Consider the following 72089-nt stretch of genomic DNA (forward strand, 5'->3'; position numbering starts at 1 on the left):
AGCGTTTGATGGGATTCGGCAGTTGATTGATTGCTTCAAATCAGACAGCAAACGTAACGAATGTCGAAAATGCAATTTTGAGCGTTTCATGCTTTTAGCGTGTGTGTAGTGCACTAAACAACAAACTCAGCGATACTAAATGGCAAGGTGTTATTTTATGTAGAGAAAGGTCAAAATCATCGAATTTTACCTTTGCGTGCATTGATACTTTTCATTACTTGACCATTTTCCCAATAGATGCAGCTCATAATCATAAGTATATTTTTTCATATTTTCTTTTTACAAAAATTTTGCAAATGCATTTGCATAGCAAGCATATCCTCTACCTTCAATTTAATTGGGAAACTAAGAGAATGAAATATGTTTACCTGTTATATATATAGTTATTGGCTCTATGATTGAAAAATTCAAATGTTTTTTTCTCTTCGAAATGTCAGATGGAAGTTTCTCGATAAGAAAAAGTAATTGAAAATTACCTTATGTCCGCAATTTGCAGTAATCGAATCGAAACTTCAGATATATATCCTCCGTAGTTGTTTGTATATATTAGGCGCAGGAATAAATGTCGTCCGTAGAAATGGGTTGCATGGTTGTTATAGAATGCACCTGATGCGTTCAATTTTCGCGAAATTTCGTGTACAAATAACGTAGATATCGTTATTTGAACTGGGCACGTTTCAGTTATTCACAAGCCGCCGTTCAGTGTATATGAAAGCGTAAAGAGATGGATGCCATTTATGGAATTGCAATTTTCTGCCGAATTTAGCCGAATTGATCTGGAACGATATGCAATTAATGCTACGAAGATGACTTAACTTGGCTTGAAGGGAAAACGCAGTAAGCTATGAAACCGTTAGAAAGTAGTTTGCGAGATTTGGCATAACATCCTTAGGTATTCAGTGAAAGCAATCCAGGTAGTGATTTTCAACTTAGACTGTGAAGTTTTACCGCACTCCGCTGTACTCTCCAGACCTCATGGCCCCTTTCGATTTCTACGTAAGTAGTTCAACGGCTCTGCAATATTGATAAGATAAATGAAAATATGAGTCGATGAATTTATCGCGAAGACATACATTGGCAAGCAAACATACATAGGCAATGATGAGGAATACTGATTGGTTGTCAAGCTTTGCAACAAGTGTATTTGTATTAATTAGAGTTGAATTTTTATCAGAAAATCATGCAAAAAATTGTACACTATTTTTATAAACTTCTGATCTGATCTGATCTGATACATATTTACATGTCATATAAATAGATTAGTCAATCGGTTGTTTGTGAATATATTTTCGCAATACAAAATACAAGTCAGATCTCTCTTAATCCATCTTCATCCACCTCCTTTAATAGCTACCAAGCGAACGGAGTAATTGAGAAATGAAATATTTGGTTAATTTTTTTTTTTTCTTTTTACATACATACAAAGTGAAGAAGAAAAAAAAAAAGGCAGAAAAAAGTCTTTGCAACATTTATCATATTGTAGTCATAATCATAATATCATCATCGTTATTAATGATGATAGATAATGCTTTTTAAAAATATTACAGTAACAACCAGTTATTCTGGCACTTTAGCAGTTATGTTAAAAAGTATTTATTATTATTATTAACTCATTATAATTAAGAGAAAAACGAAATATTCATTCGAAGGCAACATTCATTCTTGTTTATTATATCATTCTCCTGCACAATATGTATAAATAATTATTAGTTTTATATAATAATAATTCTTTAGATAATAGAGAAACAGAATCTAGTTTTTAGACAAGTCACGGCGTCTTATTATTCATAATTTTATCGATTTTTATCGATTTACCTCTAAACACATACATTCATTCACTTTATATAGGGATATGCATGTATTTGTATTCTTCAATAAAAATCATTCTTACCAACAGGTATTCTAAGAATGTTGCTTACGTTTATTTATTATTTATTTTTCTTTCTTTTCTTTTTTTGTTTTTTGTTTTTTTCTTTTATTTGCCATGAAATATAATGCAGTAATTAATTTAAGTAAGAGCGTGGTAAGCATTAATTTTTTTTATAAACATCAGTTAGGTAGATAAGCTATTATTATAACGTAAACTACATGCACAATTAAACATAACGTTTAATTGTAATGACATAATGAAAACACACTTACGTATACTTATACGTATACGTTAAGATTTCGATTCAAATGGTACTTAATCTTAATCAAATTAATTTAAAATGGAATAATTTAGGATCAAATTTGATGCCGTTTCTTCTCAAATCAATTTTGAAATCTTTATGAGAAATCGTATTAAGAGAAAAACAGTTAAAAATGAAATAAATCAGCAAAAAGTAGTGAATTAACATTCATCGAGTTCAAATACGCACACGTCCTTACGTGATTTACTTACTTGTACATGCTTACATTACAATGAATATAAGAAAATGTTTTAATCACATAAATTTTTATATCCTACACGATCCGAGTAAATGGCCGAGTAGACAAGGCATCTCGACTAACAACTCAACTCAACTTAACTCGTGAGCTAATCGCGCTCAATCGCGCTAGAGTAATAATAATAATAATAATAATAATAATAATAATAATAATATACCCTACACCAGTTATGGTACAGAATATATTAAGTATGTGCGAACGGACACAGAAACTCTTGAGATAGATCTACCGATAAAGGTAGTAATTTTTGCGATATTTTGATGAAATCTAATACAATGATATTTTTTTTACCCAAGGACGAACGCTACTGAAAATGATTCAGATCAGAACACTTTCTCGATCACTCCTCAAAGAACGTCTTATTTCGACAAATCGTTATACTAAAGATTAATGTAATTTTCAGAATTTCACGACAAACTTCGCTTAGTATTAGTATTTCGGCATTTTAACTTTGCATCGGATGGAGTAATTTTTTAAATTCTTTGCCATATAATCGCTTCCATGAAAACTTAATTTTATATATAGCATAGCAAAACGGCTTAAACTTTTGACAAAAGATCGTTCATAACAATAATCTAACATAAAAATCGTCCTCACTAAATTGGAGCCACGTAGGTCTATTATTTAGATGCCGAATCTCATAACGGTTCTATTGATAGTTATGTCCTTATATGGCCAAAAAAGTAAAATTTTTAATATTTTACAATGAAAATTGATTCTTAGCAAATCCACCATAGAGAATTTGCCTCTTTTTTTTAGACCATGCCTTATATAAAGACGCTCTCATGCAGGGTGTCTAATGGTCGCCCTTATTGAGTGATCTGTTACATCAAAAACTCCTTAAAAAGTGTATATATTCCTAATTAACTTAAATAGATGCCTTGCTAAGTGTCTACGCACGTGCAGAAAGTCGAGAGTCGTTACGATCCAAAAATATTTAGATAATCGCAAAAGTGACCGCAAATTTTTTTTTATTGCTCCCTTCTTCATGAACCCGCCTACTATTTTCAAAAACCAAACAGGTTTCATCTTCCTACCATACTAGTACATCTTCGAAACTGTGAAGCCTTTAATTTATACCTTATCACTATTATTTTTATAAATTTATAGCCAGAGAATAAATTCAAAGACTAAAAGTCTTAAAACACTAGCATCTAAGGCTTTCGGCTTTATTAAAAACTCTACCCCACCCTTGAGATTCGAACCCACGACCGTGGAATTGCTAGTCGAGACTCTTGCCTACCCGATCACTTAGGAGGATAATTTCTACCTTGAAGCTGATTCTTCTTCTAAATTTCAAAGATTGGATATGTGAGATGAAAAATTTCCTTCCCTCCCCCCCGTCCGTTCATCCATAGAGAAAATCTTATTTTTTACAAAAATATACGAAACCGGCCCAATATGTATTTAGCCTCAAAAGTCCACCAGTTTTTCTTTTGGCATGGCATGCACAAATTGTTGAATGGGTGAGGAAAATATATAGCCAGAAATGGATCGTACTTCGAGTAAAATATTTTCTACATAAATCTTTCTGTTTCATACGGACGAATGAATTGAAGAATGAAGCGAATTAATATTAAATTCTTGGTAACTTTGCACTCTTTCGAATCACTATCGAGTCAGTTAAATCAGTATAAACGTCGGTAAATTTAAAACGAATATCACTCACAACACTTTCTTATGATGATAGCACCGTACCGTGACCTGAAAGATCTATTGTACGCAAGATTAATTTTCGTGGTAGATCGTAAACACTATACCATTGCAGAAGAGAAGGAGGGAAAAAGGCGAATTGTTTGAACTTGAGGTAGCGACAAATTAGAGAAACCTTTCGAGCTATCTCTTGCTTGTACTGTTATGGCTTACGCTGCCTGATTTACTTGTTTAGATATCATGATTGTCAAATACTTTCTAGCTACGTCAAGAAGAGCAGGAACGACGAAGAAAGTATCCTCAAATTTGAATAGCAATGATATGCTGCTATAAGCCCCTAATATAAAGCTAAAGAATGCGATATGGGAAGAGTTGGTAGGAACGTAAAAGCAATTACGAACTGTATTCAACCTAAAAGGCGAAGGGCAGTCAATCGCACGAATTAACAACAGAATGCGTATACACGACAGGTAAACATTGACGGATATAATTAATTTGGCCCCGTTTTTTAAAGCAAATCAAAAATACATTTTCTCATGCGTTACAAACGTCTGACAAACTTGGTATGATCCTCATCGTGTTTGCAAAAAAAAAAAAAAAAAAAAAAAGACATAATAATTTCATTTTAATTAGCAGGTAGAGAAACAGACAGAAAGAGAGAGAGAGAGAGAGATACAACATTCAATAATTACAGTAGCTAATGTATAATGCAAAAAAAAAAAAGAAAAAAAAAAGAAACCAACATTAAAACATCTTTACAATAAAAAAAGACTTAAGTTCTTTTAACGACAACAAGCCAGATATTGTTATTACATTTTATATAATAATTAAATAAACACATACGTACTTTGTTTATTTCATGCTGTAATTTAATACTTAGACTTTATTTACACATTACTTTTAAATTTACGTGTGAAATATGCTCTTGACTAATAAACTTATTTAGTCAAGCATGCATGAAGTTTGCGTGCAACTCACTGGTTACTTTTCCTTTTTAAATACATTTTGAAAAATTAAAAAAAAAAAAACAAACAAAAAAAAATTAAATAAATAAATAAATAAATGAATAAAAAAAATTAATAAATAAACTTAAAAAAAAAAAGAAGAAAAAAATTACATTTTCAAATTTTATTACTTTCAAAATTATTATTAATTCGACAAGTTTGTTGCTTAAGTCTTTTGCTTATTTAATAATCAAAGCAAAATGTAGATTACAAAAGAACATTATTCAATTAAAACGATAACAAAATTTTAATTAAAAAAAAAAACGAACAAAGAAATATTAAAATTTATTGCTTTAAATTTGTCCATTCATTCCGGTAAAACAATTAAGCCCATCCTTGTGTTTTGATATACCATATGCGCTTAGGAAAAGACAGTCCGTTGCATGTATAATACGTTAGAAAATAATGCGCATTTCGCATATAGATTGCGATAAATTATCGATATCCATATCAAACACCCAGGGATCCGGGTATAATCGTTCAGACCGAAGCTTCAGAGTTTCCTTTTTTTTACTGGGAGCCGAAGCATGCATACACATGAAGAAAGAAAAATAGCAAAGCGTACTTTTCAACGCAGCCGACAATAAGAAATTGAAGGCTTTTATCTTCCTTTAGTAACTTTTTCATCTGGAGAGTAAAATGGGTGCGTCTTTTCTAAAGTTATCAAAAGTAAAGTCTTTTGCAATATTTCGCTGTAAAAGTGAATTGTGAAGGTTAATCGTGTCTCTTAAACGGGTTGAGCACATCATTACGGCGAAGAGAGAAAGAAGAGAGAGAGGAGTAATTCATCAGCTTCGAAATCAAGGAAAAACATATCAACGAATTTCTGCATCACAAGATCGACCGCAAAACTTCATCACGAGCGCTTTAAGCGCCCGAAAAACGTAATGCGAGACGCGGAGCATTAAAAGAAACTTCTCTTGCTTCGGATAATCGCATGATAATTTTAGGAAAGTGAGATCCCTTCAAATTGCTCGAAGCAATTTCGAATGAAATTGGATCTCGAACTGTCCGCAGACGATTATTAGGATCTACCAAGAAGAATAGCTTGAAAAATTCTTTGCATTATTAATTTGGTGAGGAGGGGGAAAAAACCGGAAAAATATACTTTGCACCGACGAAGCAAAAATAAATTTGTTTGGGAAAATAATTCAACATCAGGTTTACTGAAAATATATATATAGTAAAGCATTGCTATGTTCGCAATCGCAATTTCATTTAATAAATATTTAGATTCGAAGTGGAAATGTAGAGAGTATGCGATTTTTTTACCATCGACTCGATGCTTCTGCGATCTGAATTTTATCGGCCCTTTAGATTTGCGAATTTAGTAAATGAAACACTTCCGTTGTGTTTGGATGGCATTTATTGTACCTCTTGTTGTTACTTACCATGGAACAATTCCAATAATCCATCGTCTGAGGAAATATCCTCACAGAACTACTTTCATGGGAATTCCTATGTTCAGGTGTATATATACAGACATTTATGAGTACTACGGACAGAATGACAAGCAGTATATAAACGTTGCCACAAAACATATTTGCCCTTCCATCGATCTCAAGGAACAACCCGAGGAAGTATTTATATTATACACAAAATATATAGTGAGATAACTACTATCATCTCTGTCTCTCTCTCTCTCTTTGCCTCCTATCTTTCTCTCTTTTTGCCTCCCAATCTACCTACCTCTCACTCGATCGTTTCAATTCTCTCTTCTCTCTCTTCATTTCTTTCTGTCTAGAATATACTTAACGATATGTTCACCAATTCTGATAAATCGAATTGTTGACTGGCATAGTATATGTAGGGGAAAAAGTCAATTTACTTGTGAGAAATTACGATACGATTACGATTATATAGAAATACTGTCTCTTGAAAATCTCCAACATTTATTGTTTGTTGTTGTTGAAAGTAACCATCTTGTAATGATAGACAAACTAACGCCTGATTTAGAACATATTGAAAGCTCAATTAAAACTGTTGCTACTATCTGTAGAAAATTTTGACAATTACTCGGTTATAGCAGGGATTCGATTGGGAGATAAACAAAACCAAAAGGACTATGACAATAATTAACTATCCGGGCAATAGATATGTATAAAGACCAGCATGGGTTACATTCAAGTCTTATACGAAATTCAAGTCTTATATGAAATTCAAAAGACTTATATGAAAACGCTTTTATTTATGTATAGCAACAGCAAGTTAGTCAACATGAAAGGTTTTATAGTTATACAGACACTAGACATACAGTAGCCAACTTATAAATCTTATTAAAAATTATCAAGTAAATCTAAGCAGAAATTTAGTTAAGCAATATTGCGCAAAGCAGCGCAAAAATTACATTTTACCGCAATTATATAAGAGTTTTAGTGACTGGTTGTGGTTTGTGTTTTAGTTTATGTTTATAAGTACTATAGCGTAATATTCACTATATATATATATATATATATATATATATATATATATATATATATATGTACGTGTGTAATGCAATCAAATTGAAAGCCAAACGAAACTAGTTCTTTTTGAACTTTATTTAGTTATTTTTTCCAATCACTGCCATTTCCGCTATTCTAGACGACTGTGTAAGTTCCCTGCTAAGAATTTCAGTTGAATTCAATAATGCAACCTTTTCAGATGTTTGTTTGCTTTATTGACTTTTTTTCTTTTTTTTCTTTCAAATCTATTTTAGTTAAATGTCAAAAATAAACAAACAAGAAATTACTCCCACTTGTTGTTCGCTCACATTTTTTTTTTGGCTTAAATATGCCTTTTTCTTTCTCTCTCTCTCTCTCTCTTTGGCATTTAATAAATTAAATTCGAAAAAGTCGCTTTTGTTAATGAAACAAGAAAAACATTTTCACCTCCTATCCTTTATATGTCATTCTAAGGCAATTAGAATTGAAATTTCCGTTGAATCTCTTGAACTCGCAACAACTTAAGCATTATTTCGAATTTTTATGCATAAACTTTATATCATTCGATCATTCATTAATTGCTTCGAGCTATATATATATATATATTTATATATAGTCAAAGAGTGTACAGAGCATAATGTATGGATAGCTGGTACCAAATATTATCTCACAATTATGTGATAAATCTTGTGACCTGCTTTTAAAAGTGTCATGTAATCTTATGCAAAATCGAAATTACTTTAAACTTTGAACAAACAACTAAAAGCATTGCTATAGCTAAGGTTTTTTCGAAAATCACAATAACACGTCGGTAGTGTTAAATGGGATGGAAATGTACACAAAGTGCTTAGAAAGGTTTTTGTTTCATAAATTATTTCACACATTCTTAAGACGAAACAGAGACAAGAGACAATAGTGACAATAGCTATGCAAAAGAAGGAAACGGTTGCTCGTTAAAAATCAATAAAAACTTGAGAGAATAAAAGTTTGTCTTAGATGAACATATGGAAGTCGTTCCATTCTATTTGTTAGCATATTATCGCATACTATAGTATAAATAGGAACGATCTGGATAAAATATTTTGAATACGCTGGTGAATATGAATAAACAATTTCTCAGTCATTCCTAGTTAGTCGCTATATATATAAGGGAAAGTCGTCATGAAATGGCCAACTGTAATAAAGTTCAGAAGTTGCGACATTTTGAGACCACTGACTCTATATGACCACTTCATATTCGTTGTATCGTTGGAACGTTCATAATAAGAATTATGGTAGAAAGGTAAAATTTGGCATTCAAGTTCCCAGTTGATGGCCACGTAACAATTTGTATATAAGTTGGGTGCTTACGATCTACTGCAAATATTCAAGCATGTAATGTACCGCGATGCAAACACACTACCATAGTCTACAATTTATGGAAATATTGACTTGGAAACCCGAAACCCGTTTGACACAAGTTGAAGGATCAATTGACTTAATATTATTAAAATATTATAGTATGAGGCTATAAGTACCGTGGGCCGCGAACATTCACTCTAAGGCGATTTGGTCTTCTTCGTCTAAAGTGTTGAATGGCAAAGACTTTCTTGCTTCTTTATCATTTCATTGCTGGCTTTTCAAAAAAGAAGGTCCGATGAAAGAACTATTACATCCGACGGGCGGAATCGGGAAAGGAATGCAATTAGCAAAGGTGTGAACATCGAAGGAAGAACGAAACGGAAGAACAACCAACCTGCATAGGGGAACAAATGACTGACAATTGAATTGAAGGCACGAATAAATCGAAAGAATTGGCCAGAGCGTACTGGCGGAACTAAGTGATCGACGAAACAAATAGATAGATGAGACCGCAAAGCAGATAATAAAGGATCCAAGCTAATAAAAGTTCAAAATAAACGAACGGAAAGAACACAAAAATATAAAATGGCGTAATTAATAGGCAGATGGACAAAGTGACGAATAATTCACTTTTGGTCGCTTACAAAGTAAAACATATTCCAGGATCCTAAATTTGCTATATAATCACGTAAATCGACTCGCATTTCGAATTTATACAAATTTTTTAACTAAATTCGCTTATGGTTATGATAATTGTGCGCTCACATCTATGACGAGTTGAATTGAAGAGGTGAGAAAATCAGCGTGCAAGTTCACTAATATTTCGGGTGTCAGCAAGGCAAGGTAATGCGACGAGATGTGCCACATTCCGATTGGACTGTGTTTTGCCCAAAAAACTTAAGCATGCAAATGCTTCCAATCATTCGGGATGCACCGCTTTCAATTATAATATGGCGACGGTCAAAACGAAAGATCGTGAGGAAAGAGAAAGAGATGCGGAATAGCCATAGTTTAGTGAACCTGGAGATATGTCAATCGATATGTATAATGATTTTAGCTATTGAACACTCACTATCGCTACGATCAAACATGCTTTACCGCACTGACTTTTGAACCCGCGCGCCTTCACTTGGCTGATTGGTTTTGAAAACTTGACTCTAACTGGCGATGGAGTATAGCGGTTATTTGAAAGCAAGCGGCCTAAACGACATCAAAGAAAACTTGCAATAATAAGCAAATTATCGTATATCCCGTCGTCTTGTGTGGAAATAGACACAAAAAAGAACACTTCACAATGCACAATTCATACAGCCGTTGTCGCTTGATAAAGTTTATTTTCGAACGAGCGAGACCAAAACCATACCAATTAAGATCGCTACCACGCTACACTGGCAAAGTGGGATGGGGGAATGTTTCTTCGTTCGTATAATATCTCATATCTGTTAAAAACATTTACTTACTTACTTAGGGGTGTTACAAATGCAGCAGCAAGGTGAACATATTCGCTTAAGTAATTAAGTAGATTTGAAAACCTGTAAAAATATTTCAAACATTATTAACCGTAACGGCAGTTAAATACAAAGTAAGCCAATGGGCATCCCATAAATTATACCAGATTTACTTTAATTGCTTTGATTATTATTACATTTTTTTTTTTTTTTTTTTTTTTTTTTTTTGTTGTTGTTGTTTGTCGTGAACTGGTTCGTTATCAAAATAAAAAAATTAAAAAAAAAAAAAAATCACTTGTTATATTACTTGTACACTTGCCTGCTATGTTTATTATTTATTACGTTGGAAAAGTAACAGAAACAACAACAGCGTCGCGTTGTAGATGTCTTTAATAATTTATATATAAACGCTTAGAAACCATTCAAATAACAACATGGCTATGTAACCTTCCATTGACTATAATTCTTGGCATTCACTACGAAAAACTCCTACTGAGAATTTGAAATTTATTTGCTCAAGTGTTTAATTTAAGTCATTCTTGTTACTACACCCTACACCACTCGTGATGCAAAGGTATATTAAGTTTGTGCAAATATATGCAAGCACCCATCTTTTATTACACCGAACAATTCAGAATCCAAAGCGTTCCGAATTGATTTAGACTTGTCTGTCCGACGGCCTCTCTGCCTGTCTTGTTTTTTTTTTTTTTTTTTTTGGCATATTTTAGACCAAGAAATCACTTTCTGAGTTGCTCTAGACTGTCTGTCCGTCTGTCCGTCTGTCAACTTTGTTCTCTTATGCATCAAGAACGAATACTGATTGAAAATAGTTCGAATCGGATCACTTGTTAGATCGCTTCTTATAAAACGCATTATTTTCAAAAGTTGTTATATAACTCATTGTAAAATGCTGTAGCGTAGACAATGATGGGCCGTGGCACACTATATAATTTTGCATTTTTTATATCTCTTTTTTGCTCTCCTTTATTTCAGATACAACATATTCTTTTATTGTCGATATATAAATCAGTGTTTAATTAAATAGACCACCAAAGTTTTACAAAGCAAAATATTGACAATAAATCAATTAATTGAAATTACATTCATGACAAAATGATCGATACGAACAACAATATCAGCAACAGTATTAATGGTGTTGCACATACAACGAACATTAGTATAAGTAATGATGTCGAAAACAATAATGGCCGACATTCAGAATCACCAGCACGTACAATCGATTCACATGATTCGACAACCGGAAGTATGGATACTATTGTCGATCGCACTGCTCACCATCATCATCAACAATCGCATTATCAACATCAGCATCATAGTCAAGAGGAAATGATGCATACCGCAATTGAACAGAGTACGAATACCACAAATTTACAACAACATCACAATAGTTTAACCAATTCTGAAATTGCAATGTTGCAACAACAAAATTCCAGCGGAAGTGATGATGAATTACAACAGCAACAGCAACAGCAACAGCAGCATCAGCATCAGACGAGACAACAACAACAGCAACAACAACAACTAGAACAGCAAACAAATCAGGCAATGCAACAGCAAGAGAATCGTAATCAACAAAAACCTTTAGATGCCCAGAGTCACATTTACTCGAGCCCAGTGTATGATGAGAAACCGCAATTGCCTTTAAAGTTAACGGCAGCCACATTGGTAGTTATGTCGAAACCAATAGATGACGACTTAAAAAAACCGAAATTAATATCGCACGAAGAATTCAAAAAACAATTGGAAGAGACAATGGCTTCGAGGGCGGCTACTTTAGACTCTAGAATAAGTAAAAAGCAAAGATTTCCACCCGAGCTGATTAAGGATGATGGTAGTTCAATAAAATCTTCTAAATCGTTGAAAAAGAAATCATATACGCCGCAAAGTAGCACAGCCTGCTGCTCAGCATTTCCAGTGCAAATAATTTTAGGCCTATTGCAATTGGTTTTGGCGATTTCTTTGGTAGCCTTGGGCTCGCTATTAATTGTCCGCGAGGCATCTCTATCTACAGCTGGCTGTGGAATATGGACAGGCCTTATAGCAGCCGTGACAGGCTCTCTGGGTGTAGTCGGCCTAAGAAAAACGCAAACATCTTTCTTAGCTTTGAGTTTGGTATGCATAGCCTCAAGTACGTTGGCCTTAGCCATATCGGGTATCGGTCTATGCCGCGATATAAATCGTTCAAAGGAAAGGGTAAATAAATAATATCAATATATATATATATATATATATATGTACATATACTTATTTATCTCAAATGATTTACATTTCTTGCCACAGGTTGATCTTTTAAATGCCAACAGCGAAATATCAGCTGCATCCGGTTTAATCTTCGCCTTGTTTTTGCATTTCGTTGTCAGCGTAATTTCAGTTTATCGATGCGCTTTACAGATATGTTCACGGTAAGTAATCGTTCGCGATTTTTCTTTTATATGTTTCTCTATCGCTAACCACTTTTTATTTGATTTAAACTCAATATACTTTAAAATAATGTAAATATATATATATATATATATATACATATATAATATAAAGATCTGCATAAAATAGCCGTAATATGCTAATCTTAAAACGATTTAATAATTCGGGAAACTGACCTAATCCGGGAAAGCCGATCTAATCGTAGTCAGTTGGATGTCATTTGACAACATTTCAAGGCCAAAATAAAAGCCATATTTGCGAAGGTACACATGAAGAAATACGCAAATTCGCACATATAACTATGTTACGGACCACTTTAACCCCAGAATATAATATAGACATGCTGTTCGACGGTCCATGTTACGGTCCTTTTCAATTTTTGCACTTATCTTGCATTTGTTTGGAGGCATGATTCGAACATTAATCCGATAAGTACGATAACACATAGGAGCTTCAAGAACTGCAATTGAAAAGGGCACAAGTGGCCAATGAATCTCTAGAAAATATTATTACGATGATATTGAATTATATGGAAAAGTGAAAGGAGGCTTTAGTGGCTTTAGATGATCAAGATGGGATGGTAAAGTCTTTAGATATGATCGCGATCCGATCGCGATGGTCCGATATTCGGCCACGTCAAAACGTGCTAATACTCCAATGTAAAGTATTCTCATATTATCCTTATTTGAATTGAGAACAATTATGACTTATGTTCTTGACTAGAACTTAATTTTGTGCAAAATACTTATGTAAAATAGAAATAAAAATCTAAAGTTCAGGGAAAATAATTGAGCTTTGCATTGTAACGAATGGAATTAAATATCTTCCATAGCAATCGTATGTTTACGTTGCTCTCTTAAAAACTTTGGATCCTCAAGGCATGTGTGTATCTCAATTTCATATTAAAATTACGTCAGGTTTTTTATGCAACCCTGAGAGGGACGAATCGCTTGTCCCTATTCCCTGTCCCTGTTGCAAAGCCTCGTTTGCCGTCACATCGGTAATATTGTTTTACGTAATCACCGATATGTGTTTAACGATGCAAATCAAACATCAAAGAGCATCAAAGGATATCCTGGCCATGAAATTGTTTAACTCCTCTTTTTTATAAGGAGAGGAAAGAAAGCGATTAAGTTGTAGTCCTTGTAATCCGTGTATATGAGTACAAGTACGGGTGCATGGAAAGCGGCTCAAAAAATTGCCCCTACCCGATCGAAAGTCTTCACAGGCGAAATTCTAAAAATTACTACATATATACCGTATACCACTTGCGGTATGAGGTCTATTAAGTTTGTACGGACATATGTAACACCAAGAGGGGCACCTTTTGTTATTCTGATCAAAGCCTATCTGTCTGTCTGTCCGTCTGTCCGTCTGATGTTTGTCCATGTATTTTTGTGTTCAAGCTGCTGGAGTGGTCCGATCCGAACCATTTTTAATAGAGTTCGCCTTTGGGCCAAAACATGTTGATGTTTTTATCAAAATATATCAAAAAGTACGGCCTGTAGATTGAACACAACAAAACAAAATGGACAGACGGCAAGGCAAGTTCAGAATTATTTTCTAAATTGATCGATACAAAAAGTGGATTTACCTCGAAGCTTTCTAGGTGCTACAACCTTCCCCGAGAATTTTATATAACCCACACAATTCTACAAAAAAAAAAATAAAAATTTCTTAACACATGTCGTCTTTAACTTTTGGCGGCGTTTGTATTGAATGTTTGTTGAATGTAGTAGTTTTGTGCCAATTTTCATATACTTTCAACGGCTAAGCATCGCTTTTAACATAATAGCTGCTATAAGGCGTTTTTCACGTGATTGTGGGGGTCATCAGTCGTTTTTAACACAGTTGTGGAGGCGTTTTTATTGGACGGCATTGCATAGATCTCCGTGTTTACGCGTTAACTACTACTTGCCCACTCTCGTTCCTATGAAAAGAAAGTCTTTATACGACACGCAAGCATTTTTGATATTTTAAGGAGCAATTAATAGCGTGACCACATAAACGGTGTAGGGTATAAAACTAATATGAGCCACATGATATAGTAATGTGTATGTAAAGGTTTTCTTTTAACAGCGGTATTGCTTTTATATATACATTTATAGAGGACAGTTAGCAAGTGCCAGAGGTCATTAGGTCATTAGGCTTGTGTGTGTGCAAAAGAAGAAAAGTGAAAAATGAAAAGTAACAAAGTCGAAATTGATAAATTTTTTTTTGTTTTTTTTCTGGTAAATTAACAATGATTTGAAATTTCAAATCGTCACTTCGTTACGCCATCTCTTATATATAAGAATGTATGCATACATTACAGCAGCAACCGCAGCTGTATGACATCTATATTTTTTTTAACTTAACATATTATATATTATTATTTATTTATTTATTTATTTATTTATTTATTTATTGTCTATATATTTTATAAATAAATTTACAAAGTATGTAGTTAATGGCACGCGTATGTATTGAAAACTCTATCGCAACATATTTAATATATATTATATCTAACAATGCATAGCGTTAAAGTAAAGTGATATAAAATTTCGTAAAACGTGTCATTTGTTTGTATGTGTGACTCTTAAAATTTGTTGCTGTTGCATTTTATTGCTAAATTTTAACGCTTGGAAGCTCGAACCAAAAAGCAACATAAATTTATTTAAAATATATGACGCGCTTACCTTATGGTATATGGTCTTAGAAGAAAATTTTGTAATATATGCGATATATGCGAGATGTTTCTTCAACTTGGAGATTCGTATTAGAACATGTTCCTTAAACATGTTTCATTTTAAGCAAAGTGAGAAGAGTAAATTTTTGCTGATTAATTTCAACGAACATGGTAACCATTATTTAAAAACAAATTGAAAATTTGATATGGCAACACTAAATTACGCAGTCATATTTAGTTAATTGACAAATAAAGGTGAAAAGTTAAGAAATTTATGCGTGTTTATTTTATAAAGCAAATGAACCTTGTGTTAAAAAGTTTTTGAAAAGAGAGACTTAAAAAAATATTGTTATGTGTACAAATGTAATCAAGAATGTTTGTGCTGGCCTTTTTTTTTATGGTGTTAGAATAAAAACCAGTAAAATATACTAAAACATCGAAGGCCAAGAACAGCGCCTACGCCTTTAGCCTAGCATTTGCGTTTGGCCTAGCATTTGCATTTGGCGTAGCTAAGTGTCCGGGTATTGGACAACGGAAAACAAAGCAAAAATTTAGAAAACACTTGCTATTGGTGCAGCTTTTTTCGATTGTAAAAAAGGAAAAAAGCCAAGACGCTTGCTTCACAGGCTAATACAGCAAAGACCATGCCGTTGGCAGATCTTCATAAAGATCTGAGGCAACAGCAACAATTGGGTGTAACCTCGTCCGCGCAGAATAATATAAATGATCATGTGGGACTTTCACGCATGCAAATCACTTCCTCCGGTTGTAGCAGCTTGGCTGTTACACCCATGGAGCATACCCCTACAGATGAAGAAAGTACTGGTATAACGATGGTGACGTCATGTCAACGTCGACAATTACAACGACAACAAAAAAATCAACATCACAACGCACAACTGCAGCCATCAGCGCTGCAGGCAGCGCTGGGGAAGCAGCAAAAACAGCTTGAAGGTCATCGCTCCACTGAATTAATGGATCTTAGTGATTCGGAATGTTATGCCAATATCTCCGCAAGTAGTGATAATGATTTACGTGAAAACGAAATCGAGCTGAAAGAAGTGATCAAAGAAGGTCATGACAAGGCAGATCCCTCTCAATTTGAACTATTGCGTGTATTAGGCGAAGGAAGTTTCGGCAAAGTATTTTTAGTTCGTAAGGTTGTTGGTAAAGACGCCGGTGCCCTATACGCCATGAAAGTACTAAAAAAAGCTACATTAAAGGTTAAGGATCGCGTCAGAAGTACTAACGAAAGAAAAATCTTAGCTGATGTCGGCCATGCATTCATAGTAAAATTGCATTATGCCTTTCAAACGCCTGGCAAATTGTATCTGATATTAGATTTTTTGAGAGGTGGTGACCTTTTCACTCGTCTATCGAAAGAAGTCATGTTCACCGAAGAAGACGTAAAATTTTATTTAGCTGAATTGGCATTAGCTCTGAATCACTTGCATTCGCTTGGTATTATCTATAGGGATTTGAAGCCGGAAAATATTCTTTTAGATGAAAATGGTCATATTGCTCTTACCGATTTCGGTTTGTCGAAGCAACCTTTAGATGGTTCGAAAACGTATAGCTTTTGTGGCACTGTAGAATACATGGCACCGGAAATAGTGAATCGTAAAGGACATGATTTCGCTGCGGATTGGTGGTCTTTCGGCGTATTGATGTATGAAATGCTTACTGGAAATTTACCATTTCATGGTCAATCGCGTCAGGAAACAATGAATCAAATTTTACGCTCCAAATTGGGTATGCCAGAAAATCTTTCGCCAGAGGCACAGTCATTATTACGAGCTTTATTTAAACGTAACCCCCAAAATCGTTTGGGTGCTGGTCCGAATGGTATTTTGGATATTAAGGCCCATTGCTTTTTTGCGACTATTGATTGGACGCGTTTGGAAAAAAAAAGATGTGCGACCTCCGTTTATACCGGCCGTTTCAAGGGACGATGCTTTTTATTTTGATGTCGAGTACACATCGAAGTCACCACGTGATTCCCCAGGTGGTCCTATATCAGCGTCGGCTCATGAAATATTTCGTGGTTTCAGCTTTGTAGCACCTGTTCTATTAGATCATGCCCTGCCAAAATCTGCGAATTCAAGTCCCCAATCACCTTTCATACCGATGGCCAATCCACCGCGCACTCTACCCGGAGTATTACCTGGAAATTTTCATAACGATTATAATCTACTACAAGAACTAGGACGTGGCACGTTTTCCGTATGCCGTCTATGTGAACATAAATCCTCTAAGAAACATTTTGCTGTTAAAATTATCGAGAAAGCTGCAGTTTTAGCTAATTCGTCATCAGTGGATTGTTGGGAAGAAGTTGAAATTATGTTACGCTACGGCAATCATCCAAATATTGTTACCTTATTCTCAGTATATGAGGATGCTGTGTCTGCTTATTTGGTAATGGAACTGCTTAAGGGAGGTGAACTCTTAGACCGTATTCTGGCTGTTGGTCAGATGTGTGAAAGTGAAGCGAGCGCTGTTTTAAGAACAATGGTTTCGGCGGTAGCCTATTTGCATGAACACGGAGTAGTGCATAGGGATTTAAAGCCATCAAATATGATTTATGCCAGTATGCGGCAAACACCGGAAACTTTAAAATTATGTGATTTAGGTGAGTTTAGAAATTATCTCGAAAAACTCATTTCATTTTGACTGAACCTGATAAGATAAATGACATTGCAAAATTCAAGCAGATTAGGAATAGTAGGACAACAAGGGCTTTATTTAAATAAGAAGCAACGTGAGGGATGCAATGCAATATTTAGATAAAATTTTATTATATTATGTTTTAGCTGTGTAGGAAAAGCAAAGCGAACAATTTTTTTTTTTTTTTTTTTTGCAAAGCAGTTAAATAAAATAATTAAGACTTTTACGCAGTTGACAAAATGACCCATCATCAACATTATCCATAAAATACGTCATTTCGAATTCAAGTAAATTTATTCAGTGTAGAAAAAAAAAAAAAAAGTATAGTAATAAGGCAAACAAAACAACATATAAAAATACGCACGTGTTAAGCCGAATTTCGGATGCCCATCGCAAATAAGTCGACAATCATTATGTTAGCGATAGAATAGTTTATTTCGCTATTAATTTTAATGAAACCATTGACCTATGACTACTCCCTCAGACCGTAAAATACTAAGGAAAGTATAAAGTATGCGACGAAAAGCTTTACCACTTTTAATGAATAGGCCGTAATATTTTTTTCTATTATAAATAAGCACAACGCCATAATTGGTCTCCTGGGAGGGATGGACGCTTGCATGAATACCAATACGATGCCATTAACAAGTAGTATTGACATACATCCAAACTCCGAATCATCAAACGGATAGAGGTTTGGGTTAATTGTCCTCAATGCTATAAAACACCTTGGGCTAGCTTGCGCGTGATAGAATCTGGAACTGCATCGTATACAACAATGATCAATCAGAACTCTTGATAAAACATTTTGACAATTAAAGCCACTTACCAGTTACTCAGAGCGCATTATGACCGTGAAATAACAAAATTTATGTTTATCAAGATAGTTGCAAAAGTGAAAGAAGAGTTTGCGGAGCCTTAATGTAATGAAAAAAGTTTCCTTTTTATTAATGGTTGTCCGCAAACGTACGTATGAACAGACCAAAAGCCGCAAAATTGATTTAGAATCACCGCAACTGACTGATAAAACATTTTTGTATTTATCCGTATTTTTGTATGATTCGCATTTTTAATTAATACAAACAGCAGGAGAAAATTAGAACTCTCTTTACGTTGCCGGTAATGAATATATCAATGTGTGGAGGACTATATCCTTTGTTGTATAGACAAATCAAATTGAATGCGCAATACGGAGAAAGGTTCATTGCATATACAAAATAATGAAAACAACCGCATGTTGCTGGAAGCATAGCAAAGAGGAAATTTTGACACCTACACACACAATTATATTTCTAAATTTAGAATAATATTCTAGGGGAATAAATAAGGACGAAATGAAAACGTATTTAAGAAAGACAAAAGAAGCCATAAAAGACAGAATTCTTCGAATCTATGTATAATCGATAAGTAATTTCGAATAACAATAGCACCTCGATCGATCGTGTATACCAGGGATAGCCAAATTCGTCCTAAAGATGATGATTCGCCATCACAGTGAAAAGGGGAGTACGTAAACTTTACACGAGAAGAACTATAGGAAGTCAAACCAATTATGCAAGCATTAATACCAGCCCATATGTCGAACCCGAAGAAAACGGATTCGTTTTAATTTTTTCAAAATGGAAAGCGTATTGTTCTGTTCTCTACGTAATAAACATTATTTTCGCTTTTATTCAAAAATGGATCGCATTTGAAAGTGAGACAATTAAGGGCTTAGTGTTTTTACGAAATCTCTTTTATTGTAATGCCTTAAACCATAAACCATTGATAAATCGCCCCGAATTCAATTTGGACAACAATAATATAATATATAGGCACTCGACCGTACATTGCGAAAGGCTCAGGTGCTCATGGGTGGCGAAATTGTGTGGAAAACTGTATGCCCTGTAATGTGGGCCCTGTGATGTTTATCTACAGATACATTCACGGCAAGTGTTCTATAGGAATAAAGGAGATATATCCATCAATTAAGTCCTATACCAGTACCACAAGCCTTTGTCAGCATTCCCATTCACCCGTCCCGGAATGACTTACACTACCGGTATTTTTCATTCTTCAATCGCACTGCCCGCGTCTGATATTTCCACTTTTAAATTGTGTGTAGACATTAGACACTACTCCCTCTTTTTATTCTACTTACTACATACAAACCGCTGTACCCTGAGTGGCTAGTCATATAAAAAAAAAAATCGATTTTTGCCTTATTTAGCTATGTGCTTCTTAATCATTAATGGCGATTACGTTCGACTTGAAGCTCGAAAAGAGATCGTTTCACTAGCAAATGATTTAAAAAAAACTTCGCAAGTGGCTTGTGAATCGCTCCCCTTGCCCCCTTTCTATGCAAGAAGTCAATTTAGTGACCGATAGTGTTACTAATACCAAGACTAATTCACAGTTTGTTTAATAAGTCATAAAGTACATTTTTTAAGCTTGTAACGTTATTGGAAGCGTTTCCTATTGCATCAGAAAGTAATTACAGATGAGGGACTGCTTCGCATGTAAGCTCTTGGTCATCCCTGGTACAATCGCTCGACTTCCTATTAAAATTAATGGAATTATTTATTTTAAATTGTTTAACCTTCCTCTTAGGCTTCGCTAAACAATTGCGTGCCGATAATGGTCTGCTAATGACACCGTGTTACACCGCGAATTTTGTGGCTCCCGAGGTCCTGAAACGTCAGGGTTATGATTTAGCTTGTGATATATGGTCTTTGGGAGTTTTATTGTATATAATGTTATCGGGACGTACACCATTTGCCTCTACGCCAAACGATTCACCCGATGTTATATTAAAACGTATTGGTTCGGGTCAAATAGATTTCTCTTCGTCTCGATGGTCTTTAATTAGCAATTCAGTTAAGGATTTATTACAACAAATGCTACATATTATACCCGAGAACCGGCCAACCGCTGCACAAATTCTACAACATCATTGGCTTAAAGAGCAACTAGCCGGTTCGGTAAAACTTACCGAATATACGGTAAATCCTAATAGGAACACTACGATAACCTATTCAAGTAGTGCGGCTGGAAAGATAAACGTTGCCGGTCAATTTACGCAAAATGCCAATGCAGCGCGAGAAGCTAATGCGGCTCTACGCGGTGCGGTTGATGCGACTTTCCGAGCTATCGCTATACCGCAGGCAGCCAATGTAGGACCCGTAGAATTATCCATGTTAGCCAAACGACGTGCCAAAGATCGTGCCAATATGCAAACATAATTACAGGCTCGCTGGTCGGCATTTTTAGTTAAATTTAAATTAAAATTCTCAAGTTGAAGCTAACCAGAAGGAACTTTAAAAAATATATATATATATATATGCAACAGTTACAAAGCGTTGTGATACACAAAATAATTGGGCTTAATTTTCTTATATTATTACAAAAGTAAACAACAACAAACACTAAGTAAATTTAATAAAAGCGAGTATTAAGTTTTTTTCATAGAACACAGATATGAATGAATGAACGAAATGAAAAAAAAAAAAACAAAAAAGGAAAAGAAACTTCTTCCATTATGGTAAATAATTCAATTACGTATATCGTATATTTTGCTTTTAATGTAAGAAACACAAAAAGTAATAATAATAATAATAATAATAACAACAACTACAACAATTACTATACATATATGCTTCTCAAAAACTATCTTATATATATATATATATATATGTTTTTCATATATATAAATATATATTCTTTTTTTTTCTTTTTTGCAAGCATTTAAAAGCTTTACACAGCACATTAAAAAAATATTAATAATAATAATAATAATAATAAAGAAATTGAACAAGAAGCACAAAAATATTAGTTAATTAACATAATTTAATTATTAAAAATTTTTTAAAAATTTAAAAAAAAAAAAAAAAAAAAAAAAACAGAAAAAAGAAACTATTTTCGTCTTAGGGCGAATCGTGCGTTACCGGCCCACCTTCAGCCATAATACAAAAAAATTATAAAGTATTCTTAATATTTCGACCTCTTAAAAATTTTTACTAAAATTTGAACTTATATCTGTACATGCAGTTATTCATTACTGACAACAATGTTTCCAAATTTCACCTCCTTCTTTTTTTTTTTTTTTGTAATTACATTATACGAGATGTTTTCAAAAAAAAGGTGACTCTATATGACTGCATATTTTGTCCTCTTCAAAGTAATCCCTCTTAGATATAATACACTTGTGTCAGCGCTTTTTCCGATTCTCGACGCACTCTTCATATACGATTTTTGGTATAGCCCTGAGCTCTTCCAGCGATGCGGTCTTTATCTTCTTAATCGTGTCAAAACTCCGCCCTTTCACGGGTCTTTGCAACTTTGGGAAAAGGAAAAAGTCGAAAAGGGTCAAATCTAATGAATACCGGACTGAAACATAATGACGCTGAAAAAAATTACAGACAAACGATGGCGTGTCAGGTGGCGCATTATCGTGGTGCCATATCCATAAAGTTTCGTGCCCAAAATAACCGCAAAAATTGCATGGCATGAGCCAAGCAATATGCCGACATCCTCAGTAACTTCTCTAACAGTAATTCTGACTGACTATTCTTCATAAGAATTTTCTTCACCGCTTCAACGTTTTCGTTGGTTGTTGACGTCCCGTCGTAGATTCGTGAAATGCCACAGTCAAGATGGTAATTGAGTTGGAGCACTTCATTTCATTTTTCACAACAAGATTTAATACAGAGTCTTCTTTCATCCACGCCAAGAAAACCTGTCAAGAAAGACTAAACAAACATAGGTTGGGAACATGCGTACCAGGATAACAAAAAAAAAAAAAAGAAAAGGAAAACGAGAAAATCAAATATGCATAGCCGAGGATATTTGAAAAGTCACCTTTTTCTTTGAACACACCTCGCATTCATTATCGACTCTTATCTATGTCATTGTATATCGGGGTTTAACGTACGCGTCAGTAAATAGACGGACTGATAGATCGATAGATAGATGAATATAAATTTTGCAAAATTTGGGTTGAATCTCAAGGTAATATATATATATATATATATCTTGTAGGATCCTTGATGCGTATTAGTGAATGTAGAGCAAGACCTAACGTATCCTATCTGCTTTAGTTAGTTAATAAGTTTGGAAATTTTTCAACAACAGACTAATAATAAATGAAGAATAAGAGCACGAGGAATATGTGATGAGTGATCAAATATATATATAAATATATATATATACATATATAAATAATTTATGATGAATTTTAATGTTTTATATTGAAGGCCACAAAAACAGATTGAAAAATTTATTAGCATAGCTTTGGCTCCTCGTGAAAGGAATAAATAACAAAATAACATATATAAATATAATAAGCGAACAAGACAAGAGAAACTTTCAAAACTATTCGCCTGTTTTTTACAAAAATACAAAAATGGAGGTGAGCGAGCAATTGCATATCGTTACTTAAATATGTGAAAGAATTTAAAATCTATATATTTCTTCTAAATTGTATGCGCCATGATTTCTTCATTAAATTCAAATTCTTTTTCACTAAACGATAAGAAATTCTCAGCATTTATATGTTAAAAAAAAAATAAAAAAAAAAATATATGTATAATAATAATTTTTTTTTTTATATATATATATAATAATAATATATATATATAATATATATATATAATAATTTTTTTTTTTTCTTAGAAAAATTCTTATACATAATTACATACATATAATGTTAATGTTCATCATACATATATATATATATATATTTTTTTTTTTTTTAATTATATACATATTGGCATTAAGGTATTTATTTTATTTTATTTATATAGTTTTTGTTTTAAAAAGAAAATTTTTTTAAGTTTTTTTTTTTCTTGTATTTATTTATTTTTATTATTAATGTAATTTATTAAATTACGGCATTTAAGATGACTTTTGTGTTATTATCATATTTTGCGTTTCATTGGTGACAATCGCCGGTTGTCATCATCAAGTTTTTCTTCTTTTTTTTTCGGTACACTTTTCCCTTTTGTCAGTTGATCGGCCAGGAAGCTCGCGTTAGATTGTAATCTTTTCAAGTATGATTTACCTCAAATTTTAAAGAAATAATAGCACAAGTGTGCTTGCTTTAACCTTTTAACTGTTTATGTCCACAATATTCGGCATGAAGATAAGAACAATATCTTGCCTTCGTATTGCAAATCTGCGTACCAATCTTTTTTGATATTTACTTTTCTCTCTTGAAAATGGTTATGTAAAGATTTAAAAATACGTTTCAGATAAATCGTTCGATGCACCTGCCTGCCTGCAATACAGTGCAAGTTACGAGGAAAAAAAAAATTGCACCTTTTGTTCGTTACTTACAAACCCTAGCAAGACAATATCAGAATTCATACAACTCTTGTCTTGGGAGTCGTTAGTAATAGGAATATAGATTAGTTGGGTGCTAAGAAACGTAGTCATATCCACGACATTCCAAAATAGGTCACGTCCATTTCACTTCCAAATTTTTTCATACCAAAATGAACTGTACAACTTTTGGATCATTTACACCTTTGAGTCCTTTTGAGTCCTACCCTATGTAAGGATTAAACTTGTACTACATTAGGTTGCGTTTTGGGCCCGCTTCCCCACAAATACGCACTTGAAAAATTTGCCTTTATATAGAAACAAGAATTTTTTGTGTTCTAGAATAAAAACAAGAATTGTGTTAGAAAACGTAGCATAGGGTATTTACAGATCGGTCTTGCCCGATTACAATATTCTTGTTTTAATTTAAATTTTGATATAAATTCAAATTTATTCGGTATAGTTTTTATTACATTGACATAAATTTTATTTGTCAACAACCAACCACAAAAAGTGCTACATTTTTTGTATATAAAATGAACATCCATCTCACGATTTTTTGTCGTTATTATCTAGCTTTATAGCATCACAATTTTACTCTGCGTAATATCGAATATACTCAACTTTCGTTTAAAAAAATGATTAAATTAAATTAAAAGAATAATTATACGCCGATTCGTGTGGGGATGTGTGATTGGTGTTTCAGAAAATAAATGTTATAAACGTCCATCACATTTCTATGCAAAAAGCAAAGAAAAAGAAATTGTATACCATATTTTCGGACAAAAATGAAAAATGTTTGCTTTTTCGACGAAGTATGGAAAAATCCTATACCTTGAGATATGGTCGGATTACGTTTGAATAAGTTTTCTTCAACGCAATGTAGGCAAACTGCACGACATAACTTAAAGCTTATTACGAAATCTTGTTAATCAACTTTTCATCTATGATACGTATATTCAAAAGTTTTGTTTGTAAATATTTACCATCAGAACACGGCAGCAATTTTTCCCCTGAAAATAATTCGTGCCCTTATGCCATTCTCCAGAAAAGTTTTTTTTCTCGATTCTCCTTTCAGTTTTTATAGGTAACGATATACGTTATTGTTGAAAATATGCAAATAATACCTCACATTCTTATCATATGTTACCTTCATCATTATTATCTCAACTTTTTTCATTATTATAATGAAAGGAAAAGAAATTTGCTTTTCTTTACATGTAACCAATTAAGCATCAACATTATATAATAATAATAATAATAATATAAAAAAAAAAGGAAAATCATTTTTAATAGATAACGAGCTAGAAAAGTATTTGCAAACGCATAGACCATTGTAAAGAAAGACCAAAAACTATATAGAAATGAAAGTTTTAAGCAAAGTCTGCTGCTCACTTTCCAAAGCGTTCGACATTCAGAATAAAGCCTTTAAAGATCCATCAAGCAGCATTCGAATGCAAAGAGGAAAGAACGACTGATAGCTAAAAAGCTAGACATTCTTGACGAATGATAAGTGTGTCAGGGCAGCTGTCACATTTAGAAAACGCCTTATCCAGAAAATGTAAAATATTAGAATAAAATTGATATCTCCTCACAACCACGCAACCAATAAATAGGAACTTTAAGGAATTGAAATTTTCAGCCGAAAATATATCAAAAGGATGATTATAGTTAAGTTAAAAAATCTAGGTCGTCGTCATGGTCGAAATGTTGACTCTCTAGGTAGTAATGCTAATCATGACAAGGTGAAGTAAACCAACCGCCTTTCGGCATTTCGCGTTACTGTTCAACTCCTTTTGAAATTAGGTTCATATCGCTGAATTGTGCTTTTTAGGATAGTATAGTTTTTATTTACAATTCTAACGAGATCTATTTACAAATTATTTGCAGGAACATATATTCACAATGCCTTAATTCTCGTTCGGGCCTTGTCCGTTCGAATATTGCAATTCAACTCTCTCGACTGAGTTTGCCTCCTGCAAATATTGTGCCTATGTACTGCCTCGCGACATTTTGAACCCGTTGGATCCGTTTCCGCGCTAAGTTTTCTGCCAGTTGTTCTTAATCTTTTCGCTAGTCGCCAGCTGCTTGACACAAGTAACGCACCATAAATGTGTACTTGGTTGTGTTCCCTTTCTTCAAAATTTTGTTCCTCAGAAGCACGATTAATTTTCATGAAGACGCATATCATCAACAATATCGGCAGCGGTAACAAAAGCACTTAAGTGAGATATGAGAAGCACGTCTCGTCTTTTTTTTCACTCGGGCGCGATAGATCCATCTTTGATTACATTGATCGACTTCGAATCACTTTCTGATTTAATCTTGACTTGTTCGTTCGTCTAGTTTTCTTCGATATATTTTAGCCCAAGAAATCACTTTCGGAATTTATCTAGGCTTGTTTGTCACTCTGTGTTTGAAATAGTTTGATGAAATTTTGATACGCTGTGTTTCGGCCCAAGAACGAACGCTATTGAAAATGATTCGGATCGGAGTACTTTTTCCAAACAACACCTCATTTTGAAAGCGGTTACATGAATAGCTTTAGGATGGTGTAGGGTATTTAATGGTAGACCGTAGATCACTGTAGGGTTTTCACTTGGTTTCACTGCTTCTTTTCTTTATATATCTTTCCGCGCCACGTTATCAAAAAAATGCCTTCATTTTTAATATTCTGTCATTGATCTTTAATTTCGACTGTAAATGATTGCCGAGCTGCATTCTGATATTGTCACCTGTCAAAAGTTAGTCGCCGCAATACACTTCCTTAATATCAACTTTTTGATATAATAACAATGAGCTACGAAAATAAAAATGGAAAAGAAAAGGGAAGCTGTGCTTTGTGACTTGTGACTTGTGACTTGTGACAGCACAGCCGTTCGTCTTCATTTCTTCATTCTCTAAAAAAGCTGCCTTTATGATCCTTCAATATCATGTTATATTGTTGGGAAACGTTGTCTCCCTTCCCTTCGATTAGATATTTCGCATTTTACTTTTCTTTTTTTGTTGTTGTCGTCGTCGTCGATGCATTTGTCAAATAAAATTTTCAAAAACAAATGACTTATCTTCTACTTCATCTTCTTCTGCTCTTCTGCTCGAACAAAATATCGATCGTTGTGAAGCAATTAGGAAAAGATCAATAGAATGGGAAAACTTTATTCACGCAATCTTAGGTAAACAACAGTCGCGCGTCTTCAATCTTGTCTTATTTACAGTAGTAATAAAAATCAAAGTGCGAAACTCTTCCCACACCCGAACTATACATGAAAACATTTCGTGCAACTGTAGATGCAAAAATCCATTGCTATAATTTGCACTGTTACGAAATTCGCTTTCCTCGGATGCAGTTCACATCACTCGTGGATCGTGGAAATTCTTTTTAAGAGAAACACATTTCACACGTTTTCACTACAAGACCCTTTGATTTACAACCAATTTGTTTAAGGGTAGAACTATTTACATTTCTCTTTGGCAGTACTTTCAAATTCTTAACTCTAATATTCTTCTTCAACTCGAAGATTCTTGTCCGATTGAATCTGCCTTCTGCAAATAGTCTCTATATTACTATTGCCTAAGTTCATGGCTTCATTTTTAAGCCGTTAACCTACTTTTCCGCTAATCTTTTTCATCGGCCGGCAGCTGCACGAAACGTCGCGAATATGCACTTGATTTTTCCCTATCTAAGCAATTTTTTTTTTTTTTTTTTTTGTGGGAAAATTAATTATCTGGAATGACCTGGATTTGGGATTTCCGTAACAGTATTATAAAGTTATCAATACGTAAATAAGATATCATTTTAATCGAATGTTAGCAGAATTTTTTTGCCAAAGAATTATCTACACACACCTGAAAACATTTGAAATCCATTGATAGTATAGCGTTCAGGTTGAGTTTCGTACTGAAAACAGTTTGAAAAGAACGGTCGGTACGTGGTCGAAGTGAGAAAATGAAAAAAAAATTGTTTTTTTTTTTCAAGTTTTGGTCCTCTAACCGTGATACGAGTTTTGCAGCGTTTTTAGTTTTCATTTTAAACTAAAGACTAGAAACGCACGCACATACAATGTCCTTAACAGATAGATACTCGAAAGCTAAGCTTTTATACATTTGCTGAAAAAAAGAAAAGAAAAAAAAAAAAGCATGATTGATTGATTGGCAAATACATTGATCAAGATAGAAATTAATTAAACAGTCAATACTCAAAAGACGAAATCTTAAAAAAAAAAAAAAAAAAAAAAAAAAGAACAACTATTTAAATTTAAAAAAATTTTAAAAAGTATACACACATGATAATATATTTATTAATAAAACAAAAATCTCCTATTAACACTAGACTTACTGGCGTCCGCCAATTTGACATGTTTACCATAGGCGAAACAAAAAGCTAAACCATTCTGCACACGGAAGCAGAAGATATCTTCGTCATATGCCCATTATACAATGGATTTTGATGATTCAATGCAGCAAATATATAATATATGTCAAATCTACTCTTTTTTTTTTTTTGTTCTGAGACATATCCGCTTTGCGATTTTTAGACGTGATGTACGTAGTTTTACCAAGATCTGTCAATTTGACGGGTAAATTTTGTGAATTCTCACATTCTCACGCAACAACAAAAAGGCGTACTGCGATTATTTAGGAATATGTTGTTCGCATACACATGCCCACAATGTAGAAAAAAGCAACACAAAGCTCGAACGATCCCGATAACTTTTTTTGAAATTTCCGTTCTAGCGAACATTAAGATGCCATTTTTTTTTTTTTTAGAAACATATTCACGGGATCGTAAATTATAGACGCAAATGTTTGGGTGAAAATTTACGTTTTCTATATAAATATATATGCAAGGGATCGAAAGTTATTTTACGCAAATTGTTTGGCAACAAATTTAGTTAGAAAATTTTTTTATAAATATATACGCAAGGAATCGAAAGTTATAGACAACGATTTTTGCAATTGTGACGATCCCACCAAAGTTACCCGCCACAATTGACAAATGGTTTTGCTGAAGGTAGGTATATATGTAAGCAAAACGTCGGTAAATCTAGTGCTATAAATATTACAATAAATTAAAAAAAAACAAGTTATATTATACATTATAAATATACACATTTAATAAATATAAAGTTCTATATAAAAGAAATTTTTTTTTTTTTTAATTTTTTAATTAATATGAAAACACTTTTATAAAAGTAAAGAAGTAAGAATTTGTTAACTAATTAAATGTTTGAATGAAGCATTCGATTTTCCAATATTTTCTAAGCCAAGACAAGCAGCTACTATTTATAAAATGATATTTAAAAAAAAAAAATGCAATTAATTTAAAAAGTATTGTTATTACCAAAAAAAAGAGCAGCAAATCAAGTAAATTCAAAAAATTAACTAAGACATTTAAAAAATTGAAGAAAAGAAAATTTAATAATAATATTATTGCATTTAGTTTAGGCATTCATCTCAGAAGTATTCAAACGGTTTTTAATTATTCCTAAGTATGTTGTAAATTTAAACAAAAAAAAAATAAAAAATTAAAAAAAAATTAAAAATAAGAGAAAAAAAAACTTTAAAACAAATTATAATCAAATATTATTGGAGAGAGAAATATTTTAATTAAAAATAAATGAAAAAAAAATTATGAAAAAACACAACATCAACAATTCTCTCATTGCTAAATCAGTCGAATATTGCAAATCTTTTAAATAACTAAATATCATTTTGTACAAACAAATTAATTACTAATTAAATTTATAATACTTGAACAGCTTCTAGTGGCAGGCAACATATCAGCTTAATGTTATTTATGATTAAATCATGCCTTTCATACCATTGAGCTTTTTACCTGTACCCTTCTGTCTGCCACAGTCGATGTATAATTATGTTATCTAGCAAAGATGGTTAGATTTGTACATGTCCCTCAATGATTTCAATGTTATGTGATGCGCTTTTTAAAAAGTACTTAAGCATTTGCCTTTTTACCTTTGCATGCATTCCTTTCCATTGCATTTTACATTTTTTTTTTTTTTTTTTTTATTATCTAAGAGCGACTTGCTCTTAGCGATAGTTTGCAAAATGCAATATGAAAGGAAATTTTTAATATCTTCACCCGAATAATCCGATAAAATATATATTGATATTGTTAAAACACTAGCAATGCCCAAAAAGAGTTCTCAGCCACAGCCACAAAGTATCAAATAATCTGAATCGATTTAAGCATGTCCAACTGTCCGTTTGTGTGTGTGTAATATCTGGTTGTAAGCATTCTCAAACATGATCGCAAAACGGAACCTACGGGCTTCAGTGTTATAGTATTTGCACAAAAATGGCTTAAATTGACCACGCCTACCTAACATTATAATGTAATAAAATTAAATTTTTTTTATAATATACGTTAAATATATGAAATCAAAAGAAAAGCTACAAACTAACTGATATGCATCTATTCCGCAAAGTCGGGGATACAGACAGACAAAAAAGAAACGCAAACACTCTGCAGTGGAAAAGCTAGAATGACCTTCGGCGCAGAAGCATAAGAAAAGGTTTAAATTGTTGTTTATGTCACGTCTAAACATCGAGCGAGTACCTTGTAATGTGTGCATATACTCAACATTCCGTGTCCTATTATTCCGATTTACAATTAAAATAATTCATTAGCATAATTTTATAAATGAAATATTCAAGTTATAAAACATAAAATCAACGACTGAACGAACGACCGTCGAATCATGTCACTTATTATGCTATATAGCTTCCTCTGACCCGCCGCATTTTTTCTAAATAAAACAAAATTGTTACACAACATCTAAAGAGTGGACAATCGATACTGCTTTGCTTCCAATCACTCGATTTAGGGTAGGGTAGGAAGCTCTGAACTTTGCTGTTCTATCATCGTGCTATCGACCAGGCCAAGATTAAACATTTCTAATTTTGTTGGTCACTCTTTCAATCCCGACTTTACTACGATCCCCTGTATTTGATAATTCTGAAAAGTTCCTTCTCGCAGAAAAAACAAAAAAAAAAAAAGAACCTATGCATACATATATAGAACTTAATACACATTATAAAAGTTAAGAGTCTTCGGCAAGAGGCAGTCAAGGCAGCCGTTGATTTGCCTATGCGTGTCTCTAGGTTGTCTTAATCGTATAATCTGTTGCAAGTAACTGGTCATGTACCATTTATCAAGTCTGCCATGGGCGTATGATTGATTAGCGATATCGTACAGATTGATTGGGACTACGCCCACAATCTATTTCCAAATATTAACCATATGATGTGCGAATGATTGTCAGCCATGTCGGCCAATCGCATGTATATGGTACGTGTAGAAAACTTTCCTACAAATTATGATCGATGGGGTACAGAATTTTTTATAATACGTGAAATAAGCATAAAAAACGTTCTAAAAACGTTCATATTTTGTTAGGACTTAAACAGTTCTACTGTTCATTAATAGCTGTTCATAAACGAAATTCATAATGTATGTATTTCATAATAAGAAAAAAGATATGGTATTAAAACGGTTCTATGTTGACTCAAGGAGTCTCAAGGAATTAGACCACCTGAAATGGACTAATCATCATATAGTCTTGAAGACCTGGTCAGTTTTATTATATTTAATGAATTGTTTTCTAAAAGTAATTTACCATAAAATCTTTCATTATTTAATTATTATTAGTTATTCAGCTGTAAATTCCAGGCCTTGAGATTTCCTTCATACTTTTATTGAAATTGATAGGCTGGATAGGCTCTTAACTCCATAACAGATCGTTCAAAATTCTTTTCAACTCCATTACAACTGATGAATTTCTGCGAAGTCGGGTGGGATCTCAAGTGAGCCACTTAGACTCCTTGCTATTTACCGTGTCCTCCCTTCGCTGATACAGTTCGGTTAATGTAAAATTCTTTTACTCGGAAAATTTTATGACATTAAGCGTTCCTTCTCCCTCTACACGGAATTCATTGTCGTCTGAGTATTTCATCAATTCATACAAATATTGAAAATGTGAATTCATTTATTGATTTTGTCGTATTGTCTAATCAGAAAATTCGTTTTAATTTACACACTGAGCTATCTAACTATCTAATAAAAATAGGCTTGTAATTGGCTTTATTGAACGATGATCTAGAGAGCTTCACAGCAGGTTACTCATTAGCTTTGTGAGATCAATGCTTGAATATCCCTCAGTTATATGGTATGTTGACTCAGATTTAAGTCAATTCAGAAATAATTCCTAGTTTGTGCGCTAAAGAATTTGAGTTGGGACACGCTTCTACTACACGCTACTTTCTTATGAAAATGTGCCGGTTTTGCTAGCTATACACTCAATAGACAAACATGGGATTATTCTTGGTGTCTCCTTCTCAGTCGTTCTTCTAGATAACTTCTTTATAACTCAATTTCTTTCCTTAATTTCGATCAAAACAAGCTTTATCTATGTCGCGTCGCCTTTCAACTAACTGTTAATCGTTAAAACTTCGCAAGATTCTTAGAATATGTCTACCGTAATTGGTTGCCAAGCTTCTCTATATTTGGATTAGTTTAGAGATTCAATCCCAACATATATTCCGTTTGGAAGTGTGCCTCCATATTGAATGTTTAAATGTTTTTTTTTTTTTTTCTTCTTCTTCTTCTCTTGTTTATTAACACATGTACTTTGTTTCATTCGTAGTGAGAAGATAGGATTTATTTTTAAAAATCAATCTAATTCGGTAAATAAGTAAATAAATAAACAAATAGACAAGGGATCAAACCGCTTACTAGAAATCATCCATCGAAGTAAGTCAATCACACATGCTGATGTCTGCAATATCGAGCGTATGATCTGCTCTGAACCGTCATTGCAAATTAGCCAATCAATCATATGGTTGGCGATATCCTATTAGCGATTACTTAAGGGTAGTGAAGGCTGTAGACAAACATCTTCAATACTTTTGTAAAATTTTAAATCGTTATTTGCGATTTTTACGACCTCTACGTAGATACTATCTTAGCGGACCGATTATTCTTATTTCCAATTTTCAAATTTGCATGTGTATGTAAGAAGTTCCATTTACAAAGAGAAATTAACGAAAATGTACCGCTAATCAAGAAGAAATAAAAAGCACTTTACTCAATATCTGGTGTGAACTTCTGTACATTACCCAGTTAATGAATGAAGTCTATCTATATGGTTACATATCAATACTCAGAGAGCTTGCAATTGGTGATCTTTTAACATAAAAGAAACGTTGATCTTGAAATACATTTTCGAGTCTTGTTAGAACTATTTAACAGATCGCAGACAACATTTTACTTTATTGATGCGTTGATAGTCCCACAATTACTAAAGAATTGTTTGACTGTCGCTTAACTCTTATCAAACAGAATCTTGAATATTACAGTACGTGTACAAATGAATTCTTTCCGCCGAAATTGATTGCTTCATAAAACGTATCTGTCGCGTTCAATTTACCCGAAATTATAACGGATCGATAACTAAGATGTCGTGTAACTAACAGTTGCTTATAAGTTATTGCCTCAGTATATATCAAAGTTTAAAGGTATGGAAGTAATTTACGGCAATGCGTTTTGCTATGTTTTTAACTGGATGAACTGGCGGCAATAGAAAGCAGCAAAAACTTGGAACGAAAATGCGGTAAACTACGAAGTAGCTATAAAATGGTTCGCAAGATTTAAGGCAAAAACTTGTAGTCGGGCGAGTAACGAAAATTGGTATACGTTTGTCCGTCTCCAACAAACACAATCATGTAAATAGTTGTTAGCTGGGTATGGAAAGTTTTACTGCAAACGTTATACTGTCCAGATCTGGTCCACTTTCGATTACCGCTAGTTCAGATCGATGCTGTCGCATTTAGCAAATCAGCCACCGCTACAAAGTTGCAGATATGCAAAAATGGCTCAATGGCTATTTCGGCTCCAAACCGGCAAGTTTCTACCGCGAGAGCATGCATAAGCTGTCTGATAAATGGCGAAAGACTATACATAATGATGATCCATGCTTCGTTTACTGAGCTTTATAACAAGTGATGATTTAAATAAAGTTGCATTTTATCAAAAAACGCAAAAGAAATTTATTTGTGCATCCATTACATATATATATGTTAGGTGTTTAATTGCAGTCGTTTTTTTTTTTTTCTTTTTTTCAGTATTCGAGTCCTTATCACAAAAAAACTAATAATACATTTACTACTCGGAATATTACCCATCGCTACGGGTTGCTTCCCCTGTCCTTTAGAAACAACATGAATTCTATGTGGAAAGAATAGATGATCTTTTGAGGCATATTTCGGTACATTGTCGTTCGGTTAAACAATAAATCGTCTATTGAGAGAGTAGTGGTTGCTTATTATAACAGCGAGGAGGGCAGAACTACGAAAACTTTTCCTAAGCGAATTTTTTCATATATCATTTTTCGAACTGAAAACTCGCAATATCATGACTTTTTGCATATCCCCATCAAATTCCATCACAATTGAATCCATTATTGAACACCCAGTTGGCTAGCGTAAATTGATTCATAATTTAAAATATTGTAGCGAATCCACTGCTCATCGCTTGTAAGAATTTGGTCAGAAGAAGTAAAGTTTCCGCCAAACATAGTTTTTCTCGCAAACCTCAATGCAAACGGGTTTCAACCACCTGGTTGTGATAATTTATACAGTTGCACTTAGGTTAAAGATGGTACTTTGAAATAAGTCGCTGTTTTTCTCAGCGCCCAACCGCAGTCGTGTGGCTTCTCTTTCTAATACTATTTTAGAGCATAACCTATATCTCTTACATGTTAGCAATTATCAGACAGCAAACAACAAATTTATATAGGTATGCGTGTGTGTACATATACGCATTTAGTAGATAATGTGAAAACTATAAGACAAAGCTACAACTAAAACAACAAAATATAATAAAATTTCCTTCACAAATATGTTGACGGCCGCAACTATGTTCCCGACCTCAATTTTACATATATAAAGGTAGGCGGTACGTAATCCTAAAAGTTTGTGTTACGAATAGAAAACTAGTCTAAAGGGTGTACATCATGAGCAAAGCTAATGTATGCAAATTATGCCGTAGAAATGCTATAAAATGCTTATATACGCTTATATAATACGTTGCGGCTGTGGTGCTGTTAAACTTGCCTACAAAGTCGTAGCTATCTTATATTAAAAAAAAAAAAATTTGCTTATCGGATGTGTTCGAACACCGCTACTTATATGCAAATCATATTAGATACCGCGTTACCCCGATATTGTACGGTGACGTACTTTCGCTAAAGTATATCGTAATTCCAATACATTTGCGTTCGAAAAGCTCATAAAAATCATTGTCGAAAAATGCGGGAAGTGATTCGAAAAACCGCTTTTAATCCCACCGCATCAACCATTTAGTATAAGTTATATAAATCAAATGAATTTTTTTTTTGGACATCTTATCTACATCGAGTTCGTCTATTATAAAAGGGCTTCACTTATCTGCAATATTAAAAATTGCAAAATAGATTACGAAACTCTTTTGGATTATAAGTGCGTATCTGTTACATATGCTAGCACTTATAAGGCAAACAAAGAATGCACCTCTGTATTATATATATTATATATATATATATGTATATTATATATATACATATGTATATGTTAAGTGAAGATTAATGTGAAAAGTCCATGAAATACATTTTTCTTCAACTGACAAACAACATGTAGGAGAATGTAATTTAAAGGGTTTATTTTTGCTTTTTATTAAAAGTTAGTTTTTGGGATAATTTTTAAGTTTTCTTTTTTTTTCCTTTTTTATTACTTTTGATAATCTTATGCATATTATTAATCAATTTAATTACATATCAATACCATATGTACTAAAATGTTTTTGTTGTTTGTCCATATTGCATTTATCGTTGATTTTATTTTTTAGTTTTTGTCTAAGAATTTACAAGCTATGTAATAATATTCACTCATTAAGTATGATTTGCTTATTCGTTACTGTTTTCTTTTTTTTTTTTAGTGAAATTTATATTTAAAATAATTTACAGTTAAATTCTATCAAAAGAGGAGAATCAATTTTTTCAAGGAAGGTATAGGGGTTCGTTCATTGCAAAGCTTAATTACATATGTAAGTGTGTAGGTGCGTGTTTGTGTATGTGTGTGTGTGTGTGTGTGTGTATGTGGAAAAAAGAGGGAGTGGAGGAGGTATGTGTATGTGCGTCCGTAACGCCTACATTTTGAGAACTGTCTTGTTTTAGTTGATCTCTACATGCGCGGTAAGAATACGGCCCTTATAATTAATTTTATAAATTAATTTCAATCTTATTATCTACGAACGCAGTTGTTATCGTTTTACTGTGTGTAACTAGCTTTACATACCAAAAAACTAAAACACAAAAATGCTGTTGTGTGTTCCTTTTCCAAATATCTATCTATGCATACATATACATATATATATATATATATGTATAATTTTATATATTAATTTTAAATACGTATATATATATATATAGATATAGAGGTGTACATATAAAGTAGTCGAGCGTTTCATTTGCTAACGTTTATCAGGCTGTCTGTTTTTATCCTCTTGACGTTTCGGGCGTTTTGTTTTATTTGGCGACTTGCTCTGCACTACGAAGGCTTAAATATAAGAAAAAGTTTTCATTTTAATTAAAGGAATTTATTATTTAACAAAGTGTAATGGAAATTATTTAAATATTTACTTTTGTTTTAATTTTCTTTTACATTTGCTTCATTAACATTCCGTTCCATCTGTACTTAAGAGTTTTTGAATTTTTTCTTTAATAAAATTCAAATTAAATCTTTACGAATGTTTCAGTCTTTCTTGATTATCATTAATGTTTGCTGCTACGTCAGTTTATCGTAAAATACTTAGTTACCTTTTTCGTTCGCCGTCGATTTATTTTCGATTAAATTTACTGTATCAAGTTCTTCAGTAACTTTGTTTATGATTTCTTGCACTGTCTCCTTAACTTGCTCCTCCGCATTATTAGCGATCCTACTGACATTTTTCTCCATTTGCTCTTTAGTTTGTAGAGTACCTGCATCCTGTTCATTTTCTCTAGATAGCTTTTCAACTGTTTCATGCCCTAAAGAAGGTGATTCTACTATCACTTGAGCCATTTCTGTTGTACCATTTACCAGGACACCCGCAGTGTTAGCAGCATCTACTTCCTTAGCTTCGACAGCCGATTGAGCAAGTTGCTCTTGTTTTAAACGTTCACGATATTCCCGCGCACACCGTTGCTCCCATTCGATATGCTCCTTATAATACTGATAAACGGGTATAACCATCACAGAAATGTCATCTACGGTAGCAGCCGCCTTACTATCGGCTAAACGCCAATGTCCGTAATCGTTAATTTTCCCACGTGCTTTCGCTACAAGTTCCTGAGCTACCATAGTATAACGATGTCTTTCTGTAGGATATTTGTGTAGTGTTTGAAATACCGTACGGGCCACCGCATCATTTTCCGACACGTCCCACAAACCGTCAGTCGCCATAATTAATACTCCATAATCACCGTCTTCATTTTGTTCATCTTCAACAGAAAGATTTAAGAAGCCATCACAGTTTAGTTTCAATTACTTTAACTTACCTGGAATGCTGACGATTTTTGTGAGATCTTTATATTTAACATCTGGCTGTGGTGTTAGGAATGGTTTAAGTAAAGTACCAGTTGCGATTGCTAAAAGATCATGATCACCGAAACCCCTTGTTACTCCTAGAGTGCCAAGTAAGCGAGAACGTTTTCCTTCGCCAGTTACCACCGGCATTCTTAAATCGTCTCGTGTTAACGTTTTGTAGGTCCATCCTTTCATTGTGCCTTGACGACATAATATACGTTGGCCCAAGTCTTTTTCATGCGGTCTTTTCGCATATTCCATGGCTACATAGAATTTTCCCATTAGATGTGGCTTATACTGAGCTACACCCAACAGACGGGTTCTTTCTGTTTCAGGAGTGTGATCAAAAGAGAAAGGTATCGCATAGGAGCCCTCCGAACCGATTGCCTCGGCATTCGGTATCTTTTCATTTTCAACAGATATTTTACGTTGACATAGTACTGCCCTACTGTCCCCTGCGTTTGCAACGTACATCTTTCCGTTTATAAACAGTGATACGCAAGCCGTACAGCCCCCAGCGTCCCGATAACGATCTTTATCTTGAGCTATCAGAGCGTCCATGTGGAAAAAGGCACTTTCCAAAGCTCCCATGATGAGTTCATCTTTGGAAACTGTACGATGAAATTGACTTGGATGTGGAATACTATTTGCAGTATTCGGGCTGTGAAGAGATGTGTGAGCCACATCCTCCATACCCTCACGTAGTAACAACATCTCTAAACAATCCACCAGCTTTTCATGTAATATGTAATGAAATTGATGTGAAGCAGCCAAAGCAGCACCGTAACCGGCATGCCCATCAAATATACCGAAATAGGTGTATGGTAAATCGGGATAGCGGTGGGTTGGATCTGATAACACCTGGCGACAAAAAGCTCCTTGATCTTCGTTCCACTCAGATTTACCGGAATTGACACACTCAGCATAGCCTGTCCCCCACGGTAGCAATGATATATCACGTGGCACAATGATTGGTCTGACGTTGTGGTCAGCTGACGCCTTCAATTCATCGGGTGTAAGTAATTGCAAAAAATGAGGGCGGCTGTAGGTAAATTTATCTTGCAACTGTTGCTGATGGACTAAACGTTGATGATAACTACTTGAAGTAATGCGATGTGCGTGATGATGATCACTAGATGAAGGCAGTGCTGGCATATCAGGCGCTATAACCGAAGCCAAACGGTTTTTGATATTAGCAAACATATTCCTTTGACGTCTCGATTCTTTTAAATTTTTTTCGTTTGGTTACTGCGTTTATAATCGCTACCACCCAACACTTCACACGCACTCTATAAGAATATTATATGCGGATGTAGATGAACAAAAAACTAATTAAACAGCAAATAAACTAATTTATTGTTATGTTATGTTAGGAGTGTCTTTAAAGTATCCCATCAACCGAAAATAGTTATGATTGAGAGGGGAGCACTTACTTTTCCCAATTGTTTAGATTTTTCTTTTTGCCTTGTGCCACGTATTCAATGAAATTTAGAATTTTTTTTGTATATATATTTTCCGAATTAATATTTTTCCAAAAATGCTGTCTTAACGAAATTAATTAAAATTTATTGAATTTTCGACATATCTTTGTGTTTGTTTTCCTTTTTTTTTTTTTGCTTTCAATCAAAAACTAAAGCAAAGTTTTCTTCAACGTTTCTTTTGTTACGCACACACAGGCAATTATTCGAAAAATCAATAAAAATTTTCTTATCTATGATTTTTCTATTTCTTTTATTTACACATATTACAAACTATAAATTTTTTTGGAATAACCCGTTGCAGCCTTGATTGGTTTTGGTTTTTTCGGATATTTGCGGTTACATTAAAGAATTTTTATTTTAAAGTAATTACTGAAAATTTTTATCAATTTGTGTTATATTTTACACAGGCCTTTATTTTAGTTAAATGTTTTTTTACATGTTTTTCGACATAGCGTTGCCACAAACGAAACCATTAACAATTGGAGACTACGGTTGCCGTATTTGAATCGAGACGATATCTTGCTTGGTTTCAACGAATTAGCGAAAAAAATTTAATTTGACAAATGTGGAAAAAGAAAACGTGTAGATAATCAACAAGTTAATGCGATTTTGTACATAGTAGATACAAGTCTTAATTACCGAAACTCACATATCTAAAGCAATAGTCACAATAAAAGTCTCCATAGCAATACATAAAACAGGGTTGTTAATAAAACTCGCAGAAGTTCAACTTGTAGAAAAAAAAGAAACAGATGATGAGCTTACACTCGTAATTTCGACTTGTTACGATAGGGAGTGAACGAGCGCGAGTGGATACACTTGCTATAGTTGCTCTCAAGATTTAGATGTAGTGAACGTTACTATAATTATTTATATGTGCATTCATATATACTTTAAAAGAAATAAAATAACGTCAATGTTAACTTTTGCATAATTCAAACATTTTTTTTTGTTCTTCTTTTATTTTTTTCAGGTCAAAAAATGCCGAACTGCATGACATTATTATAAAAGCAAATACTAATAATTTGGTATTAAATTCTGATAAGGTAGAGAAGTTAATTAAAATGCTTACTTTTATGTGTTATAATAAAGTTTCCTGCATTTTTAGGGAACTCAAGAGAAATTAACTACCTTGTGGATGTACGGCAATAATATGGTTACACCAGTGCCAAAATTAGCCCCCGCAACCAGACCAGTTATGTTAATACCAGCGCCAGCTAATGTGATTAATTTAAAATTTTAAATATATTTTGCAATTTTTTATTAAAGACTTAAATTTCGTCTAGTTACCAACGCATCGGGGTGTGATGATGTCGACGCAACAGGCGCTTCCTCCGTTGCTTTCACCATCCCATACCCATGCCCTAACTGCTTATCGTGGTTACACTTTACCCTATATGAGGGCTAGTTCTATGCCAATTATTTATGCTCCACCACCCACACCTGGTAGTATGCCAGGTACGTTTCGCACTGCTAAAAGTTCAAAGTCGACAGAAGCTCGGCGCAAACGCCGTGTTGCTCAATTGTTGCGTTCTGGCAAAACCGATGAAAAACGCAAGCAACGACGCAAATCAGATGCTGATGTTATTGATGGCAATCCGTCATTTCAATATACGGGATTGGACCGAGCTATAGCAGATAATTTTTTGGCTCGGCAAGAACGTTCCCAACCTGCTAATCGAATGGATTATACATCTTCATCCGGCGGTAGTGAAACTTATGGTCGCACCGATCCTACAAGATCTTCATCAAAAACCAAAATTGTTTGTCGTGATGTTGTCATGTAGACAAGGGATTGTATGGAATATAACGACTGTATATATATATATATACTTAATGCGATTGTATATGCAAGCATATGTACTATATATGTATTGTTAAGAAAATTTTATCGTCTCTATATTATTAAAAATAATATTAATAAAATACATTTTCAAAATTTTCACTTAAAAGTCTTCATCACTGTGATGTTCAGGTTTGGCAGCAGTCTTTGGTCGTAGCGGTAAATCTCCCGTGATTTTTGAAATGCTTATGCTTTCCATTGAATTTAAATCAACTGCAATTTCAATTTAATAAGCCATAAGTAAAATAAGTTAAGAATTCTAGGTACTACAACAACAACTTACAATCATCATCGTCCTCTAGCTCATTTAAATTTGACTTGGATATAACACCGAGCCCGGCAGTGCGATTACTGCCAATTTCACCCAAGATTTCGGCCATATCGAGTTCACTATCGGAACTGCCGAAAGAACTGTCTTCGTATTCATTATCCTTGCGGCGTTCACAACTAGGACGCTCTTTTCCACGTTTTATTGTAGCGGTAGCATTCTTACGACCACGAACGTTAGTTATTGTAGCTGTTCCTGGTCTTTTTTCAGTGAAACGATGATGAGTTTTACTTACGGTCATATCTTCGTCACGTACATCAGATGTTTCGGCATCTAAACCGAAAGGCACTCCATCTTCTAATTGAGGTTCATCGTCATCTACATCTTCATCGTCGTCCGCCAATAGACCTTCCGGTAGAAATGGAATTGAATTCTCAGCTGGTTTTTGTAATATTGGCGACGAAGCCGGCGTAGCTCTCTTTGTTCTCGCCTCAAATTGAGCCTTCAAAGCATCTCTAACGTGTAAACGTAGGAAATAATGTTGAAATAGTATTTTCAACTCCTTTTCATATTCCTCAAACTCTTGCATATGGGCAGGACGTATCTTTTGCAAGGCTTCCAAACGCTGTTTAGTTCTATCCAATTCCGCCCTTTTACGCTGCAATTTGGAATTAAGGGCGTTCAATTCAATGCGAGCATTCTCTAGCTGAGCCCGATTTGATTGTAACTTTAGTTGAGCGGACGCTATAGCATTTTTTAAAGTTCTCTCTACACCGGACAATTCGAGGTGTCGATTGGTTTGTGATAATCTAATCTCTTTATTACGCACTTCTTTTAACAACAGATCATGCAATATAGCACCGCGTTGGGTAAGTTCCGAAGAGAGCTCACGAGCCTTTCTTAAATCGTTCATTTTATCACCAATGTCAACTTGATTTAAACTATGATAATTCTCTTCATCAGCACTGATATCAATCGCTTCGGGAGCTATAAGGAGACGGGTAATTTTTTGCAATTCAGCTGCGGTTACGGCAGAGGCGGCGTACAATTTTCTTGGATTCAGTTTGACTGCGGATTTTGTGACAAAAAATTCCGTACCAGATCGTATAAGTAAAACGCGTTCTTCTTGCGTATGAATGTTACCCGCTAAGGTGATACCCGGTTCTAAAAGACCAGCCAACCATTGGATAACTTCAGCCACAACATAGAATGACGCCAAGCAGCCAAAATTACTGGATAAAGCTTGCAATGGAAACGGATGAGGATAACCCAATAGTTTTAAATGCTCAGCTAAGTCTAGAAATTTAAGAAAAAAAGAAAAAAAAGCTCAGTCGAGAAAGTTCATAAAATAGTGTTAAAATAAGTTAGAATATATTACCTCGAACCTCCTTAAAGGACATTTTGAAAAAGACAATAAATAAATAAAAATTTATTTTTAAAAAATAGAAAACTAATTCTTAATAATAATTTCCGAAACAGTCCAAGACTTGTCTTTGAAAGAGTGGTGTGTTGTGGTTTATGACAATTTTTTTTTTTTTTTTTTTTGCGTAGATTCGTGTCTACTGAAGAAGTCGCCAGGCAACTGAAAGTCGCTAGGTTGCATAAATAACACAACAAACTATGTATGCATGTATATATAAAAGCAACTAGTGTTGCAGGTATGTTGCCGTATATAAGGTAATGATTATAAATATTACGTGCTTGCATTAATTTTAAGAACTTTTTCATTTGAAAATGGCATTTATTGCGAAAATTTAGGACAATATACCTTAACCAAAATATTTTCCACCATTTTCTATAACTTTTTCCCAACTTTGCGGCAACATGACTATGCAGCGTTGAAAGAACGATATTGGTTTGGGAATGATACAATCATCGATCCATTTTCGCACTTCTTCAACATTGCGAAACCGCGTGCCAGTCAAGCCATGCTGCATGGATCTGATCAAGTAGTAATCAGAAGGCGCCATATCGGGTGAGTGCGCTGGGTGTGACAGGAAGTCCCATTCGATCTGACCTTCTAAACCGTTGAAACCAAAGACCAACAATTGGGTTAGGATGAAGTAACATCTTCACGGCTGCTTCCCAGTGATGGTAACTGTTGCTAAAAATATCTTCAAGGTCATTAAATTTGTGGGTCAGTTTCTTCAAATCTTTGCACAGCTCTAAAAATGCACTCTACGTATATTTGATGAGCTTGTGGAACTCACATATGACATCGTAAATGATAATTTACTGTTGGAAAAGCGAAGTTCTTACAATAGTTTCAGTCCGATGGCGATCAAGTTTGTTAGGTTTGTTAGTAAATGAAAGTGGTCCCCTCCTCTGGAATTAGAGATGTTTTGTCGTGATCGGCAGCATTAGATTTAATACTATAAACAGCCTTCCACACTGCGTCCATTGTAAAGGGTCGGAATTGATAAGCAACGCCATGTCTATATAGGGAGTCCTGAATCTCTGCAAGAGAGCACCCCAATTGATAGCACTAGAGCAAACCAATTGATAGGACTAGAGCAAAGTTTCCAGGTTTTGTAGGCAACATTTCGAAGTTTGATCGCCCTCTTAACTTCATTCGCAAACCAACATTGAAGAAAGCATTAAATAATCGCTTTGCGTTAAGTCATTTCTTATGTCTATGACTAAAAGTTAACCCTCTTCCAATCGCTTAATAAAATTGAATGGCAAGCACGTGGTGAGATATTCCGCCTAACGGGAATTGATCATATTGAAGAACAGAAGAAGTGCATAGATAGACGCGGGATCTAAGAGATCCCGCTTACAATTAGAAGCATAACGCGTGGGTCTTTAATTTATTAATTGTAGCTTAGTAGATGCCATCAGGTCGCACAACTGACTGCCAGGGAAACTGACTTGCAGAAAATTCACAACAAAGTCACCACACAAAACAATGTATTCATACAAGATGGAAAACTCATCCATCATCAATCTGCCTCTTTGTCCGTGACTATGACTTAAACCCTGATTAATATTGCTAGTGTAAGCTGGACAGGATTTACTCATCGTTGAATGATCTACCTCGAAACTTAGCCCAGACTTCTCATTAGACCCATTACAGTTTATGCACTTGGCAATAGGGCCCCAGTTGCTTTCCCTTGACTTATGTTTACCATGACATTTGAAACCAATTCTATCATTTTTTCAATCCTTTGCATCGTGGATCCGCAACATGCAATTATCTCCGCTCTCCGCTGCACTCCGCACCATCCCATACGGATGCATAATCTATCTCTACAATTATCGTTTCCAATCGTATCGCACAATCCGTTTCCAAGTCAGCGCTAAAATGTACTTTGTCATTTCTGTTTATCTCGCAGAATCCCACAACCCTGGAAACGTTCTCTTTGAAAATAGGATTCTGACAGCGCGGTTTATCAATCAACTCTACATTTTCATGCTTGAAACTAATATATCTGTTAACTTGAATCTATGATTCAGCTTAGTTCCTCTTCTCCTTCAGAGCTAATTACAACGACAGCGTTCATCCTGCACCGTGGATTAGAAACCTTGAAAGTTATCGAATCAATATTTTTGTTCAAATTAGCCTTAATCGTCGTATTATTCCATTTCCATTTGGGCTTGATGATCACCGGGTGAGTCGCGTGCAATAACATCCGACTCACTTTTGTAATTTCCGCACTTTTATACAATGTTCTATACATTTTTCTTGGCAAGTCAACAACTCATCAATGTTTTGCGATTGCTTCGACTGATTTGACTTCCATTGATCTGGCACTCTCGTTCACCATCTTCACCATCTTTGCAGCCTGTACGTTATCAGCAATCTCAGTCAGCCAGCTTATCGATTTTCTTCTCATCTCGTTTCACATTTTGTTGCAACTTGCTGTCAACTTCATTATCCTGCTTAATAGCCACTTTAAACCTTTTCAATTTCAATTCGACACGTTTTTGAAACGTCCAACATATTGCTGGTCTTAGCTTCATCCTTTTTAAAAAGTGCTCTACCATTCGTCTCTGCGATTATGCAAAGCATTCTGAATCCCATTGCTAATAAAATTAATATCCTTCAATGCCAATCCAGAGCAAAGTCCTTTCTTCGAAATAGGAACAGAGGCTGTCCCAAACATGTTGTCGTTTGCTACATCGCCTATGGTCATTGCGTGGTTGTTTCAATTATAACAGTTAGTGTTAGTAACATTGTTGAGATGTTGTTTTTTTATATTTAATTAAATTTTTGTTTTTTTTATTGTTAATTTTGTATACTTCGTCACCGATATGATATTCACAGGGTGATGTTACAAAAGCAAGTGTCTTTTTTTCAAATATGATAAACATTTGGATACGCACGTTATTCTATGCATCTACTATCTGATACTGCAACTATGTAGAGAGATGCCACATTTATTGCACAACAAAGTGGAAAATTGCGTGTGTATCATATTTCGCGTAAAAAAAAAAGGTTGGGTTGACCTTAATCCATTCCGCGCAAAGTTTTTCTCTCATTTATTGTATAATTTTTGACACAACAACAAAAAAGGGGCTCTGCGCTATGCTTAAGTCAAAATTGCTACTCACCAGCCATCGGTAGCTTCCAGAGCCCAACAACCCCAAAGTAAGCGCTAAACGTATCACCGCAGACATGTAGACTCTTCTTATGCCATCAGCCGCGCTTAATCTTCTTAATAGCCTTCTCAAAAGCCTCTTTGCACACGCGACGCTTTTGCAAAAATCCATATGCGTGACACGCGTATTTTAATTTACATTGTTTTGCAAATGTATAAAATCATTTACTCGCACAAGGTTTCGAAGCGTCCCGCAGAGGCCATCTTCGTCTTACAAGTTTCCTTTTCGGCCAATCTCCATCTGGCTCTGTTGCCAAATAACATGATGTAACGAAAGGTACTATTTCGCCTAATTTATGTATACTTATCACATGATTATTTAATGACAATCTTTTTTTTGTTCTGTTTGTGGATTATGGATTATGTCTGTTGGCGATAAGACCAATATATATTCTGTAGAATGCTGAGCTTTGATTATTTCTTGATCCTTTGTGCTTTATTATGCATAACGACAGTATATGATGGCGCACGGAAAGATTGATGATGATGCACAATTGATTTCAAGCTTTGTGCGAATTAAGGGCATTAATTAGACGATTGCAGTAAAAAGAAAAAAAAAAAAAAGAATAGAATTAATTTATTTTCTTTTCATAAATTTCTTCAGCTGTTTGTGAGTAAACGATTTTGTTTTGAATTTATTCTATTTTCAACTGGCAGCTCCTATAAATGCGACTCTAAAAAACCAATACTAACTCAGAACAATCAATAATAGCGCAAAGCGTGCTTACCCCTAATTTGATATTTAATAAAGTGACAATAATCATATATGGAACATATTTTTCTTTCATATATATATATATGTATAAATCGGCCGTTAAATTTCCTCTTTCTAATAAAGCACTTTTCATATCTTTCCCTTTTGTCACCTCTTTAGATACGAACTAAGGCAATACATATTACCAATTGGAGCAAAAGCCTTTGATAAAGGCAGCTTCCGCTCTATTCCTGAATATTGAACAGAAGAAGTATTTGAATTAAATAGAATAGGAATATATATATACAGTTCTAAGCGCGAAAATTCATATTAATGAATTGTGCATTTTCGTGATGGGCTTTCGGTTCGATTCCACGAGAATTCATGCTCATTATATATCTATTTAACGGACATTTTAGGAAAGTCGTATAATGATAGAGATTTAGAAATTTGGAAATAATTAAGAACCAATTTTGTTTTTTCTCAATTAGAAATAATAATTAAGTGTAATAAGAAAACTATGTGTATAGTAGATAAAAATAATAAGTAGATAGACATATAAAAAAATAATAGTAATTCTCCATAAAGAAAGTAAATCTGTTTACACAGGTATATTCATATAATAATACTAAAGATAAACGGGCAAGCGCAGGAAAGTGAAATATTCAAGATTCCATTGCTTTTGCTCATACCCACATACATAATTGCTTAAGCACCCACAACTATAGTGAAAATGCGCTCAAGCACAGCTCTATTCAATGCTTAATACAAGAACATGGACATGTTCATAGTACGTATTCTGACACGTGCATAGTGCCGCAAACTTCAGTCAGTCAATGTTTCGTTTATTTCAGTTCTTTTACTCTCTCTCTCTCTCTCTCTCTCTCTCTCTTTTTTTCATAAGCTTTGTTTACATTAGATGTCTTCAAGTAGGGCACGATAATTTTGTTTCACAAATGTTGTCAGCGAAATATTCCTTCCATCTTCTATATACATATATAATGTTTTTGATCATGGTTTCTTTGTAACATGAGATATGTCAATCCAATCACAATTCGCAATTCATTGCGAATTCGTTCATAGAATAATAATAATAATAATAAATTTGTGCTAAGTTACTTTTGTGTGTGTGTGTGTGTGTTTGTATGCTCGATGACGCAAACTATAAAACGTTAATCCAATTCATAACATGAAATCCGATTAAGTTGCAGGCCATTATTGTCATTGGCATTGTTATAATTGCGAGTGGACACACATATGAACGCAGGTAGACGAACATAATTGGAAGTATGCAAACAAACGGATTCAGTTCCTCTACACGTTATATCATCAACAATGTAAGTCAACTTCAACACCGCCATATTAGCAGCCAGCAAATATATTTACATAACCGTAACTAATGAAGAGACAGTGGGAAACAATGACACAAAGAAAGAAAGAAAGAAAGAAAGAAAGAGAGAGAGAGATAGAGAGAGAGAGGATGCAAGAAAGATACGATACGAACGCATTGTTTGAATAATGTTTTGTAAATGTAAGTAGAACAAAATGCGCGCATGGATGTGTGTATGCAACAATAAATTTAGTTTAGATCTGTTAAATTGTATGTATGTGGCATTACGTGTTGCGGGAATATTGCAGCAGACATACAATCGGACTTATACTAAGTGTATGAATTGACTATTGCCTAACTATGTCTGAAGCGGCGTATCATTCGAAAGGATGAAGGATGAAGTTGCATAAATGAGTTGCCTTGACTTATGACATAAAAATCATCCCGTTAGTGAAATACAAAATTACACTAACACAATTTAACATTTATGCATTTATTTTTATGTATTATCACATGTCGTCAATTGTGTGTGTGTGTGTATGTGTGTGTGTGTCCATGTATATTTGTATATTTGTCTGTCTATCAGCGTATATGCATCGCGTCTATCTCGCTGATGCAAAATAATTGGATTTAAGCTAATTTAATTTCTTTCTTCTTTTCCTTTCATTTCTTTTCTTTTAATAAAGCGAATGAAAAATGAATGGGCGGAAAGTCGACATGATAGTGATTGTATTTCAATGCAGGAATTTTAAAATGTTTTCTATATCTGTCCGCAATTGCCCCACCAGCAGCAATATATAGCAATAGCATGTATGAGCTTGCATTTTATGTATATGTATGCATGTATAGAGGTATGGCTGCGAATCGTGTCAATGAGAAAATAAATGAAATTCATATGCCGTGAATGGCTTTTTCAATGACTCTGTAAGTGAGACATTTTTTTGCTTCTTTTTAATTTTTTTTTTTTTTATTTTTTCGTTTTTATTTTTTTTTTTTTTTTCTCTTGATTTCTATACTTGTGCTTGTTTTTCTCAATAACTGTCCCTTTATGTTATTTCTCTAGTCGCTGTTTGAGAATTGTAATAAAATCGAGTAGAGGATGTTGGTTTGGTGTCAATTGAGAGCCTTCTTCCTTCTCGTTGTATTTTTTGTATATGAAGTCCTTTGACATCGATTTGTAATTTGCTAGGCTTTGTGCGACAATTATCGTGTTGCTGTTCTGCTCTACTATAACTTTTTTATGGCCTTTTTTTTCTTTTTTTTTTTTCTATTAATTCAAAGGCGTTTGAAGTTATACATATATCATATGTAGTAATAAAGTCAAACAGGAGGCGGCAAAGCATTTATGTTAAAAGTTGCATTTAAACTGTTATGTTTATTTCACCTTAAATAGATTAGATAACGAAAACCTTTTATTTGATTTGCTCTAGAAATGTAGTGTTGAGCGCAATTAAAAGTCTAGCAAGAAGAAAATTAGTCTATCTATCTATACTTTGTCACTAATAATTAATGCTTCCCCAATTAATATAAATTGGGGGAAAGAGAGGAAGAGAAAGAGAGAGAAAGAGAGAGAGAGAGAGAGAGAGAGAGAGAGAGAGAGAGAGAGAGAGAAAGAGAGAGAGAGAGAGAGAGAGATCACATTCTGCGCCTATTCTTAAGTCAAAGGAAAGAGTTTGTGGCCTTTTTTCCCCAAAAACCCCAAAAGCACTTTTATTCAATGTTTTAAGTGAACTTTTTTGAAGTCAAATATGTGCCCAGATTGATTGAGAATAGTATGCCAACACTCTAACACTTTTGAAAGATCCGGTCGAAAATCTGAGTCAGTTAAATATCAGAAGCATTTTTGAAGCCGGTTGCACTCCATTATGAGAGTTCTGCAAGTAGATCGACATTACTAACCGTAATCGGCTGAGCCAAGATCCGAATCAGGATATTGCGAATCCTCGAAATTTCCTAGTTCATATCTCGCAATTTTTGATCGAATTAATAATGGCTTGTGTCGCACTGGCATTGTCATAATGAAAGGCGAGGCCTTTTTTAATTAACCAACTATGTATGTACGTCATTGATTGATAGTTGTTGGTAAGTGAATTCAATCATCCGATTAGTTTGCGTTAATATTTGATGTCCGATTGCTTTCCAAGTGCACAGTTTTCATTTGCCATTACATATTGGAAACATCAGAACAAAATGTTGTTTTTATATTTCTTGCCTCTTTCGAAGATCTAAACGTTCAGACCGAGTTAGTTGAGTCACGATCTACAAAGAGGGGGAAGCCGCAAGGAGGAATTTCTTCTTTAGAAAGCGAAGAGTTTTTGGGAATGAATTTCTTTAATTCTGCGGATCATTTTTTTTTTTTTTTTTTTTTAATTCTGGAACTATAAAGTGCACTACTCTACTACTCACTTTTAAATTCGTAAAACAAGTAGCGGGAAATTAATTTAGAGAATGTAAGATCTGAACACTCGTAAGCATATATAATCAAATATTTTGTAACGAAATGTTCAAGTATAAAATTGTTTTCTTGAAAGTTTTCCTAAAGCAAAATCTCAAAGAATATGAAAGCAATAACTTTGCATGGTTGTGTTCCCACAAATGACGCTCTCCTTTTAAGAACTCTAATGCACGCGTATTCTATTGCCGTCTAATTATTTCTTTACGAATAGAATTAATTTGTCGAAAATGTTGCTTTCAGTGTATTGGTGTGTGCAATTGCATTTTGTAAGATGAGCATGAAACCATCGAATTTGCTTCCTTTATAAAGGAATACACACGCAATGCTAATATGTTTGTTTTTCCTTGTTCGTGATAGCAAGGTTCAAGTTATAAGCAAAATTTGTTGTATGATTTGAAAAGGATTCTAACACGCGTGTATTATCGCATCATAATTGTTGAGCCAATGTTGTTGCTTAGGATTTTTGTTTACCTTTGTTATTGTTGTTTGTTGTTGCTGTTGTTGTTGTTGTTTTTGCCATAACAGCAGGAACCTTTCAGCTTTCCATTGTTCTTGTTACGTGAAATTTGCATTCAATGGATGATAAGTAGTCCTGGTGTTTCGCTGACAGAATGCAGGCGCAACTACTTCATAAAGCGATGCTTAAGCGTGCATTGACATCTAGAACGTAAACTCTACATTCATTCGTCTACGCACATTCAAAAATTCATTTGTGTGCGTGCGTTTGTCAATGTGCGTGTGCATGTATATGTAAATGCGTGCACATGATGTGAATATACTAGCAATTTACCCTTCTCTTTACCATAACAACAACTGGCAAACATTCGTGAAGTGACATTCATAACATATAACATTTTTTTGTTTTTTTTTTTTTTTTTTTTTTGTTTGCGGCTAATAAAGCTCAGAAGGTGCGTTGTATAATCAAAAGAAAACTTTCTTACCGTAGCATTTTCCACCAGCGAGAATATGAAAAGACCCATGAATCGCTGACGTTGCAACGAACATTCTTAGCATCTCGGACGTGCAGAATCCGACTTACAGCGTTACGGGCGACACTATGTTTATATGTTGCATTAAATAAAAAAAAATGGATGTGTGAGAAGAGGGACAAAATTTGAACGAAGCTATAACGAAATGTTTCAAATCATGATCAAATAAATTTATTGGGATAAATATGTTCATCACGTAGCAAAGTCCATGAATTGTGTACACGTTTTAGGCATAGGTCGTGAAGACGAAATCGAAACTGTGGCTGAAACCATCAAAGATCAGCTAAAATTGAATATCTTTCGAATGTCAAGTTTGTCAAACTTCTTGAGCATACATTTCAGCTTTCGAAAAATCAATTCACGCTTCACTCCGCGCCAGCTGATTAACGACGAAAAATTTTGTAGAAAAATTTATTACACTTGCAGCGAAAAATCGGCTATTAATTGCATCAACCATTTACCGCATTCGCTTGCATCGCGTGAAAGGAAAGCGTCATCCGAACAACGTTCACCGATATAATAAGCAACCTGTCACTCATAATGCTAGCACCCAGTTTCTACACGTCCAACCCTCACGCACGCTTATGAAGGATGCAGAGACCGATCAGTGGGTGGCATCATTAAAATGTACAGTTTCGAAAAAAGTCCTATTTATTTTAGAAAGCACCTTGCATTGATAATTAGAACGCATGGTATGTATGTGCGCGTGTTCATAAGTAAGCTTCTGACTTTAAACAACTTTAGTTCTATTGTCAAGTAATGCTTGCATTTACATTATTTTTATGTATGCATGCATGTACGTATGTATGTATGTATGTATGTATGTATGTATGTATGTATGTTTTTTATCTTTTATTATGTTGTATTACCTTGTATTGTGTTTGTATTAAGTAAATATATTTAGAGTTTACATGGAATTCATTTTACAATTTTGCTTTTAACGAGTACGTGCCTAGTGTATGGTAAGCGTTAAAAAGGACACGTTATTGTTTCCTTGTTTTTATGTTTATTATGTATGATGCTAAGTACTTAAAATGATTAAATTGTAAATTATTTTTACAAAGTTACTAACACTTTTTGTTTTATCATTGAGTCATTTTATTCGAATTGACGGTTTCATATCCCATTTGGACAGGGACTAAGGTCAACGACCTCTACAAAGTTTTTTTTGCATTAGTGAAGGTATTCCTCCTCATACCTCTTATTTTGTGCGATAACAATAAGCGGCCAGATAGACAAATGACTTATGATAAAAGAGAGATTACCGAACCAGTAGACCATTAAATACCCTACAACACTTCGCCTAGACTCCAACTATTCATTCATTTTCGTAAAAATACACTAAATATTGTACTTTGTTTGCTTGTAAAGACCTTTGCATTCGAGGCTGACCAAAATCAATTTAGGCAAATTGAAGTGCGTTTGTACGCGATCGAAGTTTTCTACGATTAATTTTTTTAATGTCAAATTGCTGTAATGAATCAATTTTCCCCATAAAATATTAAAAATTAAATCATTTTGCCGAAAAGCTTATGTACTCACTATTTGTAAAAATTCTTATATGGAATGAATTCCAAGTAATAGACTCATGCCGTTCTTATTCGATCCACTTAACTTGTATGCCAAACTGTATTTAAACATGAAAAATTGGACAATGTTGTTGTTAGAAAGGCTTATTTTCCCTGAGACAGTCGACATTAGTTCATTATACCATCATGTTGCATATACCATCACGTGCATACATACATAGTTTTAGATGAACGCGGAGATTGATATTAACGTTCATTTGCATATTTTCTTTTCATCATATGAAATTCTTACAAATGAAATTACAGTGTTATTCTTGTTTTTTTTTTTTTTTTTTTTTGCAATCTTCGATTGCCTGTCTGACATCAGTTTTCGGTTATCTTGAAATTTGCCATGTGCTTTGAAATTTATTTCCGTAATATTTGTCCGTCATTTTTTTTGCTTATTTTTCACCAAAGATCACTTATTTATGTTCACTTGTGCTACAATTTGCTTATCGTTCACTGAAACAATTAACAAAGTCTTTCATCTCTTTGTTAAAATTAACAAGTAAGAGAATTAAATGCGGCCGAATCGGGATCGAATCTTTTATACCACTAACCGTTATCCTAAAAAAGATTAAAACAAAGGAAAGGAACTAAATTTTCGTGCTCTGTAATATGCAGTGAGCGCAACTGATTTGTTCTACTTTCATAATGCGTTTGTCGTAAAGGCATGTGGCCGTTGTAGGCGTATGCTTTGCGAAAGTTTAGGCCAATTCCAAATTCTTTTGTAAATTTATAGACGAGAATGCTTACCACAAGTACTACAAATTTGTGCAAACCGTTACAAATGGACGGACGAACAGGCGGACATGTTTAGGTTCATTTCAAATTTGAAACTGGCCAAGGATCTGTACAATTTATAGGGTTTTTGAAGCTAGTTAGTCTTGCACGTTATAAAGGTTTTTGAAAAAAGACTTAAATTTTAATACGCTATAATATTGGTTGTCAATTGGTGGTCAATTTGCCTCCATTTTTGTGCACCAATGCAATGCTCCACCATTGCCCATAAAACATGCGTTCAAATTTTTGTACATTTATTTTTTATTTTATTATTATTATTATTATTATTATAAATTTAGCCAGAGAATAAATTCTAAGACTAAAGTCGTCTTAAAGGACATCTAAAGCATCTAAGGCTTTCGGTTTTATTAAAAACTCTACCGCACTTGCGATTTGAACTCACGCGACCATTGAGTTGCTAGTCGAGACTCTTTGCTTACTCGGCCACTCAGGCGGATATTATTTGTTATAGCTTATGAGTAATGAGATAAATACTTTTTGGAAAACAGAGGTATTCTCAGTTTGCGTGATGCTATGGGCGTGTCTTTTGACCGATTCGTTCCATTTACAATACCAACGTGTGTGCTAGAACTTCTAATTTTTCTGCCAAATTTAAAGTGGATAGCTTCATTTTTGCGGCCACGCGAATGTTTACAACAAACGGACAGACGGACATGCTTAAATTGATTTAGAATTTAATGCTAATCAAGTAAGGGTTTTTTATGCATCCTTCTAGGCCTTGTAAACGCTTTGACAAAACGAATATTCGCGAAGAACGATGAATATCAAAAGCAATCTCTTAACATATTTTAAGGCATATCTTTACCTTCTTTTCTATGCATATATTATAGCGGTAATCAGTAAGTTTTTATTAAAATGACATTTTCATAAATCATTTAAAGAAAAAATTTTCAATTTTATTTAAACAATCAATCAAAATAAAAGTTGTTGTTGGCGTTTCTACTATTATTACAAGGATACTAATATGGCTAGCATTGTAAGAAACAATGCGTAATGCGTGTTTTTATAATTCTCTGCAATACAGTTTTGAATAAAATGAATTATTGAGCCTTACTTTTGAGTTGAACTTAGATACACGAAAGTGTTATTTGCGATCAAGAATGCGCAAAATCTTTTGCTCTGAATAAAATATAAAATATAAAAGTATATATATTTAGTATTTATATCTAGAAATTAATGAATACACAACATAACATATACAGAAACGTAAAGATATTCGCATAATCCGTAGCATACTTTTAATCGAAAAATACGCTTGATATTCTCTTGCGTATACTCTCTTATAAATTTCTTCTTCCATTTATCTTAATTCGTTTGGTCATTTTTTTCCAGCGTCTTTATCTTCTACAACAACCTGTGCTTTCTCGCTGATTTCCGTCAGGCAAATGCATAACGATTCTCTATCGAAATCTTAAAGTAATTAATCGGAATGATTTAATGTAAAATAAAACAAGTACAATAATTGTTAAGTATAATTAGGTAAGTTTTTGTCAGCTTTCAATGATGAAATTTGTTTAAAAATTTTGAATAAAAGTAAAAAATAATTTGAAAATGTTGAAATGAAGAACAACGTACAGTGCGAGAGAAAAAGAAGCAGAGAGAGAGAGAAAGAGAATACAATATTTGCTTATATTATGTGTAGTGTAGAGAAAAGTTTTGTATTATTTGAAGATGGTAAACGCAGCCATACGCTTACAGATTACATTTTCATAAGAAAATTACGTCAGTCAGTTTTTAATGCGCGCGTATAGGATAGAGGGAGATTTTATATATCTTATATGCATACAAAGTTCATATTAATAGCATTTTGAGCTATATAGCCTACACACAACAGTTCATATTTCCATAATACTGGGCATTGATTATGTAACCTTTAGTTAACTACCTCTCATGAAAGGGAGAAAAAGCAAAAAAAAAAAAAAGAAAAAAGAATTTATTTATTAACCTTTCACAAATTTACAATTTTTTGGTTTGTGATGTTTTCTCTCATCTCGCTAAACAACCAATGCAAGTACTGAATATTTAATTTAATACTTACGCAAAGCGTGAGTTATATTGCTTAGGCCTGATTTGACGGATAAAAGAGAGAGAGAGAGAGAGAGAGCGTTTCTCATACCACCTGTTGTGTATGTATATAGCAACAAAAATTGGAAAATGGAACGAACCTAGCTTGCGCCATACATAATCAATGTCCCTTACGTAATCCTAATCCTTTTATAACTTTAAGCGCCCGCTACTTATAGTATCTTTAAAATTATAATAGTTGTTGTTAGCGTTTCTCCACCTAAATAAGTCTCGAGTTTTAATTTTTCCGTGATGAAAATTTCTTCATGATAGTAATTAAATTCAAAAATTAAAATGTACTTAATTTTAACCATGTGGGTCTATTTCGTGGCACCATTTCATATCCAAGATATCACATGTAGGTTAAGATGTTCGAAAAAGTTGCTTAACTTTTAATATTTTATGACGAAAATTAATTCATAGTAACGTTTCAGTTTCAAAAATTAACAAAAAAGAATTTGGCAGGGTCGCATAGATCTATTTGAATATAAGCGTTATCACGAAACGTAAACTCTCTCTTATGTCTTTGCCTGGCAATAGTGGGCACTTTTTAGTGTCTTATGTAGCAAAATGAGCGAACGATCGGCGCTACCCGACCATTATGTTATTAATTGTTTTTATTCAAAGTTCAATAAGTAAGTAAATCAACGAAAACAGCTAAACTATTCGTATATGAAAACTTTATATGAATGAAGCGAAAAGAGGCTTAGTGGTATATATGTTAACAGAATAATGGGGGAAAACTTGAAAATACACAAAACGTGTTATTAGACGATTGCAGTAAGTAAGTAAGTAATAATTATTGCAACTAGATTACGTTATTAAATAGAAAAAAGAAAATATTTCGAGTCCTGCATTACGGATAGGTAAGGAGTGTAAAACGTTCTTGATGCTATGTCTGCGTTACATATAACGAGATGTTTACGTTTTGTGGTAGTATTCGGTTGCTGTTAGGGTAACTTTCCGTTTTGAATTTTTTTTTTTTTTTTTCTGATTTAAATCAATTCATGTTTACTTTAGTTTCGTGGATAACACCAGTGCTTTAGGCAAATAAATAAAAAATTATCAGGCGCCAAAAGTTCTAATCATAAGTCTCAAGCTTATGCGAGTAAAAACAAAAAAAAAAAAAAAGAATTAAGAAAAACAACATCATTAACACTCAGCGTCAAAGTTTTACATTAACTTTATATAAAAATCTCTTAAAATAGATCTTGAATTGATAGAAAAAACGAAAAAAAAAAAATTTTTTTTTTATTTTCTTAACTTTTAACAATCTTTCTAAGGCATTATTCTTTGAGCGTTCATTGTATTATTCTTATATAAAATTCGAAATGAAGAGACTTCCGTTTAAGATGACATACAAATAAACAAAATCCCAACTACTTATGATGAGCAGCCAGCATTATGAGTTAGGAAGAATCGTAGAGCCATTCAATGGCCACTTGAAGCGCATGAGAATGAGATAAACTAAACTAAAGAACTAAAGAACAAGCGAAAATTTATGAAAAGTTCTTCTTCACAAGTTCTCTATAACATTATGACACACTGTTAACGTGTTCAATATCTTGTGGTCCGTTCACTAAAATGCAGAAAACACCATGCACTGCAACGTGTACTATTTATAATGCAAACCGTAGCACGTATACGGAGTTTTGTGTATAATTGTGTACAAGCATCGAGTAAGCTTGTATGCATGGCAAAGGTTCGGCTATTCAAATATAAGCTAAAGTTTTAAATTTCATTAAAATATATATATAAAAAAAAAAAATGAAAAAAATAAAGAGAAAACTTTGAATAAAAAAATAAAGGGATGATCACATGCAGCAGCAGTATTATTTCAACACGATTTCTATTTACTTTTTTAAGAGCAACAGACGATTTGTCTGTCTTTTTTGATAGTTGACATAAAAAATTTGCCAACGATTTAACTAACAGACAATATATAAACAGCAACAATCGAAATATTTTTTCATTTTTTTCCTTTTTTTTCTTATTTTTGTATTTGTTTGTATTTATTTATTTGTTTTTTGTTTTTTGTTTTTTATTAGACACAAACATCGAATTGAACTGGTTTTGAATTTCAACGCCACTCTGGGGGTAACCGAGCTACAGGCGCTGACACTTAAACTCTATTTATGTTATGGCAAAAGATTTTTATATGCTCTTCGCTCAACCGATTGGATATGATGCTGGTGACTCGCTGGTAATCGCTTTCGCGTATGCGGTGAAAATCGGGAGAAAGATAGAGCCAGGGGGGACATTTCTTCTCTTATTAAGGTACCGCTAAAATGTATTTAATAATAAAAATTCAACAATAACTATACACAATAAATTAAAACTGCATTATACAATAAAAATAATAATAATAATAATAATAATAATAATGATAATAATAATAATAATAATGATAATGATAATAACAACAATAATTACAGTAGGAATAAAGAAAAAGCAGCATCCGCAGAATATCGGTAAAAGCTGAGCTATACATGTATTTGGTTTCGTTTTTGTGTTTTGCGTGTGTTTTTCTTTGTTGTTCTCTTGTTTTTTGCTTTTTCTTTTTTACATTGTGAAGTAGAGAGAAAAGCAATTAAAGTAAAAGACAACAAAGAAGTGTATTTACGTTGTTGCTGTTATTATTATTATTATTATTATTGTTGTTGTTGTTGTTGTTTTATTACCTCTTTTTCTCGGTCGTGTCTTTTTGTATTTTTAAAACTGAATTTGAATTCATAAGTTTTGATTTCGTTTGGCGCCACTGTCAAGTCAATCACTGGGATAAGAACGTATAGCGTGTGTAGTAGGTACCTAAAATGAAAGCAACGCGAAGAAAGAATAGAAGTAAAAGAAGGACGTGCTTTATGGTTTATTTTATTTTAAAAGAAATCTCAAGTTAAACCTTTTGTGCTTATAATTGCCGTTATTGTTGTTGTTGTTGTTTCTGTTGTTGTTTCGTTTGTTTACTTAAAAAAAAAAAAAAAAAGAATGACTGCTACTGCAGCTACTGTCGTTATTCAATTGTATTATGTTGGCGTACATTTGAAGCGATTTTTCTTTTATTTTATTTTCGCTTTTATTGGCTTTGTCCTACAAGAAAAGGAATGTGGGAATGTTTGAAAGAAAGCCTAAGCTCCACGCTGCGGAGGCTATTGTGGCCTCTGTGCAAACGAATGAGTTAATTTCTTGATTTATTTTATTAGATTTTGTTGGTCACACTTTATGCTAGCAAATCCATTAACTTCAATTAAATTCTCATTTAGGGCGCAACAGCAATTTCCGAACAATTTGTCACAATTTTTATTTAAATCGTTGTCCGAGATCAACGAGTTTTCTTTTGTCGTAAATTTTTTCATTAATCTCTACAACAACATTTCTGAAAGTCGAAGATATAGATAGTTAGAGCAAAAAAAAAGTCGTTTTTTATTTTTTTTTTTTTGGTTTATGCGGCAATGTGTGCCTCTTGTTGCACCGCTGCTTTGTAGCGTTTGTATGGCCGGACTATCAGTCTTAAACTCGTTGATGCAACACCAATTACTGCTCAAACTGTGAAACTATAAGAATCGTTTGCGTGTAACGCTTGTTCTATGTAACGCTTCTGCTTCGATACTCTGGGGGCTAAAGCCTATACTTCTTTCTTGGATCAACAACACGTACTTCGTTCAATTATATCAATCACGTTAGTGATAATTAGATTATCACATTTTTTCATATACCTCTGCTCAAATACTCTTCGCCCACCAATGTCATGTTATTACTTGTTCATTATTCGCACATTCCCAACAGCTTCGCGGCTAATAGGCATTGAGCGATAGCGCTACTTTAGACATATGAGTGGGTCATGAGTGCAGGTTTATTCTGTGACGTCGCAGATAACTGCAATTAGCACTGTTGGTTTATCGTAGTTCTGGGTGGATGCCTTGGTTGGTCAAGATCTCTTTTACATTGGTTTACTGGTCTTTTCGATGGCGTATGCAAATTATTTGCATAAAGTTCTTTTGCTTGTCTAAAGTTTCGTACTCCTATGAAAAGTAAGTTTCAAATTTTTGTCTGTTGTAAGCGCCTTTACAAGCGGATTATGTCAGCGCGTTTTCCTGCAAGAGGACGACTTGGCGCTTATTATTATTGCGCTATTGCCGGTCGTTCAATTAGCTCAAGTGACATTGGTAGACATACGCAGTGAGAGTTTCTTTCGAATACACTTTGGTGATTTCATCGCATGAACAGTACAACTTTATGCCCATGAATATTGCGGTACGGTGTCAATGTGAATGGCTTTCCTGAACTAACCCATGACTTACTTTTTGCGCTTGTGACTATCGTAACAGATTCACTTTAAATCGCCAGTCATCATACGCCAGAGAAAACTCCTCTTTTTTTGCCTGGCAAGCCATGAAACCGCGATGTTTAAACAGTTCGAAGTGAAGTTTTCAGTCATTTCGCTCCTTTTGAATCCTAGCCATCGCCTCATCAATTGCTAAGCTATTCGAAAGTGCATTCGGAGTGTGAGCTGAATTTTCGTCCAATAAGCCTTGCAATTCATTGTCTTCGCACTCTTTAGATGAGCATCGCTATAAGCTTCTAAAAGTGTTTGATAGACTTCGGCAGCAGATTTCTTCAAATCAAACAGCAAAAGTAATGCATTTTGTGAGCGTTCCATGGTTAGCGTCCGTATTCAATATATAACTCAATAATATTAAATGGAAAGCAGTATTTTATGCAGAGAAAGGTCAATGTTATCGAATTTAATCGTTGCGTACATTGATACTTAACATTACTTTATCATTTTCGCCCAACAGATTTCGCTGATCAAAATATATGCAAGCACTTTATAGAAGAATTGGCAGTTCTTGGTGTCCTGGGCAGGGGCATATAAAATCGCGTCCGTTGGTCAGAACAGTCGATGTGATGAACGAAGCCGCCACTTATCTTAGTATAGTAGACACCCATACTATTCCGTTAGGCATGTTTGGATCCTGGCATTCAAATGTTGCCAGAAGATGGCCTGGACTGCGCTAGAGCTCAGGTGCAAATGAATGATGAAGGTATGTCCAATAATTTCGATCGATGCCCTTGACCGTCAAGGTAACGTGGGCTGTCTTATTTTTTTGTATGAGACCAGGCTAAGCGTTCGACGGAAATAAACGACACTTGGCAAAGTCAATTTTTTTTTATTTATTTTTTTATTTTGTTTGAATGGGGTCACTGGACCTTCTTAACGTGTCATCGGACAATGGGGGTAAAGACTTCACGACAGACACGTACGTAAGTTAAAAACACTTCGAGATTTTCGTTTTGCATGACCTACCTTTCAAGTTGAAAGTACACTATTGCTATTCCCTTTCTCTACCGTCCTCTATCAGTGGTCCTTTCTAATCACCATCCTGCCGAAATGGATAGGGTACATATTTTGAGTTGTCGGTTTAATAAAAGCAATAAAATATATCCATAAGGTAATGCACGTGATACGTCTTTTGTGGCTTTGGATATCGTTTTTAGGGAAATCATGCCCAACCCAATAATATTGCATGTGTATTGCTTTTTGTTCTACACGAGTTAAGATTGGTTTAAGATTGAAAATCATTTTGAAAATACGAATCGATCGATCACCTTAGTGCGGTATTTGCTGATATATGCTTGAAACGCAGGATTCTGTCACCTTCGTACCTCCTACAAGCCGCAAGGGCCAACTTTCGACGGCCGATGATCTTTGTTGATCTAAGGTATAGTCGCATGCCATTCTAGTGATCGAATATCACGAAAGAAGCCGATGAAACTAATAAGAAATTTTGCCTCAAGTTTAAGGTTATAAGCCTTTTCTACGCATAACACATTATAAAGCAAAACAGTTTTATCACTTCTCGAATTCCTCTGCATTCAGAGTTTAACGTAAAAAAAAAAAAAAAGAAAAAAAAAGAGAAAAAATTGAAAAAACCCTAAATAAAAATATATTTATAGCAAAAAGTATTAGCTTGTGAAGTTATCGTTAGCTGGTGATCATTTCTTCATCATCAGCCCTAACATTCATTTAGTTTTTTATATCAATAACACTGACAAAATGTTGCAAATTGTTTAGCAATTTCAGTGTTGTTTTTTTTTTTTTCCTCTTTGCTTTGTTACTTCATAGCATAACTGGCAGACCAGGAAAGCATTCGTAGGATTTGTCCCTTTCGTTATTGGAGTTTTCAGCAGAGCAACGTACAGACCAGCAAGCACTGTGAAAACAGTTCAAGTATAATATTTCTTATTGTTATCCCAGTTTAATCTGGCTTAAGTAAAGAGACCACTTTTTGTACTAACACCATCATCACCATCAACATCGACAAACATGTTGTTTGCTGCTCTACAATACCAAAAAGCAGATCATTGATACTGGATTAATGTATTTTCGTTCCGTCTTTCTTTTGCTTCTTCTTTTCATTGTTTTTTTTTTTTCTTTCGCGAAATACGTTTTCTGAGGAGCCTAACTTTACACAAAGAGAAAAGTCAAAAAACCGGGTTCGGGTTAGTGTTTGTGCACACAAAAAAAAAAAAATAAATAAATAAATAAATAAGTAAAAAACAAAAGCACAAAAAATAAAAAACAAAAACCAAAAAAATTAATCCTTTTAGTATAAAAGACTCAAACAAGTCTATGCTTGCTTTTCTGTTCTTTTTTTTTTTTTTTTTTTTTTTTTTTTGATTTTGTTTTGTTTTTTGGTCGTGATCTGTGTCGTGATTAATGGCAATTGTCTGGAATTATACGTTACAGTGTAATGTGATAATTTGCTTGTAAATCTATATTTATGGGTCAAATTCTTTATGTTTTTGTTGCAAAACAAAATTTATGATAAATTAAAGATCAGCATTTTTTTTACAAGTTTTTCGGATTATTTGAGTTTTCCCCCCTCCTCCTCCTCCTTCCAGCCATTTAATCGTTGATAAAAATTGCCAAAACGCGACGAGCTCTTCTTGTTGCCCCCCCCCCCCGTAATTTTGGAAAACCCGAAATCGAATACTATTTTATATTTATTTAGGTGGTGTTGCAAGTTGTTGGTGAACTAGATTTTCACTATCGTTTAGGAGGAATCAAACTAAGTAGGAAAGTTACCATCCTCTTACGTATCCTTTAGTGTTAATATTATTAAATTAATTAGCAACATAGTAGATATTGATACGAAAACTCTTGGATTCTCTTGGAGTAATCAAAGGCGAACGAAATTTATTCGTATATAATCGCAATGGTAATGCAAACAACCATCCAGACATAAACTTGAATAAAAAAAAATTGATGCACAAAAGAGGGACGAATATAAAAACACAACATGGACACAGGTCTAATTGAAGGGAGTTTTCTAAACTAAATAATCGAAAAGAAATAGTAATAGAAAACAACACTAGTACATGACTCCCGGCCGTAACGGTGGTGTACGACCACAGACTAAGAAAAAGAGAAAGCGGGAAATTAAGAAATTGCCAGAAATGGAAATCATGCGCATATAATAAGCGCAGCAAAATGTGTAGGCCCAGAATTTGAATCGGGATTGTCAGACCAGCTACATGGTCACGCTTTAAAGGAAGCTTTCTTAGCCTTGAAAGATAAATGCAGCATTATACTGGCATCTAGCAAAGCTGTTGCTGATACCCTGAACATATTGTGGACCCACAATGTTAACCTAATCATATAGATCGTTTTCACGTAGCAACTTTTCGACATGCATTCAATGGGTGTGTGTTTTATAGGCTTTCGGTTATTGACGGAAATAACTTCTCCGCATTCAGTTGAAACCGTTTTAAGTTTCAGTATTTGATTTAATTACAACTATTTTAAAAGCTCAGCTATGGAAATGACCTAAGGGCTGCCAAGCAAAAATCCTTTCTTCTTCTAATTTCTGTCATCTTACGATATTTGTTTTAGTTTCTTAATTAATATTTCAACTTGTCCAAGTGTACCTCTTATTCGCATTCAGGGCGTAGCAGATATTTTCAAAAATTTCCAAAAATTTATCAAATTTGTTTTTATTGGCTTTAAATAATTATATGATAATAGCTTTAGCAATGCCAGACGGTAAGCCGTCAATTGGACGTTTTCTGCAGAGCTTAGCGTAATGAACAAAACATGGCCATTATCAGTGAGATCAGTGAGTCAATAATGATCATTAGATTAATAATTAAAGATTGTTTGAGAATCTAAGGGTTATTCTACGGGCCAGGTGGTGAGAAGAATAGCAATTCTCCAGCCCTTTTGTTTATTGATTGACGCCGTTCTATAAATATCCCAAAACGATATTGTAAAAGGATTATTAAATTGTGGCTTAGCAAGCTTTCGAACCATACGGAATGTGGCCGTGAAGTTCTGTTATATTTTTGTTTAGTTCAATGGATAGCTTGCACAATGCTAAAGCAATTACTGATAAATAAAACGATCTACAGCGCAGTATTGTCTCACCCAAAGAAATGTTCAGAGTCTTTCAACTTTCAGCAGTCGTATAGCGAACACGATCATTGGTCGCACTGATCATCGCAAACCATCTCTCTCTCTCTCTCTCTCTCTCTCTCTCTCTCTCTCTCTCTCTCTCTGCCTTGTCACATTTTAATAGGTTTTCGATGCGCTGATGCTTAAGCGTAGACTTGAAGACTTCAAAGAACATGAAATATTTGTGTCACTGTCACATGTCACTGACACCTTCTATCATAATAAGAGAGTAAAGTGCAATGGAAAAAAAGGCAAATATTACAGGATGAAGGACTGCATTTTGGAAAGCATTTGAGGTATAAGAATATATCAAAGAATATATCAAATATATCAGTTTGGACACATTTTGTAACGCCCCATCTATTGTCCGCACCTCAACGGGTGCTTTGCAATTTACAATCTAACAACTCTATTTTAGCACAACGTGGTTGTTAGGGGGTTTCGTTGTTGCTTTCATTTTGGACTACCAAAATTAGTTAGAAAGTGACAGAAGAAGAAATGACAACCGAGCCCAAGTATGCATTTTATGACCGTTAAACGATAAAAATACCCGAATAAAGTTGTAATTGTAAGGCAATGCAAGTCCATCAGATTAGCGAGAAAATACACATTTTTCCAAAAGGGAAACGTGATCGTTCCTTCCGCCAGTCATTGTTTGCGTGATTCTCGCGAGGTCAGCCTAACATTTCGGTAGCATATATACACATAATATACTTATCTATCTTACGACTACAAATTCGGCGATCGCGATAACTAAACTATTCTACCTATCTATCATTAACACTTTGCAATGAGCTTAGTAATTTTTATGCGGAAAGCTTATGTTACGATAATTTAGACATTTATTTAGCGTTTATTTGAAGACAGCAATTTTTTATATCATTGTTTACTTTCACTGTCCAGTCTTCGACGACTGCGAATGTCAAAGTTAAGTTTAACTTACGTTTAAACACCTTTTATAGGCATTTGTTTCATTGTTAATATTGAAGTAGTTTTGAATTTCTTTACCTAAACAAAATTTACTATGCTTGCGTTTTCACTAAAGACATTATAACAATAATTACATTTTTTTTTTTTTTTTTTTTATGACATTTTATTATTATTTTGTTCCTTGAGGCAGGAAAAACTGCATAAATATGTTTATAATCATCAATGAAACAAAGTGCATTAATTAATGATTTTCTTTTTCATAATCTAAACGTATGACGCATAGAGTATAATTTAGATTTAGCCTCGACCTTTAATTATCCTTCCTTCATCTGTTTCCATCGTCACCTTATAGATTGGTGTAAACATCTGATGTATCTATGCTCTAGTCATCTCTAAGAAGCGTGCCTTAGCTGTTGAGATGACAAAAAAAAGTTTAATTCGGCAGATATATGCTTGACTAACTAGCTGCCGAAGATTAAGTTAAACACTGTTGGACATGATCCGTTGATGGACAAATCTACCCATCAGAGCGAAAAAAATATAAAAATAAAAGCGAATAACTGGATCCTACGACTCATTATTATAAGTCATGAACATTAACACGAAATATGGATCGAAATTTAGTGCAAATATATCATCATCATCATCATCGCTATGTATAAAAATTTTATAGGAAAATCGTCGCACAATTAACTTAACGACATTGTCGCATGGGTATCATTGATATCGAGATTTGGCGCTTTGTCTATGTTTGCTTAACTTGATAGGCATTGAAAGTTCGTCATAAAACGCGAACACGCCAAAGATATCTTCACTTGATATTATTTAGTTTATGATTTTTATATATAGTTTTAGGCAACATTCAATCTATGATGTTGGTTTTTATGCATCGGCCGGCCAGTTTGGCTGGACGGTCAGGCAACCAAGTAGTCCATCAACTAGGCAATTGCCATGTAGTGTTTGACTGCTGACAAGCATTGTTCGCCTCTTGTTAAAATAGCATAAAAAACGTAGGAAGCAAAAATACTTAATTAATGAGCTGCATAAGTTTTAATTAACGCCTTTTTGTTATATATACACAAAAGCACTGACAAAATAAAAAAAACAGAAAAAAAACAGAAAAAGAAAAAAGAGGAGACCATCGCAAATAAGCACAAGCACACAAACACTTACACGTACATCTAAAATATGGCAAAAATTGTAGTAATACATATATATATATATATATATATATATATGTATATATATGTGGTGCTGCCACAAGGTAGAAATTGCTCTGAAGCAAACATTTCTTTTAACCCAGTCTGTGTAAAAACATCTAGAAAACCAAACAGTATTTCTATGCTGTTAGCGATATATCCGTGCAAGCATCTGCTCTTGGTTACAAAAAATGAAGAAAGGAAAAAAAAAAATAATAATAATAATAAAAATAAAGGAAAAAGAAAGAGCTAAAGAAGAATGCAAGTCAACTAGCGTTTACACCACATTTAAAATGAAGAGAGAATGAAAACTTATAAACACACACATACACACACACACACACACACACACACACACACACACACACACACACACACTACACCGACACATACACATGCATATATTTATTATAAATTAATGTGCAAAAAATTAATAAAATAAATGCTTCAGGACTTTCTTAAGTGAAAAATATAAAACAATTTTCTTAACTTACGGGAAAGCAGAAAAACAAAAACAAAAAAAAAAAAAAAGGTTGATAATATGTAATAACAAGAATCAGCGTAAAACCTCGCCGTAACAATAAAGAGGAAGTAATAGTAAGCTACTGTAATAGTAGCAGCAGTAGAAGCAGCAACTGTAAAATAACCATACAAACGTCAACCATTGCAGGAGGAATCTCTTAAAATCAGCATTTTGATGCGTACACGTGTATATGGCTATGGCTATGTGTGTGTGTGTGTGTGTATCTATGTGTGCATGTGTGTACGACAGGTGGGAAGCATCTAAAAATTAAGGTGCGTGACTTCAATTTGCTAAAATAACTTTTGCCTATATTCGTTAAAGTGTTGCCTTCCGGGGTGCGGGGATAGACTGTTCGCTTTAGTATTACATTTTTGCGCTAACCGAATCTAATCTATAGAAGGAGTATAGAGTTTCTCCAGTAGCCCTACAAACTAAATGTTACATATTTAATGGCATGAAGGAGCTTCTCTATGTTGCATAACGAATCAATGTTCTTTGGCTTCGCTAAGGGGGTCTCGCAATTCGTCACGGCAAAGTTTGCAAATTTCCAATTTTCGGCGGCTGCAGACTATTCGAATCTATCGAATTCTCTTTCCTGGCGATTTCACTGAATACTAATACCGGTTATCTTCTTGGTATTTCGAATAAAGGACAATCGAAAACGACACATTACACACAATACACTTTCTTGGTCCTTTGAATGAATGGCAAGCGAAAAAGGCGTGTTTTTTTAGGGTGAACTATGTGTGCCCTGAGCAATTGCGTCGATTAAAACTTTATGGCATAAACATGTCGATATGGCTGGCGATATATGTCCACTTACCTTCATTCACGGTTCACAATATCTAGCACTAGCAGTTTAGGAATTTTATACACAACCGATTAATAGCAAGGCTAAGAACCTTTTCCCAGCAATGAATTTCCCTACTTGAAATATGCATTTTTTTTTGGTTTTTTTTTTTTTTTTTCATTTATAAAACTTCCTTTGAACATTGTCTTCTTGAAGTTATTTATACCGAAAGCGTGGCCTTTGAAAATGTATAGAATTCGAAAAACAAAAAAAAAAAAACGATCAAACGATCAAACGATCAAAACGATCCTTCTGCTACCGCTACATTGTTTAACATAAATCGAGTAAATTGTTCATAATGTGTTTCAGTTGCAAGGTTTGCAATTTTTATCAATCACTTTTCACTTCGCGCACTAGTGAATTTCAAATCAAAAAAAAAAGCTTCTTCTTTTTCCGATAGAGAAGCCCTATCAAAAGCTTCTCTTCAAATCAATAATATAATTTTTTTGACGACGACGACAATTGCCGTCCTCCTCATCGACGTCCTAGGCTAGTTATTTAAGGCCTATTTTATACATCTTATATCTTACAACTGGCTTTCATACAAAAGTTCTTACAACAAAATTGGTCTTTGTATGGCAGGACAAGGTATAATTTTTAGCATTTTATGATGCAAATGCATGCGGGATAGCGATATGGCGTAAAAAAAAAAAAAAAAAAAAAAAACACTGTAGTAGGTTTGGATATGTAGTATGTGGACACCTTCTTTGAGTCATTCCATATGCGAAGCGTTTTCATTCAATAACACAATTCTTAATAGATTTTCTCGGCCAAATTATAACTCAGCTAAGCTCTGCAATGCAATTTAAACTTGATGTTCAATTCAATTAAACGAAGCATTTTCCTCGCCATCATTTATTATATTTTTAATTCGTTGCCAAGTTTTTAATCTCAAAATTTTCCATTACGTTTCCCCCGGGCTTTCTAAACTTTAAGTAGAACGAGCATGCGCCACTGCGCATTAGCTTGACGCCTTAGCTTGGAACGGTTCAGTGTATCACCATTGATGATAATGATAATGATAATGATGATGATGATGATAATATTTATAATAAATTTACATTTTAAGCGGAGTGAAAAGAGAAAAGCAAAGATTTCGTAAATAGGAGACTTTAGTTATCTCAATAAATCGCATCATAAATTATCCCATGGTGTTGCGTGCGTGGTAGTTGTCGTTGTGCGTGTAACTTTTACGAGCATAAATTTGCTCGTTATTCTTCGTAATGCTCTCGCGTTTACAAGATCGTGAAATACACGTTAGTGATCCAATCAAGAATATTTTTTCCCAATCACTGACACTGCAAATAACTTTGACGAAAATCAAAACTGCGCATATACAAGATGTGTATGGGTATAGTATTTGAACATAAATTGACAGTGAAGCAAACTTGTTTTTTTAAAATATTTGCAAAATTGATTATAATTGCATGAAATTGTTACGCAATTGCTGACATTAATTGACAGTGCAATTATCCAATAAAATTTGCCGCAATAATATATGAAAAAGGGGGTTAATGGATGAAATGCTTTTCATTCCTGCTGATAGCTGTTGATGTAATAGTACTAAGCGGGTTTCGATTGATTTTTGGTTTGCGTCCACCTACATGCAAAATGTAGTTAGCGGGGAATTAAGGTCGACGAGCTGGATAATTATAACTATCGAACGTTATAGTTATTTCGGAGCATCAAGTATTTGTTCGAACGACCCCGGGGCATTCTATTATACGCAATTGTTTCGAAAACCTCAATGCAAGCGGAATCATTTACTCGAATACCGTATCATTTCTTCGGGGGGAAATTTCCTGTGCATAGCCTACCAAGCCGATGTATAATGTGTCTTGTCTCAGGTGGCTTCAGGTTAGTTTGTTTGTCGAACTCAATTAGAGTCAACGAAATCGTTAAAGTCACCTTTTTTTATTTATATTGATCTTGCCTCAATTGCCGCTATCTCACTCCTCATTATAGTCTGTTGTAGCGATCCAATGTCGCCGAAACTCGAAATTAGAATACATTTTAAATCAATCAAGAGTATCAGATCAGGGGCCTGTTAACGATTTCAATATTAGCAAAATCTTTCGATATCCTGGTTGTGTCTCCCAACTAATTGGCTTCGAACTAATCAATATTTTTGCTTATAAGTTTAGGATAGGCACACATAGTCACACACGCCACCGTTGAAATATTCGATACTGAGATAGAATAGATATTAGTACCGATAATTTAGCGGAAGCTTACATTTGATTGCACACCTTGTCTTTGCGCAAATATTCAGTTGATTTTAATTTCGCATCTATGAGAAAGTCAGGAGAAGAAAAACCTAGAAATTTATATTTATCTTAAAAGGAATATTTAATGATCACAACCTCAGTTTGAGATCTTGGAATAAAAAACTACTTTCTTGAATATCGATCTGGTCTATTTTAGGTTTGCGTTTTTTTACCTGACTCTAAGAAATATTTTTAAATTAAAAATTATAGTTTTTGTTAGATTTTATTTTAAGCCAATTCATGTTTCTCTTCATGGCTGCCTGTATCTGTTATTGGCATAGGTTGAGTGGTGAGCTGATCACGACTACTTCACTCAAATTCGATCTGTGGCCAGCGATCAAGGGCATATGCATCACATTTCTATCTGTATCCTGATTATCGATTAACGATTGTAATAATTAAGAAGAGGCAGTGACAAGCGGAAGAAAAAAGCAAGAGGTTGGACGTGCATACGGACTAAACTAAATTCAGTAAGTCAGTATCTGACGTTTTTCATAAATGTATAAACACTTTATTAAATCTCTGATATGCATTTCTGCGAGGGCAAATCTAATACACCGCAATTCTTTGGTGGTGAATGTATGCAAAATTTAAAACTCGGATGAATGAAAACAGTGAAAATGTTATTTAAATCCACATACTCTTAAGTAAACAAATATGAAAACAACAATTGGAAGTTGTAGGAAATGTTGCACTTAAAAACAACAATAACAATAATAATAATAATAATAATAATAATAATAATAACAAAACAACAACAAAATATATAAATGAAAATAAAAACACAACAATTAAGTTAAACAACAAAATATATTCAATTTTATGGAGTTTGTGTCTTGCATCTGTTTGCTATTTTTTATATTCACGACCGAACCACGGGGACGGATGTATTCATTTTATCAAAACGTTTGCAACACGTGCAAGTAGGCTTCAGAGAGAAAACTTCAGTGATCTTAAAAAATATATATGTATGTGTTCCTGATCGATATTTTGCGTGGTAAGCATCCTTCTAAGCGAAAAAGTCAAAACCAATGCAAGTTATTGCAGGCAGTATTTGCCGTAATCAAAGTCAAAGCAAACGCCCATTGGGAGTAGATGTGTTTTTTGCAAAAATCACAAAAATCGGATTTTCATTCATCACTCTCCTAAGCTAAAACAATGAAGAAAATTTGTAGATTTTATGGCATGCAAAAATTGAATTAAATCAGCCACGCCCATACAATAGTATATAGAATTGAAATGCCAATGATCATGTGCTTAGATTTTTAAAGAAAGTTAGTGAGCATAAAAGATTCAGCCACAGCTGCATATAACTTCTTTACTTGTTTTTTATTTTATTTATTTTTTTTTTTAAGCATTCTCTGGTTTCTTCTCTTCATATATGAGCGCATATATACACCTACATAAGTACGTATGCATATATGTATGCATACGTTTTTAAATGTAAAAATTGTTTGTAACATTTGCATTTTACGTACAACGTATAGTGTGTACGGTGGCAATTGATGCTGTTGCCACTACTATTTGAAGTTCAGCGCTGTTGTTATTGCATTATATAAAGATGCAGATGCAGATGCAAATGTGTTACATAAAACTTAGAACAAATTGCTTGAGTGCTATATATACAGACATGTACAAATACATATATATATATATATATATATATATATGGGTGTGTGTATGTGTGTATGTATGATTTTACTATAAATATTCATATAATACAGACAAACAACAACAATGTCGTCATCATTATTATTATTATTTTCATTATCACATGCAACCGT

The 72089-nt window shown here is 33.9% G+C and overlaps 4 protein-coding genes across 6 annotated transcripts; 2 read left to right on the forward strand and 2 right to left on the reverse strand.

Moving 5' to 3' along the window:
* Positions 1–11292: 11292 nt before the first annotated feature.
* LOC119641644 lies at positions 11293–41333 on the forward strand. The gene is made up of 5 exons (XM_038040431.1): positions 11293–12513; positions 12601–12722; positions 40442–40514; positions 40577–40690; positions 40755–41333. Exons 1-5 carry the CDS (start codon positions 11413–11415, stop codon positions 41253–41255), a joined length of 1911 nt encoding a protein of 636 aa, XP_037896359.1. The 5' UTR covers positions 11293–11412; the 3' UTR covers positions 41256–41333.
* LOC119641618 (ribosomal protein S6 kinase 2 beta) lies at positions 15237–21506 on the forward strand. The gene is given in 3 exon segments (XM_038040397.1): positions 15237–17322; positions 17324–18038; positions 20663–21506. Coding segments are annotated over 3 exon segments (2616 nt in total). The 5' UTR covers positions 15237–16053; the 3' UTR covers positions 21295–21506.
* On the reverse strand, positions 36033–39493 carry LOC119641626 (protein phosphatase 1H). Of its 3 annotated transcripts, XM_038040414.1 has the most exons (4): positions 39421–39460; positions 37960–39276; positions 37240–37902; positions 36033–36979 (listed from the first exon to the last, which is right to left on the reverse strand). In XM_038040414.1, exons 2-4 carry the CDS (start codon positions 39188–39190, stop codon positions 36894–36896), a joined length of 1980 nt encoding a protein of 659 aa, XP_037896342.1. In that variant the 5' UTR covers positions 39191–39276; positions 39421–39460; the 3' UTR covers positions 36033–36893. The 3 variants fall into 3 exon arrangements, 2 of the variants coding, with proteins under 2 accessions (XP_037896342.1, XP_037896334.1); XM_038040406.1 differs by having other exon boundaries at positions 37960–39493; XR_005247866.1 differs by having other exon boundaries at positions 36913–36979; positions 37063–37902; positions 37960–39492.
* On the reverse strand, positions 41320–44114 carry LOC119641650 (clusterin-associated protein 1). Its single transcript, XM_038040441.1, has 3 exons — positions 42958–44114; positions 41595–42875; positions 41320–41524 (listed from the first exon to the last, which is right to left on the reverse strand). Exons 1-3 carry the CDS (start codon positions 42977–42979, stop codon positions 41415–41417), a joined length of 1413 nt encoding a protein of 470 aa, XP_037896369.1. The 5' UTR covers positions 42980–44114; the 3' UTR covers positions 41320–41414.
* Positions 44115–72089: the final 27975 nt, after the last annotated feature.

This window comes from Glossina fuscipes, unplaced genomic scaffold, assembly GCF_014805625.2.
Source record: "Glossina fuscipes isolate IAEA_lab_2018 unplaced genomic scaffold, Yale_Gfus_2 0, whole genome shotgun sequence".
Taxonomy (NCBI): Eukaryota; Metazoa; Arthropoda; class Insecta; order Diptera; family Glossinidae; genus Glossina; species Glossina fuscipes.

Excerpts from the sequence above, each read along its gene's own strand:
- LOC119641644 (XM_038040431.1), top strand. The coding sequence starts at position 11,413 with ATGATCGATACGAACAACAATATCAGCAACAGTATTAATGGTGTTGCA. Across the intron at positions 12,514-12,600 it reads TAAATCGTTCAAAGGAAAGG|GTTGATCTTTTAAATGCCAA; the intron begins GTAAATAAATAA and ends TTCTTGCCACAG. Across the intron at positions 40,691-40,754 it reads TAATACCAGCGCCAGCTAAT|TTACCAACGCATCGGGGTGT; the intron begins GTGATTAATTTA and ends AATTTCGTCTAG.
- LOC119641626 (XM_038040406.1), bottom strand. The coding sequence starts at position 39,190 with ATGTTTGCTAATATCAAAAACCGTTTGGCTTCGGTTATAGCGCCTGAT. Across the intron at positions 37,903-37,959 it reads AAAAATCGTCAGCATTCCAG|ATGAACAAAATGAAGACGGT; the intron begins GTAAGTTAAAGT and ends TTTCTGTTGAAG. Across the intron at positions 36,980-37,239 it reads ATCGACGGCGAACGAAAAAG|CCTTCGTAGTGCAGAGCAAG; the intron begins GTAACTAAGTAT and ends CTTATATTTAAG.
- LOC119641650 (XM_038040441.1), bottom strand. The coding sequence starts at position 42,979 with ATGTCCTTTAAGGAGGTTCGAG. Across the intron at positions 42,876-42,957 it reads GTCCTTTAAGGAGGTTCGAG|ACTTAGCTGAGCATTTAAAA; the intron begins GTAATATATTCT and ends TTAAATTTCTAG. Across the intron at positions 41,525-41,594 it reads GCTAGAGGACGATGATGATT|TTGATTTAAATTCAATGGAA; the intron begins GTAAGTTGTTGT and ends TTGAAATTGCAG.